Genomic DNA, 72,089 nt, shown 5'->3' with positions numbered 1-72,089 from the left:
GACATGTTTCTACTCTCTGGATTGAAAAAATTGTGGAAAACATAGCTGCTGTTCTTACCATTAAATAAAAGTCTACACTTGGGGTGCAACCTAGTGTATAGAGGAAAAAGTTTCACGTTTCCGTAGAAAATAAACGTAAGATACCGTAGGATATAATTTCTAGTTTTTATTCTCGTTCTAGAATGCAAAATAGGCGGCTATGAATTTTTACGATGCAAACAAGCCAGATGATTATTTCCAAGGGAATTTTCTTGAAAATAGGAATAATACAGATAAAGGGGAAATATTCTGGTGATTGTTGAGTTGTTTCTTAGGATGTAATACCTTGCCAAATTTCATGAGGGAACGCGTAGTAAAGCCCGAGGCACGGAAGTAACGTGCAAGAAACGAAGGTATACACTCAGAGGAGCTGAGAAAATAATAAATTTCCATTTATGGGTGTTAACGCGGCGACGGTGGATGAAGGGCCCACGGGAGGAGTGTCCAGTCACGCTATGGAAATTATGACGTATTACACGATTGCCTTTTCAACGTCGCACGCGGCTTGCCCGTGCCCGTGACTAATAAGCAGATGTAATGCAATTTAACACGCATCGTATTAACGCTTGTTCAAACTTCAACGGTATCTGGAAGCAATTCTAACGACTAATCTGCTCAGTCTTCTGAAAGTTAGGAGGAAACAAATAGCCTTTTGGTGTTATAATATCAATTATTTAATCAAAATTGTAATTAACCCTCCGTAGGGAATGTGGATCGTAGAAGATCCAAACGAATTCCCATTTTTTGGTAAACAAATTTTCCCAAAGATTTACTCATCGAGAATTTACTATACTGGCGATCGGCCATTTTATTTCTCACCAAAGATCCCGAGGATCGTCTTCCTGGAAAGATTTCCCATGCGAGTTCCGATCTCCAGATCGCATTATCGCAATGTATACTAATTACACGACTGCTCGGATTATCTCGATTACTTTAATTAGCCGGCCGTTTTCGAACGGACCCCAACACGAATGCACCCGCGTGGTTCGATAAGTGTTGCGTACGCAAAGCCGACGGGGTTGTCAATTTGCTATTTTAATTTTTATCCAGCTCCATTAGCCGATGACCTCCTTCACGCGACGTGTATCTCACGTGGGTGATACATCGTGGATTAAATAGGATTACAGGGGTGTCGTATTTTCTTCAAACGATCTGATCCACGTATGAATCGTATTGGTGGTGTTCATCTGATAAAATGGCTTCGAGTAACACCTCGAAGCCATTTTATCAGATGAAGTTTTATTAATTTTGAAATGAAATTCACATTTTGGTGAATAATTTGGTCAAATACGAGTGACAGCCTCTCGTAAACAAACTTGTGAGTCACTGTACAAATAGAAAAATTAAATAATCCAAAAGAATTGTTATTAAAAAAAAATTCATTGATATTGACAAATGTGCAGAAATAGTAACACAATTAAATTACAATTTAACTTTTCAAGTAAGAAGTGCAAAGGTAATAATTTCTGATCACCTAATTCATACGTCTGTATCTCACCCTGAGCTATCGAATGTTACGTATAAATTTCACACAGTAATTTTTTGGAAAATAACCTATATTAAAATAAACTTATTACGTGATATCTGTATAGGTACTAAACTGATCGAAAAGTCGGTTCTAATCAGGAACTGGTTCCGTGACGGTAACACGTTGCAGGTTTCATTTGTAACCTTTGGTATCGCGAAAGAGAGAAGGCAGCTTGGCCTCGGATCGGGCGCAGCGTATGTAGGTACTAGCTAGTATGCAGCAACAGAAGTTTACGGTCACCGGAAGTTCATGCTTATTCACTGAGCACCGAAAGGGCGACCGGGTATAATTTACGTATAAATTAAGCGGAATGAATCAACGGCAGACGATTAATCGCAATGGGCCTAGCACCGGCGATAATAACAATGCCCCGGCTTGTTTACGAGCGGTTAACGAATACATTAAAGCTTTTTCATTATTCCGCCACGTGGACGCCGTGTACCGTGCCAGTCAATTCGATCGCGATACCTGGTCACTCCTGGTACAAAACGATCGTCTATCGCTTGTGTCTATTGTCTCTTTATTCGATAAATGCAACTCGAGGCTACAGTAAATTCTCGATGAGTGTTCCAAGGCTCCTCTGCACTAACAACAAGAAGTCCCCTTTTGGATTAGTTTATAAAATATTTAATATCCAGTACCGAGGAGTCTTCGAACACTCCTCGAGAATTTACTGTATACCTACACAAGACCACTTGGAAACGAAACCAGGGAATATGTTACGTTTCTTGGAAGACTATCGAAACGATTATGAGAGACAATTCTGATATCCTCGGTCGAAAAGCGATTCTCACGGGTTCATATTGTGGCGAGTGAGGGTTCGGGGGTAGGAGAAAGTAACGCGGGGGAGGGTCGAAGCTGGGATCGTACACGAAGTAAACAGGCCGTGAAATTACCTTTTAAATATTAGATTATGATTAAATGTGTACCTACCTCGAAGGCACTAAATGTTCAGCGAACGCCCTCCGCGACCCCCCTTGTTCCCCAGCTCATAAAGCCCAACGGACGGGGGTGGGTGGTTGGTTACATGGTGGATGAGACTCGAACCTCCCTTCTCGTTGGCTATATCGCGATATCAATCAGCTCTCGGCATCAGATAAGATTCGCTGCTCAGGATATACCGAGTGCTTTTCAAAACGCGGATGAGCTTCCTTTTTCGTATCCACGCGGGCCATCAACGGACCCCGTGGTGGGATCCTGATGCGCTTTACGAAGAAGCCGGCTGATCATTTTTTCAGCGAAGATCTTTATGGAAGATCCAATGGGAGACTTCGACGAGGAAATTTAACCGGTGCTTTTTTGTAATATCTTTGAAAAAAGTCTGACTCAAAATCTATAAAATGAATCAAGGAAACTTGGAATCTTTATGTATACTGTACCACAGGATGTATTTTTATTGTAACTATCTAGTTAATTTATTTATGTACGATATTAATAGATCCGCGTTAAATTCTTATTAGAAACCTGTTGAGTATCTTTGCTAATTTTTCCCGTAATCAAGGAAATAAATTTCTGTTGGATTCCAGTTTCCTGAAATAAATCTTTCAAGATTGATATTTGCATAAAATTCCGCAGTCTAATTATGACTTATCGTGAAAGAAATATTTATAATCAAAATAAGATCGAGTACAAACGAGCTACAATCTTCTCGATCCCACGTGTAACGATTTTACGATGGTTGAAATGAAGCGCACTGGAGGGCGACAATTCATTATACAATAACCTATTATTCCATAACTCTGCTACAATCTTCTCGATCCCACGTGTAACGATTTTACGATGGTTGAAATGAAGCGCACTGGAGGACGACAATTCATTATACAATAACCTATTATTACATAACTCTCCGCGCAATACTATATACCTCGTGTCCAGTCAGAGACGAGCAAATCTATTATCTGGACAGTCACGAATAACGAATAATATAAAAAAAAAATACTTCGTCATTTTTAATTGGACTTGGACATTCCAGTTTTAACAATAAAACGATACTTCTTCCTGGATGAATATATTAAATTGATACATTAACCGTTTAATCCTAGATTACAAAAGTGTCGTAAAAATGACGATCTCAAAATACAAAATTCTTAAATAGCTACACGTCGTGCACATAATGTTAACGTATATTCTGACAGTAATTAATCTTTCAATTATGTTTTAAACTGTAATTCTTCCAAAGATTTGTACTAAAAAGTCATTAAAAATATTATTTCACCAAATTACACAGGGTATTCCTCGAGCAGTAAATATAACGAAAGTTTCGCAATAACGTAATGAACAATGAAGTATCGTAATCTAGGATTAAAATCAGTACCTTATTAGAAGCTGCTGCATGCTACTCGAATAAAATTCGATATAATGAATCAACGAGTTCGTTCATTCCCGTCTCGTATAATCCCGAAACCTTTAATTCGTGACACGTGTATCCGCGTCCAAAAAAATCATACTCTGCCCATTACGGCGCATTACACCGCAGCATAACTCATCCAGGAGGAATTCAAATGGCCCGAAGCAGGATGCCCAATAAACAACACCGGGCAACGATCATCATCAGGTGCGCGACAATGTCCCGCCGTTGTCCATTGCTAATTGGTATCGTTAATTCACCGGAGGGATCATAAACGCTCCGCGGTAGCACCTTTGGCAATAAATATCCGGACACCCCCGTTAGAATTTTAAAGGGCCCTTCACACACACACGCACACAAATACATGAACAACGACTGCCTGGCCCTTAAACGCTCGAGCGTGATGGGCAGGTGTTTATATCCGGCCGGTGCGTTGGTGCGCGCGCTCACTCGCATACATATGCATATGGGATATTCATAAGAAAAAAAAAAAAAGAAAAAAAAACGAAGGATCTGCCCAGTGGGTAGCTTGCACGCCCACGCTCGTCGCGAAACCTTCAGTCGCCATAAGCATATGCATTGCTCACTTAGCAAGATTGATATAACCCGATATACACACAAGGGGAATACATATACATATACATATCTGCTGGCCTGGTCGACGTGAACAGAAGCGGGAACGACGACGGGTGCTCAGGGCACACCATGTTATAACGTGGATATTACACGCCACGGCCCTCCATGTAATTGCGTGTGGGTGAGATACGCGCGTGTGTTCTCGAGCGTGCGTGTGCATCCGCAATTACGCGCAAGACGGAGTACGAACGAAGGATAATTAATGCAAACGAGGTAGGCAGTAGGGGGAGAGAATTTCGGTTTGGAGAGAGAGAGAAGTTGTCGAGGAAGGTGAGAAGTGGAATGCTTGGAAAAAAATATTTACGGGCCCTGGCACGGGCTCTTATAATGCTCGCGACCCCCCACTCCCTTCACTCTTTAACGAGATAAGGGAATTATTCGCGGACAAGTTGCTACGGACATGTAACCGGACGATATCGATCTTGCTGATCGTAGCGACGGAAAAATATCCTCTGGAAATTGGCTTGCTCGTGATTCTCTGGGAAATTGTACATCTGGTGAACGAGGGACAGTGGGACCATTGTCTTTGGGGTTTTTGGGACCTTAATTTTTGGTAATCTATTGTTTTCAAGGAATGAAGTAGAAATTATATACAAATGCCTTGGAATGTGAGTTAACCCTTCTAATTATTTTCACTCGGGAAGAATTGTCATACTGATAACTAACCCAGTATCACCTCTACAGAAGCTGGTTGAAGAGTGTTTGGTATCTGGGACACTCGAAGTTCTAGATTATAGGTACAATGAAATTAATTGAAAAATTGTGAAAGGTTTAATAAACAATAATGTGATATGAACTGTAAAATATAGTTGCACACTTAAATAGATGCAGGTTAAAGGGTTTTTAGTAGCCGAAACAATTGAAATTGTATAGTACTGATACAATGAAATGAATTAAAAAATATAAAGACATTGTAAAAGAAATAATAAATAATAATATGACATGAGTTGAAAAATATAGACTGTAACTTTGCTTCTGAACTATCCGATATATGTATTCAATACAATTGGTCGTTAACTCACTTTCGACAGCCACTGTACGCTTGGCGACTTCGATATCGCTGTCTACAATTACGAAGTTTCCGTATGATAGAAGGAATATTGTGGTTCGATGAATTTTCTTCGAGATCGCACAACACTCGAGTAACAAAACCGCTGCCACGGATTTGGTCACCGTGCCTCCTTGGCATTGGCCAACAAGTAGCATTCACTCGGAACCCCACGTCACCGTCCCGTTTAACGACGAACGAGAGAACTTGGAAGTCTCCGGGGAGAGTTTGCCGACTAAAACCAACCCCTGCCGACGATTTGAGGGGTTGCGCGGCGCACAATACAAGCAATAACACGTACCGCCCCACCCCTCCTCCTAGCCTTGGCCGCCCCGTTGCACGCACCCTCTCTTACCTTAATCGACGAAGGATGATTTGGTCTTAAATAAACTTCTCTCACCTCCATCGACTACGACCGCATCCCCCCCCACTCCACGGTCTCGACCCTACATAGTCGTTTATCACATAAATTGTCGAGTGGTCACTTTGATTACCGGCTCACCTCCCTTCGTATTTCTTTATTTGCTTCCTACATTCTCGAGGGATGGGGTGGGGGGTGGCACCCCCTTTCATTGCGAATTTTTCAATTGAATTCGATCCCGGAGGAAAGGAACGTCTCCTCGAGGACTTGTCTTATTACCGCCAGCTGACGATCATTACGGTGCTTTCATAATGTTCTCGATTAAAATTATGGTCCAAGCATCACCGAAGCAGATGGTACACTTTATGTCAGAAAAAATCGCCTTTTTTAGTGTCCCTTGAAATGAACCTCGTCGTGATTAAGATTTTAATGGCGCTACTACTTTTATGTTGATTATCAACGGTTTCTTGGTCCAAGTTATTTCTTAACCTTACAACGTTATCAACCGTGAGATTTATTGCAGCGCGAAGTAATTAGATCGAATCATGAATTCTATGCGCTCACTACCCGTGGCCAAGAAAGGCGGACGGGAACAAAGGATCGATCGAAAGGACGAGCGTTGCGGTACGTACGGGGCGAGACGGTATTATTCACCCTGGGGCGAGCGGAAATGCTCGGAAGGTAGACCGACATCCGGCCACGTGTCCGCCGAAAGATGGACCAATAAGATTCGCGGAGAGAACGGAACGGGACCAATACGAAGACTCGATCGAGGCGAAGGTCCAGACGAAGCCGTCGTCGTCGGCACGCGTCCAGGAACGGCGAATTATTCAAATGGAATTCACGAAGGCGAGCCAGCTGCCTCGGGGGGCCTGGATCGAAATTGGGGGAGTGGGTCGTATGAACGACACTTTTTGTATGTCGTACGTCTGTGTGTTCATTTGATTCCCGTCCGTTGCTGCCTCGTTTCTCTATTATCCCCGTCGTGGATTTCTGACCAGACGAGAGTCAAACCTTTTAACCCTTCTCGCGAGATGATTGTTTTACGGTGGAATTTAATAGAGGATGTTGGTTAAATACTCGGATAAAGGACACATTAAATCAATCCACGAGAACTAATGAGTTTAATAATCTTCCCTATTATGTATGTACCGTTTGGAAATTTGTGTGAAGATCATTTCAAAGTACATATGACCTCGATCAATTCATCTCCATATTGGCAACCCTGTTGAATTAAAATTCAACGAGACCGAATCAAAAAAGGATATTTAATCTAGAATAATAATCGATCGAAAGCGCGGTATACGTCTTTGTTTTAACGACCCTTGGATTGCTTTTAAACTCGGCAGTCACGCATGGAAAGCACTTTTCATTCCTTTCCCCCCGATCTTGGGGTTGAAGCGAAGAAAATCCAAGGTTCGTTTCGCGAGTAAATATATAACGGACCCGTTCGATGCTGTGTGTCTTTTCCAATTTTTCTGAGTAAACCGTTTCCCCCTCTTGGACGGGGCTCCTCTTCCTGTGATTTCCTTCTTTCTGTTCGTGTTTGAACGGTTCGAAGGCGAGTGGCTGAGAGAGCACCGGGGCCAGAAAGCGAATTGCGACATTTAATGCGTAATATCCTATATAGGTTGGTTTCTCGAGGGTGGCCAAGAGACGGTTAAAGGCATTGAGCCGTCCAAGCCACTCCCGAGAATTCTGAGCTCTCTGCTTCTGCGTCCGCCACCGCGCTGGTAGGAAACCCTCGGGGGTTGGGGGTGGCAGATGGCAGCCGTCAGACTAGTTCTTTTCCAACACTTTAACCCGTCGGAATCGGTAGACACTTAAACCGTGAAAAGGGGACGCGGACTAGGATCGATGATCGTAACAGACCTTTCGATTACGGTGGATCCTTGCTGTAAGCTCGTGCTCGGGGAACGAGCTTATAGCAAGACACTGGTGACTGCTATCTAGGGTAAATCTGGTGGATGTTTATGGAAATTTACTACTTTTTAAATTTAATGAAAATAGATAAATTTTTAATATTTATTGTTACTGCTCACAAACCTGAACTATTGAACTGTCGACTGAATAAGAAAATAAACACTTTCGGATGAATTTCTTCGAAAAAATTATTGTACAATCGCATTCTACTGCGGATGTTTGTGCATTTATAGAACACCCACGTTCAATAAACGCTATAATCCATCGACAGTAGATTAATCTACGAAATTGATCATTAACACTCTAAGCTTTGTTAGATCCTAAACTTCATCATGGTAAAATTCCCGCAAGGAAACAATTATGCCCAGTACAAAATAATAAATATCTCCTGCATAAAAATTAATTATCAAACCACCGTTTATACCAAAAATATTTTCCACGCATGCGGAATATTCTGTACCACGTGAAGAAATGTTCATCCACTGTTCACGTCGATCCGGTGAGAACAAATAATCCCCAATATCGAGACATTGATGGCAACCGTCCGTCGTATGTACAAGATTGCAGCGAACTCGAGCTCCGAATCGACCCTGGCAGTCGTGTTCATAATTTTCCGATTCGGCAAGAGAATCAAGGGGGATGGGGAAAGACGAATGATTGAGACGTGGCCGTAAGACAGGTTGAATCGAAGCTACTCCCAATCTCGGAAGGTCCCTGGTAATCGATTCGCGTTTCGAGGAAGTGCGGTTGGTTTCCTCGAGGGGGCCGCCGCGAATGCCGTTTCTCGAACCTCGGTCGGCTCTCTCCCGAGCGTGTGTGTTGTTGGCGGATTTGACGTGCTTATCAATGGATCACAAATGTAATAGGCTGCACGCACCCCAAATGGAGCACATAACTGATATCTGATAAGGAACCAATAGCCGTGACGGGATTTGCGTGCGACTATTCATGCCCCTCCACCTTCTTCGCGCCGTTCGTGCTGTTGGAAATCTATTTCGCGATTTCGTGAAACACGGGACGGCGAACTTTCCCTGGTGAAACAATATCCATCCGGGAATGCGAGAAATTTATCCACCGGTGTCGCCGGTTTATTCCTACTCGCGGTCCCTCGGCGAATATTTCCGCGAACTGATGTCAAACGTGAAAAATGTGATTACGAAGGGAACATTGATGAAATGTAAAACATGTCTAATTAAGGACTGATTACATTTAATGGATTTTTTATCCATTTCAATAGGTTCAGTACAGACTTTCCAAATTATTCAGTATAATTCATAACTAAATTTTTTTATGACTACATATGTACGAATATATTATCAAACATTTTTTTTTTACAATTTACAGTATTAATCAACGTTGCCCAAACACACTAGTCAAAATTTGTATTAATTTCCTTGTAATCAATTCCGAAAGAAAATTTACATTTTTACCAAATCTGACTGCCCAGTCTCCCTAAGCTTACTATACAATTTGTGAGAAAACTATTTCATGCTCCGACGAATTCTAATAGTCGATAATGCAAAATATTATATTTCTTTCCACTTCTGAATCCGTTCGAAATGTTTGTAGACTCACTATTTAAAATCTTGCAGCCCAATTCTGAATGCGGTTTAGGCTTTATTCGACACGCGATCAAAAGAGAAGTCGTTCGATCGAAAGGTTTCACGCGATCCCTGTCTCGAGAGAGTGCAGAGTTCCCGTCATCTGTCGAATCTGAACGAAAACACGATACCAGGATCATTTTAAAGGTAGACTATAGGACTCGTCGTCCGGAGGCGGCCGGGCACGCGCCCCGTTCAAGATCCCTCATTCACCGGCCGATGATTCTTGAAGACGTGGATAAGTATGTCGTGCGAGGCAAATGGCACGCAAGACTTCCGGTGCCACCCCTATCCATCTTTGCAGTATCCCCAGGGCCGGTGTCGAGTTTTGGTCCATTATTCCGTCGAGAATCGTGATCGCAGATTGAATAGCGCGGAGCGGAAGCGGCGGAAGGGCGCGCTCGCCAGACGCGCGCCACCGTTTCACGGCGAGCCGTGTACGTCTCACGTGAAACTTCTTTTGTAATGTACATTGTCTGGATCGAGTGGGAGGAGACCGTTGGAAAGAGCAAAGAACTCTTGGATACTTCTAGATTACGATAATCAAGAAATCGAATGATACTTTCTAGATTCTAGTTCATTGAGTATAATAATATCTCACCCTTGATTGATGCTGGAGAAATTTGTAACAGAATGATTAAACAAAAATGAATGTTCCAAATAAATTTTGGAAAGAACCTCGTTATTATTACTGCTTCCGTCAGCCCCCTGGGTCCGTTACATCTAGACCTATTTTCTTTGTATCTTATAGACTTCCAAAAAATCAGTGATACTTCCTAGGGTCTCTACTACATGATCCAATACTTTTTAAAGTCGAATATTAAATAGTTTCTTTAATAATAATCCCGTCGTTTCGGCGATATCTGATCACGAAATTTTCCTCGTGACATGAAAGACCCAGGGGGATTTCGAAGGGTTAACAGCCTCGATGGATGCCGAAGAAATTAATCGTCGAGAGATTAAGGAAAGCCTAAATGTTCCAAATAAATTTTAGATCAGCGGAGCAACGTAGACGTTGTCCAAACAGAAGCCTGAAGTACCAAGGGAGCGCAATAATATTTTCAAGTCACCCCACAAGGGTCGAAGACGTTCGACCCTCGAAAGAATCCTCGAAGATTCGAACGTACGTTCGGGATTCTCGAGGAGCTGGAAAACCCGCTGGACGATTATTACCTCAACCGAGCCGATAATAATTTGATTTCTGGGCATTGTGAGAGTGAACGATTCCCATCGAGTCCGTCGGAGTTTCACGACAAAAACGAGAACCGAACGAAAACAGGCCTGTAGGGTGGCTGAAAGGGCCGGAGTGACAATGGCGGCCGAGGCAATTGTTTTCGTGACTTTTATCCCACTTATTATACCGTGAGACTATTATACGATCGTCGTTGGCGATCTTCATTATGTACGACGAAGGCGATCTCGTGTTACGCGAGGCCATTGTACCAATATAGGGCGGGCGCGGCGGTAACGACGCCGAAAATGCGAAATGAACGCGCACAGACGGCACGGAGCGCGCTGGCTCGAGGCGCCCGCTGTGGCGGTCGTCGACTCACGTAGACCAAGGGGGCCACGTGTGCACTTTTATATTTAATTTGCGGGTCCGTTCGTGCGCCTTTCGTCGGCAAACAGCCAGCCAAAGAACCTTGGAGTCGAACGATTAACAGGGAAGATTAATTTTAACCTCTGTGGATCCGATTTTTCGATAAATCAATTGCTCACTTTAATAATCATGGACGAAAAATTTATTTTCTCATTTCTAGAGGGTGTTTTCGATCTGTGGGAACTCTGAATCGTATACAACTGATTGAGAAATTATTGGGTTACAGTGAAAATATTTTCTAGGATTGCCTTCGTTGTAAACTTCGTCTGATTAATCAAAATATTCACGGTTGTTAATACTGTTAACAACTGTAATTTACATTACTCACATTAATAATAAGTTTCTGATCTCCGAATCAATAAATTTCTCTGTAGAAATTTCCGTTTGTAGTTCGGGTACCCAGGTTATTCGAAACACGTGAAAATAAGTGAAATGCTTTAAAATTGTGGAAGTATCCAAAGAATGGGAATCAGGAAGAAATTTTGCGAAATATTCAAACAATAAGAAATTGTTAAAAGATAACCTGCACAAGGGTTAGAAATCGATCCACAGAAATGATCGTAGGTCGATTATCAAGCAAATACCCGATGGATTTTCGTTAAGGATGTGTGCTCCCAACGAAAGTCACCGGGGATCTGGTCTGAAATTTCGTGGCAGAGACGAAAAAGGACGAATCGGTGATAACGAGGTGTTCCAGCCGGGCTCGAAACGGCACGGGGGTGAGGGGTTGAAACCCCCCTCCCCTGTAGAGTGCACAGCTGTGAACCCCCCGCCAATTCCGCTCGACTACGACGATACGGAGGTCGAGGCCGTACACACTACACCGTGAATTCGAGATCCATCGAGCCCAGCGGGACCCGTTGCCATTTTGGAAAGCCGACGACTGTGTATTCATACGGGCACGCACGTGGGCACCGATTTTTTTTCCTCCCTCGATTCTCTCGCACGCTTGCTCATATGCAGGGCTCGTTGAACTCGCTTCAGTTTTCGCATCGAACAATGAACGACTCTCTGGTCGTCGACTTTGTTTCTATGGACTGAACTTTGTTGTTTACGATCTGTAACACGCGATGGCTTTTTATGTTCGTTACGTATGATATACAAAACGTGAATATGATGCACATGCAACATTATAGCACATATTTTGTATAAATGAGAGATACAGTGGGTAAAAATATATTAGAACTTTTTTAAAATTGGACCAAGCGATGAGTTCTTTTCGTAAAGTTAGAAAGAAAAGTTGGAAAGACATTTTCAAAAATTTTTTGACACGTCATCTAGAAAACTAACTTCAACTTCACAAAAATACTCAAGTCACTTGATCTAATTTAAAAAAAGTTGTTCTGTTTTAAAGGCTCTGCGAATATAGTAAATTCTCGATAAATAGTCGGTAAGATCTCTACGTTAAATGCTTTTGTTTCATACCCACTACTATTATTACTAGAGCAACAAACCCTCGGGCGTAATTTCATTCTCGATTTTCGTCTTACAGTGTACAATCCACCCTGTGAAAGTGTCCCATATTTCTATTAATATAATTTTGAATAATTAGTGTACAAAAATTAAATATTTCACTCCATTATTCAGTCATATAGCTCAGTTTGTGACAATAGCAACGACTGCCTGAAAAAGTTACCGTGTCCGGTCAGTCGATTGCAAAACGAAACCTGGTCAGGTGACACCAGATGATTTAAAGTCCCTCGTTCCAATATCACGAAATCTTCGAACGATTCAATTAATCTCCACGCCGCTAGTGTCAGTGTTTCGAGTCGAACGCGCGCCGTGAGCGTAATTAGCGTAAAGCAATCTGATGGTCGGAACGCACGAAAAGCTGTTTCGCTGCCGCGCTCCGAGACATGTCGTTGAGCATACGGTATAACATTGTTCAGGATGGGACGGGGTGGGGCGATGGAATTAAACTTCGCGCACCGACCGGAAAGTTCCTTAAAATTAAACCATTCCCCGGAACGATTCGAGAGCAGCCGAGGAGCAAAGTAAACGGCGTACAACTGAGCGACTTAATTCAGAATACACCGGGCTTTTCCACCTCCTCCCCACTCACTCTGATTCGTGCGAGGCGACTCGCAATTTATTCCTCCTCATTTCTCCCCTCCCCCTCTGCCACCACCACACTCCAATTAACTTTAGATTACCCTCTCGTCCCGCGAGTCCGCATAACGCGAAACTTCGAAATCATGGTGCGCGTTTAAACCCTTGGAAAAAAAGTACACGCCCAGATGATATCGTTTTCATCCACCCTTATACCTGTCGAATATCAAAATTCCAACGAAAATACCCCCCCCCCCTCCCATTCGTCCCTTATTTTCCCAACGTAATTTGTTCCTCGGTGTCAAATTGACACAGTGGTAAAAAATGAATATAATCAAAAATAAATACTTAAATTAGCAAATTCTCTAAAACACCAGTCACGGAGCCCCAGCTAAATTTACCTACAGAGAACAGAGTAACATAATTTCCTAGGATAAAAATGTGACAAAATAACGCAAGCGACAAATAAGGGTTAAACTATCTCTGGCTGGTATTTTATTTTAACCAACGTACCATTCTGTACGACTGAATCGTTCATCAAACCTGATGGAAAAAGTATCGATACTTCCGACATCGTCTTTCACCCTGGTTTCGGTCTATGGAAGTCGGAGATCCAGAAAATTTCGCTGAAAGAGCGCTGACAGAGCCCCCTTGGGCCGATTAATCCGGCTAATTTCGAATCGGCTTAGAACGAACGCGGTCGCCGTCGGGTGAACGGGACAGGAAGGGCGGGTTTGTGGCCGAGTTATGGGACATAGGATAACCAAGGGGGTGTGCATTGTGCCTCCTGTCATCCTCAGTCGAGCTTTCGTTACCCCAAATGCTAATTATATGTCAACCGTTCACGCGCCGTGTATCACGGAGGGCCGAGTGTCTGGGGGATGGAACAATGAGGGTGGGCTCGGTCTAATGGGCCTCCTCTAACACGGAAAGACGCTGGCCAGACCTTGAGACTTCGTGATAAAAATTCTACAAAATACCCTGGCAACCCTTGCGTCTGGCCTGTAAACCGTGTTTTCTCGCACGAAAAAACGAGCTTTTAATTCTAAGATGGAACTGTTTGAAAAATGTTTTTTTCTCTAGCGTGGAAATTCCTCTTCTATTATGCGAAAAGGGCTGGTGACACATTTCGACGGTATCATAGGACCAGGGGCCAGCGATCGTAATAAAGTTAAGCAATAAGAATTCGTTCGGGCTCAGCTTATTTTCTTATCGCCACTTAACGGGCGAAGAGCGATAGGCGTCTGACCTCATGAGCAGGTATATTCGCAGAAGGAGTTTGTGATTGATGCACATTGTACACGCGAAACCCCTATCCGCCCACTTCTAACCCTCCACTGATCCGGAATGTTCATATTGGGGAGTCACTGATTCGAATCATCGTTGCTTACCGTTTCGGGGTTAACCGTCTTATCTTGATGAGCGTGTCAACCTGTACCTACAGTGTTGCAACGCACACATGCGGCCCAGTCGATCTTACCCACTCGCATGGTTAATCGGCGAAATAATTTTAACCGCGGAACGATACATTTTTCACGGAATATCTACAAGGGTGTTTAAAATCTCGTAGATTAGATAGTGTTCTACAAACCTAGTAAGCTTTCAAATTCGGTTTTTTTCATCACGCTGTACAGTAAATCATCGATGAGCGTTCGAAGGCTCCTCGGCACTGAATATTAAATATTTCATGAACTAATGGCCTTATGCGTGTGAAACAGATATCATTGACTTAAGAATTCCAAGGTACACTGCGCTAAACCTCATTGAAAATTCAACCTAACACCTGAGGACCTTTCTTTGTCAGTGGCGAGGAGCCTTCGAACACTAATCGATCATTTACTGTATAGTAGATTCCACTTATTTGGGGTATTGGTTAATCGATGGCAGCCGTTCATTTGGAACAAAGCTCAAAGAACAAAATCTAATCGAATGAAGGTACTGTATTTACCTATGTGATATTTCGCATAATTCGACCAAAGGGCGCGAGTTTTCGTGTGTCCCAAATAAGCAGAATCCACTGTACTTGTATATATCCACTGTCACGGCTGCTTCTAAAATGCATCAGACTACGGGTTGGTCGAAACAAGTAGAAACAATTAAAAGGCATGGAAATATGATGGTGCTTTCGTGGTGTTCAAGAACAACGAAGAAGCGACTAGTGTAAGAATACCGAAAGGCCGATCGTTCGAGGATAGTCGAAGCGATAATTAATGGGCCGACAACGAGGCGGGTAAATTTGCAAAGCCATTTCAAGTTCCTTCGAGCTCCTTCAACTTTCTTTGGCTTCCGTCCCGCTCATCGCCGTCTAATAGTTTACTGGCGGGTTGATTGGATTCTTCGGACCATTTGTAACCGCATCGGTAAACTTTGTACATTTAACGCCGAGTGCTCACCTGCTCCGATTTGATCGCGATCGGGGGTTGGATGGGTTGTTCATCGAGTGGGTCACGGAACCCGGATTTCATTTCACCCTTTGTATCGATCACACGGACATTCTCCGTTCCAAAAATTCTCTATAGTTAAATTTTTCACGAAACCATCAATCAAGAAACACAAAATCACCCATTAATTCATTTCACCCCCTGTATCGATTTCAAGGATATTCAAAGTTCCCAAAATTCCCCATTATTGACCGATATATTCAATATTTCACAAAACCATCGTTCAAGATATCCAAAATTGCCCCCGAGACAATAGAACCGAAATGATCAATGACAAAAAAAAATTGAGTCCTCTCAATGGAGAATTTTAAAGGGGGGCCAATTTCAGTGGACCCCAAAGAATCGAAATGGTCTCGGAGTACGTGTCGGCCATACTTCAGGCCGAGATTGAAGTAAATTGGCGGAATTGTCGGTCCCCACAAGGAGCAATACTGATTACCTCGGCCGCCCGTTAAGTACTGTAACAATACTGACCCCCACCACGCCGCCACGGACTATCCCCCCTCTCGACGTGACTTTACAGAGGGTGATAGAGCGTACGACCAATCCCGAGCAGTCTCTGCCCACCACCGATCCCTTCCCTCCACGCGGTGCACCTTGCGTCTCCTTCTCTCACGTTCGGTCGCTAGGTCGGCTGCGAAACGAGGGCCGAATGATAACCGAGAAGGAGAGACGAAATGCGCCTACCCTCCCTATGAGGAGGTAGCTACCAAAGAGACGGAGAGAAAGAGGGCAAGCACTGACAAACGAAGAGTGGGACCAGAAGGGAGGAATCGGAAACAGAGAAAGAGACATTTGAATCCGTAAAAAGGGAGCAAAACGCGCCGACAGGGGGTGATGGTTGAAAGTACTCGCGGAGGGCGAGAAGGGGAGTGAAAAAGACAACGAGAGAGAAAGAGGTTCTAAAATAAAGTGCAACCGAGAGACAGGAGAGAGAGCCTGTCCATTAAGACGTGGAAAAAGGGAGAGGCTATGAGAAAGACGTCGAAAAGGGACCGCGAAAGAAAGACACTCGGGGTGGGAATCGAAATGACGGCCGAGGGTGGAGGGGGATGAAGTCGAACTCTCGCGTTTTTCGTCGAACACTCCAAGGCGCATAATCATCGCTTGGTCCTTTGTCGGTTTATATAGATCGTCGACAGTTGCGCTGTTCCATGACGATCCAGGCGGACGTCTACGGGTTTTCTATAGGTCATAGGGGCGTTTCGGGGGTGCGCGAGGAGTTCAACGTTTCCCTACTCGAGTCTCTCTCTCTCGCTTCTCACACCAGGGTTGCTTTTCCCCGCTCCTTGTTCCCCGGGTTATTAGGGCTGCCTTTGGCTGCGGGACAATCGAAAGGCACCGGGTAATGGGCGGGGCTTCAGGACAGGACCACCGCCGTCATAATTCCACCCTTGCGACCGGGGGTCTGGTATTTCCATCGTTTCGGGAACCGTGAATTTTTCATCGCACGTAAATACCGCGTACCCCCGCGAACCAGCGAGGATATTCGAAATTTCTTGTGTACGGGGTGTCCTTTAATCGAATGCTCTTTTTTAGCGACGTCATTTAACCTTATACCAAGTTACACCCCGAATATCTTGTTTAACTTTGTAAACGCAAAAACTATTTTATACGTAATTTGAATAGTATTAAGTAGTCAATATTCTGTAGGCGTTGTTTTTTTCTCGACGTTTTTAAGGTCATCGATGGTTTTTCAAAAAAATATATTCAGATATGACTTTGAAAACTTCGAGAAAAGAACAACATTTGAAGAAAACAATGCCTGCAGGACTTAGTATCAATTAAATTACGAATAAAATACTTTTTGCGTTTTCACAATTGAAAAAGATAGTCGTGGAGTCATACTTAAATAAGACACCCTGTGTATACTCCCGCTCATAATTATTAGAACACGTATCGAATATGCAGTAAATGTCATAGGGCTTTAGGAAATTGTTGAAACCTGAAATAGATCAAGTTTAGGGGATTATGCTACTATGAAGTATCAAAAGTGGCTCAAAATATATCATTTTTACGAAACATCAGATTTTCTTTATACAGATCAAGTGTCCCAATGTTTATGAGAGAGTATTTGGTACGGTCATTGAATATAAACCATTTTTATTTGGAACAAAAGCTTTGCCCTGACCCTGTCTTTGCAGTGGCGTTCAAGGGCCGCCAGACTCTGGCGAACCAGAAACGAGTATCCAACGAGGCTTCACCAGCAATGTCCTATCCAATTCCAACCGTCATTCCAAGTCCAAACATAACCACACCATTTTACGGGGGCAAACATTTCTACTTTTCGACGTGCAAACCTTCTGTGATACCTCGGGGAAGCTTGCTCTTCAACTGTGCTGACCATTTCGCGTCTCATTCAAACCCCCGCCATTCATCCCCCCCTTTTCCATGTTGCACATGCTTAATGGCTACCTGTATATTCATGCCGTTTTGCGCGCGAATCAACATTCAAATTGCGTGCGCATACGTAATCAGATTGAACAGTAGCCTGGGGGCCGGGATCATCCGTTGAAACAATGAGCACTCGGTTAATTTATAATTTCGTATATCGATTACGAGTCCGTGAAACATCGGTTTTCCATCGGAATTTCGGTATCTTCGTGTTTCCTAGAAGAACAGAATTCTGATATATTAGACTCACAAGAGAAGGCACGGAAGTGTCACCCATCAATTTTGATGAAACTTCGTATGTCTGTTAAGCAGTAAAAAATAAGGGATACGTATTTTTTAATATCGGCTGAGACGCGACTTTAAAGGGTGGAACCACTCTTTTTTCTTATAAACAAATTATATTTTGAACAATTTGTTAGCACCATATTATTCTACATAAAAAACAGCAAATCTCGTCCATTAGAAGATTTCATGTATCTCCTCTGGTTTTCGAGATAGTTGTTTCGGGTCGAAACTTCGAGGGGTAGTTTCACCCCTTGAAGTCGCGTCTCAGCCGATAAAAAAAAATACGTATCCCTTATTTTTCACTGCTTAACAGACATACGAAGTTTCATGAAAATCGGAGGGGGCACTTCCGTGCCTTCCCTTGTCAGTCTTTCGGTGTAGCTTCCACCGTCCGACGGTTAAAGAAACGAACATGGACGACGGACGTTTAGCCACGTTTAACTTCGTAGATGAAGTGCGAACCAGAGAGCATTCCCTCGACTATGTTCGACGTTTGTCAGCCCCTATCGGCTCAATGGGGACCGTCCTCCTTTTTTTTTTATGTCAACACGAGGGCCAATTGAGTGGATATAATAGCCGGTACCACATGTTTCTCTCGGATTCGCCGACATGTGGGTTCCATTCGCGTCGTTGTGCACGCGCACTAAAACACTAACGGGGTTCCACGAAGGGAGGGGATCGCGCGGCGCACTAACGACGGGTCCTCGAAGTCATCAAATTGATCGCCATGATTTGGGTACACTCCCTCCACCCATTATTCGACCGCGAAAGACTCGTGCACTCTGCCCACCGTGTTAGACATTACACGGGTCTATCCAATTACCTACGCTTGCAAGGGGTAACTAGAAATTAGAAAAACGTTTCACAGAAGCGTTCTATTCTACCGTAGATTTCTTTTCGAGTTGGTAATCGAGGTAATTCGGTCGATTGATAGTCCTATGCTATTTCTACCTGACGCACAGTGGTCCAGAATCCAATATTTATTTGTCAAATGGTCAGATGCAAATTTCTTTTATCTTCCTAAACAAAACTTACATCAACTTATAATCGTGCAAGATTTGTTCCATCCGTTATTGTTCACCTCGAACGTTTTCGTATTGTCAATCCCAGTCAAAAATAGAAAAAAATTCCCTAAAAAGTTTCGAAATTTTGTATTGTTCGAGCTAAATAATCGTACGAACTGTTAAATTTCGGATTTTCGACCACTGTGCGACGCGATCCAACGTTCCACCCATTAATACAGAGACCACAGAAACCAGTATCGCCACAAATTAGGGCCAGTCCTGTAAAATGGGCGGCGTTGAACATCCAAAGGGAGGGTGGTGTCACGCGGCCATTCCCCTCGCGCACACCCACCGAAACACGTCGTCGTTCGACTGTGAAAACGAACCGAGGATAGTAAAGCTCGCGTTTCCATTCCAGGTCCTACCATGCAACCGTTCTCGACTGGCAGCACAATGACGACCGAGACACCGACGAGCCTTCCGACCGAGAGGGTGTCCTCATCTCCGACCCCGTGCCGGAGCCTGACCTTCTCGATCGAGAAGATAATGGAGCCGGACAAGCGACCGCCGATGATAGTGTCGGCGTTCAAGAAATACGTGCCCACGTATCTGCAGTATTACCCCTTCTTCTACTATCATCCGAACCCGTTGCTGAGAGCACTCCCAGCGCTACCCCCAACGACAACGCCCACGGTACCCCAGAATTCACCGCCGCCAGCCACGATCCAAGAGGCCTTTTCGAAGATCAGCCTGACAGCAGTCTCCCCCGAGTCTCAAAAAGAAAAAAAGAGTCCCGGTCCAAGGAACACGGAGCTAACCAACACTAACAACAAACAAAAAACGTTCACCTGCCCGGTGTGCGGTAAGGTGTTCAACGCCCACTACAACCTGACCAGACACATGCCCGTGCACACAGGTGCCAGACCGTTCGTCTGCAAGATCTGCCAGAAAGGCTTTCGCCAGGCTAGCACTCTATGCAGGCACAAGATCATCCACACCGACGAGAAGCCCCACAAGTGCCCAACCTGCGACAAAGCGTTCAACCGAAGCTCAACCCTGAACACCCACCGTCGCATACACGCAAACTACAAGCCCTACGTCTGCGAAGCCTGCGGTAAAGGTTTCCACCAGAAGGGCAACTTCAAGAATCACATGCTCACGCACAGCGGAGAAAAAGCGTACAAATGCAAGATCTGTAACAAGGCGTTCCATCAGATCTATAACTTGACCTTCCACATGCACACGCACAACGACAAGAAACCATTTTCCTGCAAGATCTGCGGGAAAGGATTCTGCCGGAACTTCGATCTCAAAAAGCACATGCGGAAGCTACACGATATCGGCTCGCCTCTACCAAGCCTAGGCACCTCGGCACCGAGTCAAAATCAACAAAGTGGATACGCGTCCGTTCATCATGGCTCAAGTGGCCACACGTATGTTTCCCCTTTTCTGCTACCACCCCCTGGATCAGCGAACTACGTGATGCAATCGGATGTCGTCACGAGAATAGAGTACACCTTGCCCAAGGATGATCCGGTGCCGTCTTATCCGTGGCCGACGTTGCTGCATCGAGGGCATCGAACGACTGACTCGAACATTGAAGTGGAAAGACGTCAATGAACCACGGGAAATCGAATTTGTTCTGACAGTCACATGGAATTCAGAAGCTGGAATATGCTTCTGGTATGGGGATCGTCGTGTTTTCCGATACGAGCTAAGTGAAGCCTAGAATGTGAGGTTCGTTTGGACACCAAGAAGAAATACCAAAGACGCGACTTGTGAGACCCGAGGAAACGCCCTGCCGCCGCACAGTGGTCCAGAATTTAGCAGCTCATACGCTTGAGCTCAAGAAATGAAAAGTTCTGAAATTTGTATAGTTTATTCAAATAGAAGCAGATACATGAACGATATTTTTATGGATCGTAGAAACCTTCTGCGATGACGTATCATTCACTAACAATTTGTTTCGATACTTTATGAAAATCTGAATTTTTAGGGATTGTTTTTCTATTTTTATCTGACAAGGGAAGGCTCGAAAGTGTCCCCCTCCGATTTTGATGAAACTTTGTATATCTGTTGAGCAGTCAAAAATAAGGGATACGTATTTTTTTTTATCGGTTGAGATGCGACTTTAAGGGGTGAAACCATCCCTCGAAGTCTTGATCCTTTTGGAAGAGATTTTTTTTCGACCATTTGAGCTGTTAAATTTTTATTCTGGACCAATGTGCGCCGCCCTGGTCTCGAGACAACCAACTACCTCATCTACAGCAACCAAATGACGGGGGCGGAGATTATTCTTGTTTTATCGTTAACGTTAGTCTCAGGTTCTGCGGTAATGACGTTCACGACAGACTGTATACTTTGTTTGATTTCGAAAAATTGGTCCGATCAATATTTTCAGAAAAAGCTTTCTCACTGTTGCACAGAGTGTCAGCTGTGTAAGCCCCGTTTCGAATCGATCTGACGGAGATCAGTGAGAATCAGCGCACCTGCATCGGATCGAGTCTCTATTATACTTTAACGGTGGATTTTTCGTTGTTTTAGTTCGCTATGACAGTGCACGCGTATCCAGACTATTGGTTCGTTTTTTATTTTTCGGAAAATAATTTCGATGTTTTATTGTAATTCGTTCAATAGAGATTGAGGCACAGGTAATCGTAACATTCTGTACTCGTTTAGGAAAATACACTGCGTAGTCGAAGCGAAGGATCGTGGCGATAGGTCCGTGAATAAAATCGCGATACAGGTCCGTTCTTAATTTCGGGATCGAACGAATATCCCCCCCGTCAAGGGAACAAAAAAACGTCGGGTAACCAGGGAGAATAATCGAATCACGACGACTAGTCGCGGACAATTCCGCCGTGACAATGATATTTTAACCGAACCGAGCAGTTCCGCAGCTGCAAAACATTGAACCGAGCAATTACGACCGCGCATATCCGAGAAGGCAAATATCCAGGGAGGTGGTAGTATTCGTGGCGAAATAAACCGCGTCGCGGGAGAGTTAAATCAACAGCGGAAAATGCGGGGAAAGGGGGAGGGGGTTGGAACCGTGTGTGTCTTGGTTCGATCGTTATATTGGAAACACCGGTCCCCATGATATCGGTTTAATCGTCGCAATGAAAGCTCAATCGATCGTGTATGCTGCGAGATGATTACTTATTTGTGTAAATATTTGTACCTGGCCACGGAGACGGTTGACGAATAATAGTCGTCGACGAGGAAACGGGGGTAGGGGGATGAAACACGAGGCGTGGACCTCGTCGAGAATTTAAAAAAAATCTCAACCCCCGTGGTCTCGTACACGCAAAAATCTCGAGCGACATGTCGTCGCTCTAATTCTTTATTGTTCTATCTCCACTAGTTTGTAGATTGAGAAAATTTAGTTCAAAGTTTGCGAAGTTTAATATTGTAGTATATGGAAAGTAGTGAAATAATCAAATATATTATTATATCATCTATTGAACAACTATTTATTACAATATTTAACAAAATGGGTGAACTTGCGAAAAGCACTCACACCCTGACTTTAACACCCTCCTAACTAACCTTTAAAAGGTTTAAACAGCCGATGATTGATGATTAAAAAGTTATCAACAATGAAAGATTGAAAAACGTACCAACGAATATTTGTTGTTTTCTAGGTTAAATTTTCTTCATATTAAGGGGAATTCGTATTCTTTGGACCAATAAGATGCACGTAGATTGATTAACTACATTTTTTTTTTTGTAAATGGAGTTAGAACAGTTACGAACTTGGGCGACAACGTGTCGACCGCATATCTATATCTAATAATTTAGGCGAAAAATGTATAAATCGGTGTGATAGTAGCTTTAAGCGACGACGTAGATAGCGAACGAAATGTTGGTCATTATTATTACCATTGTAATTATCCTAGTTGAATACGTGGATCACGCGACCCTCTCCGGAGCTTTTTTGCGATAGAGGACAGTGTTTTATTTACTATTTCCTTCGTTTCGTCGCGTGTGTACGTCCAGTTCTATGCATTTTTCATTTACTGCTCCACGATTTCCAGGACGGGGAACGCGACGAAGATCGTACCAATTGCTGATACGATATGCATATATTGTTTTCCTTCTTCTTCTGATGCATTTGTAATTTGTATACACGTTGTTTTTTACAACCAACGAGGCAAGAGGATCGTCTCGAACTCGGCGACTTAATCGATTCGTATCCCCTCACACGTTTCTACCGTACGAATTTAGGTAAGCAGCAAATAATGACGGTGAATTAATTAAGCATGATTAAACGGCGAAAAAAAAAAATAACGAAAAGTTATTGTATGTAGATAATCGGTAGAGTAGATGAAAATGCATATGTATGTGTCCCCCTGTTGTAAATATGAGTCAAACCAATGCAATAAAATCGTCGATACCAATGATCTTGTTTATTGTTCCGCTCACATTATTTGCGTAACACCCCCACCTTTCACAGAAATCCTATATATCCAATATTTTCAATTGATACACTACAGCTCTTTAATTTGCAGAATTAAAACAGTACAATGCTAAGATACAAACAGCCAAGTCACTATTGATACTCACACACATAGTCGGGATAATTAATTAACTCAACCCCATAAGTGATTAATCCTTTGCACTCCATTATCCCCTCTGAAGGGACAAAATGTATTACAATTAAGAATATTAATTCGTAATTAGGAAATTTCGAGTACAAATGGTTATTGCATATAGAATTTCACCAAATTATTTACCAAAATGCGAACTTTGCTTCAAAATTAAAGAATATCGATCACAAAAGTATGATTAAAATAACGACAAAAAGAACATGTAAATGGAAATTGCATAAAAGTCACGACACCCACTTGTTATTTCAAAAGTATGTGAACAAATATGCAAGTCACTGTAAATTAAGGAATTTTTCATAAGTCCACACAATTTCCTAAAAAAAAAAAAAAAAAAATTATCAACCTCCAGTAGCACTGTTCCAACTCTCATCCTATCGATTACCAATACAAAGAGCGACTTAACCCCGGAGTAATGTACGTAACGATGATAGGAGCGTCCCAATCTTCCCGGTGGATCGCTCGATCCCCAATCTCGTATGCCACCGTACGAGAACGAACCGGCCCCTTAAGCACATCGTCTGTTTCGATCGGGTCCTTCTCCACGCGAGAGAAGCACCGTTATCGGGGCAGGGAAGAGCTTGTGCCAGGGTAAGAGAGACAACGAGAAAACGGGGGCGCATCATCTGCCATTAGACGCGATGCAATCTGTCGCGTTAGCAATGAGGCGACACGGACACCACGGTGCTGCGGAGGTATCGAACGACGGGGCGGGAAGGGCGAAAAGTTAGTCAAAGGTGGAAAAAGGAGACGGATCGATAGCACGGAGGGTGGTCAGAGCATCGAGGGTTGGAGGATACCTATCAGACGGATAGAGGTAGAGAGAGATAGATAGATAGGAGGAGGACGTGATTCTGTGACCGATCTGTAAGAGAGATATCGCGTCGGCCTTCTGATGTATCTGCAGAATCTGTCCTCTATCCATTAAATCGGGACTCATCCCGACCGCCATCGCGTCAGGTCTCCTCGTCCCTTATCAAACGCCGGTCGTTACTGTGCACGTTCCTCCCTATATAGCGACCAGGCTCGACCCGTACGTGTCAACAAGGAATTTCGTGTTTCCGGGTTGACTACTAAAATTGTGACGGTTAATTGGCCACGCGGTGACTTTTGACGTTGGTAGGATGGATATTGAAAGTATAGTTAGATTACTGAGAAATCTCGAAATGTCTTTCATTGCCGAAAAGTGATTCGATAGATAAATACGGTTGATCAGAAAAATATTTGAACACCAGTACAATTTTTAGTTCTGTATTTGTTGAACTGTCAAAGACATAATAAATGTACAGTTCTTAAAATTTTTGACAGCAAATATAAAACCATCCTAAAATTTTTAATTCTTATGTATTGTGGTTAGAATAAAAGCGAACAAAGTATGCCATATCTGAAATCGTGATGAGGAACAATGTTTTTTCCAGAAAAGAATACTTATATTCCTTATATGAAAAGTAGTTCGTCTTTATTTTAATCACAATACATAAGGATTGAGAACTGACGAATTTTCGAATTTACGAAAATTTACTAATATGATGTATTATAGTACTTTTTTTTATTACTTGTTGCATATATGTTCATAAACATAGAGCTGAGAAGTCAAAATTACACTTGTGTCCGAATATTTTTATGACCGACTATACATTGTCGATTGTGGAAATACACGGTCGCTTCAAGAATCGAATAAATTTCTAAAATTCTTCTCAGGAACTTTTAAAATCGGTCTTTCTGAATCTAATGTTTATTATAAGCCCTGCGGAATTCTAATCTGTATAAACTACACCCACACACATCGGTGAACCACGTAACAATAATTTTACAAAACAGTAATCCACACGACCAACAATAATTGAAAATTGAATACAGTAGTGAATAATGTAATATTTAGTGTGTACTCACTGTTATACATTACGATGTTCGTAATGTCACTTCCCTATCCATCAATCAGGTCTACGAATTCACACTCATCACCGACCACGGTACACTGAATATAATGGTCGAGTTGTGCTTCTTAAAAACGGCAGGAAGTCCTTCGTTACTTTTCAAGAAAGGTGTAAAGGAGTCTCGCCGATCAGCGGGGGTTGTATACAAACAAGTATTTAGCGGCGTTTAATGGGAATTATCCGGTCGGGGTAGGGACAATTAGGGGAGGATTATTAACACCTGGAGTCGGCATCACGCTGTTCCTTGAGTCGTTGCCTATCCATCTAGCCTCTCTACGCGTCGGGGAGTTACACGGGAAAAACTTTCTCCTCTCTCTCTCTTCCTCCTTGGCCACAAAGTAACCGCCCTTTTGCGCCCCTTCTCTCACGGCTGATTCGTTCAACCGCGATTCCGGTTTTTCCATTCGTTTCTACGAAGAAAAAAGAAACCGCCGAATCCGTGGAACCGTGAAATCGTTTGGGAATCGGCTAACCTCTGTACCTATGCACTCCACACGCAATATGCTCGACGATACGAAAATGAATCGTTTCTTACAGAAAATACTTGTATCCAGAAATATTAGATGTACGAATTAAATCGTGGCCATATTTTCATAGATTTCTTGTTTATTCGCAAAAAGAACAAAATACTGTCCAGTCTTGGAAATATTTTAGTAAACAATTGTGGGGAGCACGAGTTAATTTTTACACATAATATAACAAGTAAATCGTTAATAAACACTTGTGGTTTCTTTACTGTTCAACTTGTGAAGAAATTATTTACGCCACACTAGATTAAATTCTGTAATCTTTATCCCGATTTTGTTAACTGTATGGAATATTATTTCACCGAAGAAAAATCGAAACAATTCGACGATAAGAGGATCCACCACACTTTTCAGACACGAACGGTGTAAAAAGCCACCCACGGAATTAACGACGCGATGGAATACAAAGTACCAGGGAATTCGATCGTCGACAGGACAAATATTTCCGAGGATGGGGGAGGGAAAATACGGCACACGGCAGGACGCAGAAAATCCCCTTGACGATATCACCCGGTACATAAATGAGAGTCTCATCCCCCGCGTGTCCTCTGTTTTGGGACACACGATCGCGTGCATCCACCCCCCACCTCCCCGCCCCAACAAACACGAACCTACCCCATTAATATCCCCGTAATTGGTTAAAACCCGTAACTGATGAGCGAACTGTAAGTTATTATGCAAAGAGACCCTTGGTTCGCGCGACGATAGGGGTTTATGGGATACGGTTCAACACCTCTTCATTACCCTCCTCATCCCTCGATAGTCGATTCGTCTCTCTTTCTTGTATCGGGTGCGAGCGCAGAATGGCAGGATCGCGCACCGTGGCAGAGGCATTGTCATTGTATCGCGGAATCGCCCTCTGCACGCCTGGCTCGTTACAGGATTCATGAAAGAATTCAGTCGAGTGAATTTACACGCCACGGAATACACCGCCGCCGTCGGCCGACGGGATTTTCCGTTCGACGTGCGAGAACCGGGCGTTTCGAACGCGAAATATCGTCGAATTTAAACAACGTTGCGGTACAATTATGAATGGACGTTGCAATGTGTTCTAAACATTGTTTATAGTTGGGCGATGTCTCGCAAAAATTAAGGAAAATTCACACTTTTGTGGAGTTGTTTATAGAAACGGAAATTATGTAGAAACTTGTTATATGGGTGAATGAGTTTATTGAGCAAGGAAGGAAATGAGAGCTGTATCGACACATTGATCGACGTGCGTTTTAACACCCCTTTTTTTTGTGCTGACGATTTCAGAATGGATTCAACAAACATGAATATTATTTCGTTTTGTTTGAGCGAAATACCGCTTTACTGGTGTTCATATTTTACTTTTAGAGAATTCCTTTCGTTTCTGGAACACTATCTATAATAAAGTATAATTCTAGAGATTGCAGGCATAAAAAGATCGTAAGGCAAAGGGTTCAGTTTCTCATCATGGTTCAATAAAATATTTCTAAATAAATTATTCCTAAATTTAACGATGAAAAATTTCAACCTAATGAAGACAAATTAATATTTTTCCCGAACAATCTAATGAAGACCAATTACCATTTTTCCTAAGCAATCTATACGACCGAGAAAAAAATACATATTATAAATGCTAGTGCCAAAAATGGTAAATATGTACCTGGTACGTTTCAGTGTGTGAATACATAAATAATTTACATCGTGCCACACTTTCCTCAGCAACCAAGAAAACCATTCATTTCATTCGCGAACAAAGCTGTAACTTTCACAGGGAGTATCCGTAAAAGGAGAAGAATCGACGGAGAAATAACGTTAGAATCGTTGTTTCCGATTCTAGAGTTACAATTTCAAACCGTCGAACTTACAACCCCCCACGAGTCCCGCAACGCCCCATCTAATTACGTGGTATCAGGTGTCACCGTCGGAAGAATCGAGCCTTTTTCCCTTCCCGTCTCTCTCTCGATCATTGTGCCATGGTCGATCGTTATGCACGGTTCGACGCCTACGTAAAACGCGAAGGGGGACGCGGCTAGTCGCCCGGATTCATCCCGAATGGTTCGTGTGACAGTCGAGTCAGTCGACTAAACGAAATACTTAGCGATCCTCGGACGGCACGAATGGGGTGGGGGAACGAAGAAACGGGGTGCAAAAGAGAACGGCGAACGGTTCAACGCGTACCTATCCGCGAAACGTCGCCGGTTTTCCTATTGTTATCACGCGACGCGCACCCTCGATCCCCCTTTCACCCGATAACAAAGCGATCCCGGGGTCGCGTGTCCATTTTCACCGATACGACGATAGCTGAAGCATTACCGGTGAATCAGTCTTAATTAAATAATCCCACACGAGGCATTCGAATAATTGTCTCGATAATATGAAATAAACACTGTCGCTGACAAGGGAAATTGTGAAAATTTGTGGTTCTTAAAACAAATATACGTATTTTAAATGAAATATCAATTTCAATTGAATTGACAGGCCGGACACTAAGGGGGTTGATTAATCTCTTACATTCCCTCCGCCTAGTAATCCGAATTAAAAGAGCCCCTACAAAAATGCACCGTGGATAGAAAAGTGATCGTTTCTCTTTTCTCATCTCCAGCAAGCCGAACGGGGGAAAAATTCGTTTCAATCTCTCGACTCTGTTTCCGCCTCTGACCTCTGGCATCGCGAACTCAACCACCATCATCATCATCATCTCCCCGTTTGATATTCGAGCTAATGGAAAAATTCCGTCGGTAGTAATCGCGGGTAGATCGTGGAGTAAAAGGCTCGTCTGTCGAGCTAACGAGGAACCGAGCAGATTATAATGACGTGCTCCTGTTTGCACCGTACGCCAGAAACGAGCTCGATATCATCATCATAATCAAAGTTTATTGTGTCATAACGGAATGTGGGGGTAAGAAGGAGGCGAATAGCAAATTGGATTGCAAACTGCACACACACATAGGGGACACGGGGTAGGAGAAGTGTCGCCGATCGTTGGTGGAAGACCTCGAAGATTGATAGAGGAAATAGCGAAGAAAGTGGTCGAGTGAGAATTCCTGCGTGCGAACCGACTAACGAGCGGAGAACCCGGCTGACTGGAGAGGAACGCGACATTCGGTATTATAATGACGGCCCTCTTCGAGCTACGGCAGCGAACGTGAAGGGCTCCATTTCTCACCCCCCTACCCCCACCCCTCGACGACACCTACCCCCGTTCTCGATTCTTGCTCACAGAGTGCCATCGATTCGTTCAACCCGCCTTCTACTTCGGCCGCCGTTCTCTTTCTATCTCCTCCATCTTGTCAGCTCGGCGCGTACTCCTCGAGCAGCTAGCTTCCTCATTATACACGTCTACCTTCTGCTCCTCTCTCGTTACAGAATCAAAGGGAAACGATGATCGATGGATAGGCGGAGAATCATGTCAACGTGGCGAATAACTGACTATGTGATGAATCTTCTATAGGGTCGGTACAGGTGGGTTTGCTACAATGATTTTTCACTTCTGAGCTATCCAAGAATGCTACAGAAGGGTATGCTATAACGAACGAGGATTCCACTGTATATAGTAAATCTTCGACAAGTAGATGTCTCCAGGTGTAACGCTGATTTTTTAATGAGATTTAGCGTAGTGAAAAAGCTTGGAATTCTCTAGCCCATGATATTTGTTTCAGCCACATACGGCCATTAGTTTATGAAATATTTTTTATGTTCAGTGCCGAGGAGCCTTCGAACACTTATCGAGGATTTACTGTATACTGTTTGCTTTCTTTCATTCTTAAGATTGTACTCCAGGTCACCAAGTTTTGGTCAGTGAAGCTCTGCACTGGAGGAATCTCCTTCACTCGTCTTTTAGCCACCCCCGGAAGAGTTTGTTTCCCACCCAGCAGCTTAATCTCCCAGCATCAAGCCACGAGTCAAATTACCAGCGCGAGGATATAGGTCAAGTTAGACTAACACGGGAGAGAAACGTGTAACCGCGGACACGACGACGACACACGCACCGTAGTCACGCAAAGCTGAAAGGGTTGCGGCGGTCGCGTTGGGAAGAGGGTTAGGGTCGACTGGAGGTCGCCGAGGGTGCCGGAGACATTTTCGAATCTGTTTAATCTTGGTCCGCGGTGCGTAAGTGAAAGCTATCTCCGTGAATGTAAAATCAAACAAAGCGACAAACAATCCGGCCTTCTTTGTGGCCCTCGTCTCTCTATCCTCGTCATCCCCCTGGCCCAGCCATCGAGAGCAACCAAAGTCGCTACGAGCTGGCGTGGAGATTGCCACCCCCCACCCTGCAACCATGGAGCTTTGATGTGTGCACTCGACACCATCGTGTCACACTCCAAGTGTTTATGAGGCGAATCTTTCTCCTCTTTCACCCCTCCAACCCCCCGAGCAACCCCCTTTTTCCTCGCCATTTTCCCCGGTGTCTCGCTTCCGCTGCGCTCTTCTGATCGTTGGTTGAATGTACCAGCCGTCGTGTCGTCCCTTTTCGTCCACTTTCGTTGGATAATTAACCAGCTACCCCTTTTGCGAGCCGTGCCGCGGCGGACCGACCGACGACGAACACGGGGTAAGGTCATCGAACCGGAAATAGCCGGGCGCACCCGACATCAGTGGTGGAGATGAGGACGACGTCAAGGCGAGAGGATCAAGTGCCCGAGCCTGTAATTAATCGGAGCCCGTGTTCGTTCCACGAACAATGAGACCTGTGTATACATCACGTTTCCGCATATGTTTCATTGGCTGTTGCATTTTTACTCGACGCTCGGAGTAATCGAATTTAAATGTCCGATTGTTTGGAGGGTGACGCTGTCGCCATAGCGACGAGTCGAGGTGTAGAGATTGTTTTAAAATATTATGTTAATCGAATTATTTTTTCATTGAATTGTAATGAAAAGAAAAATAAATACCTATACAGTATATTATTATATTTATCTCTGTTTATTCGAACACGTTTTCCAATGATATAACTATCATTTGGAAGGAAAACTCAGTGGGATATCTCATCAAATACATTATACCCCTTTTCACCCCTCTAGGGGTTGAATTTCGAAAAATCCTTTCTTAGTGGATACATACGACTTAAGGGGAAGAGCTTGGCGTTGATGATTCCATCAATCAATCAGGACTTCCTCTTTCATACATATATATACACATATATATATAAATGTATATACATTTCAGTCGAGAAGATATCAATTTTTCGGCGAATTGGAATGACACTAAAATCATCCAAAGAGAATTGTTTCACGGTCGTGAAGTTAGAAGAGTCTATCAGAGGATCGTACCGAACACAGGTTCTTCTCGTGCCTGAAAAATTGGCACCGCCAGAAGCCTGCCCATTATCGTGTTATTTCACTTTTGTCTCATTCTTTATTTTTCTCTCTGGTGCACGTCCGGCCGCCCCTGGTGCACGATTCAATTATTGCGCCGACATGGAAATTACGTATTTACGAGCCACACGGTCGTTTCATCCTTTCATCGTTCTTCTCGTCCTTTTTATCTTTTTTTTTTTCGTTGCGCCGACGAAGGCGCGCGTTCGAGCCGGCGAATGAATGACGAACGAATGTGTTTCTGAAACTTGTTTCGACAGTGGCGATAATAAGGGCCCCTATTGAGATGTTACGGGCAACAGTCGCCATTGTGTTACGGCGCAGGCTTCGTACCTGCCCCACGGACCGAGCGAACATCCTGAAAATCTTCAATGGACCGGACAGCCGACGCGATTCAACGGGAAGCGGAACCGTCCAATGAATATGTTCTGTTTGACTCCCTTATATTTCGTTCTTTTTTTTTCTCTTCTTAAATCCGAACATCGGTAATGATTGTCTCTATGGGGGATTTTTCAGCCCCATTTATCTTCTCGCAACATTATTACGTGATGATCGTCGATACCTGCTTGGATCACGATCCATTTGCGTAACCTTTGAAGTATCTTCAAGCCATATAATTTTCCTGAATCTTGTAGAAAGTGCTTGCATTCACACGTAACGTGATTTATTTTAATTACGTTTTTTTCATTGCGTTGAACTAACTTTTTCGAATATTTTAGGATATTGTACTGCGTTCGAGTGATTTCTTGTGGCTGTATAAAGTTGTAATGTTTAGTAACATAAATATATTTTAGTTTATATTTCACTTCGTATCCCTTAATTACCAAAGCCTACTTCAAATCTCAGAGTAATTTTGAGCTACTGGCTTTGAATCTATCAATTTTCTAAATGTATTATATTCTAATTATATAATTTCATTAAAATAAAGATGTAGTCGAATTATCCTTTTTTTTTAATTCTAACCCACAACACCCTCCCCATTGTGTAAACAAAACTTCGGGGAGGATGACCGATCACCGATATGTTTCCCGGTATGAATGACGTCGTTCCACCCTACGTGGGGGTGGAAAGACGTCTCGCGTGTGTCCCTTTTAGTCGCCTCTTACGACAAGCAGGGAATACTGTTGGTGTATTCTAATCCCGACCAACAGGGATTAGTCGAATTCTCCTGGTAGTATTTGTGTAAAAATTATAATTCGAGAGGTACAACGAGATTCTTCTTCAGACGTTCGCCAGAAGATCGTTATGCAAAATTGCAATAATATGGAACATACCAGGTCCGTGGTATTCCATCAAAGGAGCCCGGAATGCAACTCGAAACCCTTTGAAAATCGGGGACGAGAGGTTTAGAGGCACGGAAAGGAGTAAATCTTGGTATTGTCGACTGGAAATCCTCCAGGGTTTCAGCGTCAATTAAAGCAAGCAGGTATTCTCGATGGTTGGTATCAATGGCGAGATCTTGTGTCCGTGTATATTGAAACGTTGAGGAACCGTCGTGGACCCGAGAAACGATCGCCACGCCGACGGGGACTTGACGGTAAAGGGAACCGACATTCTACGACGCAGACGTCGGCCTCGGCCATGGATTTAAAGGACCCCCGACTGACGACGGCAATCGTAACAACAAGCGGCGTCGACGACAATGGGAGGCGTAGCCGAGATTATGACCAATAAATTGGTCCACGGTTCATTTCACTAATTCCCATAATAATCTAATAGATTAACGATTATCTGTTTAGTGCGGCTCGTTTACGTTCCACCTACCTTCCCGACGTGGTACCCGGGTTCATTGAAAATTCTGAATGAACCGCCCGGTTGGCCGTACGTTCGGCACCGGATTACAGTGAAAAGACGAGAAACTTCTCGTGTGAACACAATTTTCTTTTCTCTTCCTACCTCCCTCCTCTTTTTTCAGCTTGATGTTCGTCGAGACGAGTACTCGAGAACACCTCGTTTTAGGTCCTACGAAGTACACTATTTAGATATTACTCTCGTATGATTACTTAATATTCAGAAATTCATGATTTCTAGTATTAATATTAAGTTGCTTACCCTCAAAATTCTTTACAGAACGATCAACCAATTTTTCGAAAAAAAAACAATGGCTATTATTCGTCGAAATTAATTATTGAATAAAATTTTATACCTTCTGAATCGAGAGAATTGACAGAGGGCTCGCGTTTCCAGAGTTTAGCCGAGGTATGTTATTTTTTTTCTCCCATCCGAAGGGTTTAAAAATCCGACGGACAACACCCGTGACAGGACTGTTTGCGATTAAACGAACGGGAGGACAGCGGTAAAGAGGAAAGTGGTGATACACGCTGTTCGATGGCCGTTGTCCAATCAAAATAACAGGTGCTTATTTGCGGGGTGGATAAATCAATGATACGAAAAATGGTGAAGAGAGCGCCGGTCTCTTTGACACGGTGGGGGAAAGAGCCGGCAATTTTAGGGTCCAATTTAATTTAATAACTGGATGGGGGTGAGAATCGAACGGAGAGAGAGAGAGAGAGGGGGGATGAAGTTACAGCACCAACCTCGATGGATCGAGAGGGGGTTGAAACGAGCAAAGACCGTCGATCGGTATTTAATGCTTCCTGCGATTGACACGTAAAGCCAGGTCCAGACATGTGCAACAGCGAGCAGGAACACGCGGCCAAAATCCCGTCCATACTTGAGCAAAACGCAACAGAAAAGTAGGCTTGTAATCTTTAAAAATTAATTTTTTATACGCCCGGCAGAAATATAAAATTTTTCTTTTTTTTAACACTGTAATTAATGTTCGAATAGGCATGATAATAAATAGACATTCCCTCTGATATTTTCTACGATACGAGTCAGAATGCTCGTGTTCGGCTTGACCTTGCACGAAGTCGTCAGCTGCGCATCGACCCATTAAAATCAACCCTTCGAAGAGTGTTCTGCAATGCGCATTACACGTGTTTGGACCTGGCTTAAGAGTTAACCGCTCCCAATCGTATTTTTGATAATCCAATGGAGAGACCACGATTCGTCCCACAACACCACAAACCGCCCCCAATTGAGACGAACACTTAAAGAAATTGCGTTTCCATTCGGAATTTTCTGCGTGATCTACGCCCCCGTACCCTCTCCCAGTATGCGTCACCTGTTTCACAGTATACAAAAAAAAAAAAAATCGCGGCGTTTTAAAAGAACCCGTCGGTTTCAGGGAAACAGAGAAGGAACAAAAACAGCAGAGAAGACGAACAAAACATTGTGGTGGAGCGAGAGGGTGGGGGGATGGAGCATCAACCGTCGACGATCAGGGATGAAGGAGAGAGAGTAAAACAAAAAGAACGAAACCGACGTCGCGGTGCCGATTACGGGGCGCACGGGGCAAAAGAACAAAAAAAGTGCTTTCCGCGGGGAAGGGTGGACCATATTCTTGAAATCAAGCAGTCGCCCCCGTATTTCGCGGTGTGCACCACCCACTCCCATCCCTCTCTCTGTTTTTCCCTCTGGATGTGCGTGACGTGGGTGGACAGGTTAACGCGCGCGAGGGATTTTCTGTGTCCCTGTGAAACGCTTAGCGAGATTGCACCCGACAATACAACAATACAACGTGCATGACACGCCCGACGGGGATTTCGTGGGCTGAAGAGGAGAGCTGAGAGGAGGAAGAGACCAGGAGGTGGTGCACGACGAGGAGGGGTGGGAGAAGGGGTGGATTTCGAGCAGACACTGAAATCTCGCCAATTCCAGAGGGATGGTTCGCCACACCCCAGTTTTACTACCGTGCACGCGTGTAAGCGAGGGGGCCCAGCGATTTCATCCCCCGTTGAAACACCCGTCTTTCGTCCGTGGATCACGACTTTCCACCCCCGTCTGGTTTCCTTCCTTGGTCACGATCAATCCGTCTTCTTTTCGAGCGATGAGCCGTCGGCTAATCTGCGAAATAAAAGGGGGACAGGGGAAAAGAGAAGTTTATGACGAAAATATTTCTGTTTGAGGACAATTGGTCAGTGTTCCCAATCTGAAGGGTTGACAGAATACTGTACAATCGAGGTTTGCGTCGAGGCTATATATCAGCGATTTTCAACTGGTGTGCCGTGAAAATTTTGAAGGGTCATTATTTAAATTATTTTCGAACGATAAGTTTACATATGAAAATTGAAACCTCTTTAAATTGACTATACGAATATATTATTGGTGGATGTTGAACTATAGGTTTGAATGTGTCGTGAGATAAAAAAGGTTGAAAAACTCGTCTACAGACGCTAAGGATTGCCCAGGACCCTGTCGATGTTCTTAACACCGAGAGTCGATTTCGGACAATGTGGATGAAAGTTTCATGTAATTTATATTATAGTTGTATATTGTATTCTTCCCTTTGCATGTTACGATGTAGACCTATGAAGTCTCGTGATTGGGGATGCACCAACTGGACGAATGAATTTAGCCCCGATCCTCGAAGCAAAGTGGCAAGCTGCCCGGCAACAAAAAAGTGGTCCCACCGTGGACCAAATGGTATTCTAGGCCATCCTCACCCTTCGGCCGGGATGCGTGTTTGAATATGTTTCCCCGTGTACCCATCCATATGTATCTAGCCCATAAAGTAGCACACAATGCTTGGGCATTATAATGCTCGGAAACTGCGCAAGTGCACGGCCTCTTGAGCTTCCACTAAAGATTTTGTATCTCTATGTGTGTCTTTGTGCCGTCGCGGAGGCTCAAATGGGCAATCCGACGTGGACCATAAAAAGATCCTCGTCTATTGTTGCTACCGTATAGGACTACTGTGCGACAATCTTTTTGTTTGTCGCTCGAATTCGTAAAATATCTGAAAAAGATACCAGAACCATTTTCAACGATAACCACTCTAAACTATTAATTTTAAATAATCTTTTACACATTCACTGGGAATTTGATTTATTTGCAATATAATTTTTACTTCCCTCCATTCGAAAAGTGATCCTGACGTTTTGCTCAGTTTTTAGGGTTGTTTTAAAAATTCATGTTGTTTCTTCTTTTGTAAATTCGAAGGGGGAAGTTTCTTGATTGTAAAAGACATGACCCACTTCGATGCCATTAAAAATCAATATCACGTCGCTCGAAGATCGTGCCCCGTTGCACACGTCAAAGCGAGATCAAACTTTTTCAATCTCGATTAATTCCGCGGCGATGGTGTTGCCGTGACAGGTACGATTGTCCGCTGCTAAAGAGTGCGGAAAACTGCGGTTGAGTGACACGAGCTCTTGAAAATTAAAAAAAAAAAAAGCACAGAACCACCCCTATGAAAATAAAATAGAACGCGATCTCTCTCCGTGGCGTGACAGGTACCTACACCACCATCGTTTTATACCGACCGACGTCACGGCAATTGGTCTTTGTCACAGACTCCTCTAACAACAAGAGGAACATTTGGAAAATTTCTGAAAAAATCTGGCGATTATATTCCCCCCGAATCTGAAAGCCAATATATTCCTTATCGATAAATTTCCTGATCTGCACAGGGTGTTCGTCCCATGTACAGTAAATAATCGATTATTGTTCAAAATCTCTTTGGCACCAACAAGAAAAGGACCCTAACTGTACCATTTCGATTTTAGCGATCTTTTATAGGATGATAGATTACATGTTTCTAATGATATGTGTGAAATATCAGTCAGAGTTACTTGATAGTTTTGAAGGTATAATTAAAGTTATATACCTGGTTATACATGTACTCTGAATATATGTAGGTGTCTGTTTATGAATTCTTGTAAATCTGGAAGCCATAAGAAGACATTCTTTTAATTTTTTAATTCACATTTTCATCATCCCACAAAAGATCGACAAAATCGAAGTGGTACAGTTGGGGTCCTCTTCTTGTGCCTTCGAACACTCATCGATGATTTACTGTAGATTAAGTTATTAATTTCATACAATTCAAGTATCACGAAGCACAAACGTAACGTTCACGTGAATGCACAGCACAGAGGTGGAGGATATTATTTTATTTGAGAGCGTTCCGCGGAACGGTAGCGTCCCCGTTCCGTTTGGAAAAGTCCGCGGCGGCACGCCAATGGCCCGTAAGAACGGTCTATAAATGGTTAAGCCGGGCTTAGTAAGTATCCGCCAGCGGGGGATAAAGGTTATAGGCCAATGATTCGGTGCGGTTCCTGGATACGTGTAACACGCATACACACGTGATACACGTGTATCCGGCTGGAAATCTCCGTGCAAGAGAGGCAGAGATTGCGCGCCCCCGTGATGCTCGAAGGGAGAGAATCCCTAGGACGGATCCTGGTTGACGATGACAAGGGCCGACAGGCTTTCCAAACAGACGGTTGTAAACGTCTGTTCGCGTTTCATCGGTCCTCGGAGAGGTGACGATTCGAATTCGTGCACACTCGTCGCGAATATCACCGTAATTAATCGGATAAGATAATGGTAATCTCGCCAGGTGAGCATTCCCAGACGTTGATGCTAACACATCGATACTCTGTGACATTTCTGCATTAATTAATTTGGGCGATAGGATCGTATTGTGTCTATGTTAATTTGTTTATTGATACAGGAAATCATCGATGATTGCTCGATGGCTTCTGGGTACTGAACGTTAAATATTTCAGAAACTAATCACTAGACTGCGGATTTTTATGCAAAATAAAAGTTTCTATAGTAATTTATAAAGACAGGTGTAATCGTCGAAATTTATTTTTCCTTTTAAGTATCTTATTGGGTTCAGAATAAAATAGAAAACTTTTTGATTCGATGAAAGTTTTGTTTTTTATTGTATTTCACAGAGCTCTATAGGCTAGAAATGCATAAAATCCGCAATCTAATCACCGTATACGGCTGAAACAAATATTATTGGATTTTTCAATAAGGTTTAGCACAAGTGATAGAGCTTGGAATGCTGAAGCCAATGATGGCCATTAGTTTATGAAATATTTAATGTCCAATGCCGAGGACCCTTCAGACATTCATCGATAATTTACTGTATCTTGTAATTATGTGTGCAGAAATTTAAAAAATGCAGTATTTCCGTCCATTTGCCTGGGTTCCTTAGCGTACGTAAATGAATTCTGTCGGGGGAGATAAACTCGTTCAGAGGGGGATCAGGGCTGCGAGTGTTATTACTGGCTGGTTATGGCACCACTCGAGAGAGTCTATATGAAAAGTATTCGCGAATTAAAATGTCTTCAGCGATTACAATTTTTTCCCGATCAATTAATAAAGGATTATAGTTGAAGAGCTCCGTCGAGAATTTTTCAGAGTATAAGCCTTTTTGCGTGTAATTTAGAAGGTTTTTTTACAGGAGTTCGACAAAGACACTCTTTTTCGAATTCTCGAAAGGGTGTATACTGATCTCGGACTACACGCTTCATCGATCTCACTGGTGTGTCCACCCCCCGTCACCGTTTCCCTGGTTTTGGCCTTGCCAACCCTTTACAGGCTCCATTTCCGAGAGCACCACGGCACTAAAGCGACTACGACGACGACGACGATGACAACAACAACAAGCAGATTTCGGCCAGGCTGCGTTGACGGTGCTTAAAGGACACGCGGCTTATCTCCCTAATACTGCTAATACTTTGGCTTTGGCTCGGGGTATTAAAAGGGAAATACACTTACGTCGAACGACCCCATTTCCATGACGGTCCGCGGCAACAGAAGCATTGTGGCATTAGAGCATAAAGGCGATCCTCCTGACCCCGTTTACGTTTTTCGGTACACTTTTGTGCGTCTACGACACAAATACCGTTCCGTTTGAACTGGACTGCGTGCACAGTTTCCGTGGACATACAGGGGGTTTGCGATAATTTTTACCATCGTTTTTTTCGTAAACGGTAAATATTCGAAAAAAACCGAAGAGGAGGCAGTTGTAGTATATTTTACTAATAATATAATAGCGTATCTAAAGTTTTTGTATTTTTAATATTTTTCTAGAAACAAAGGTGACCTTAATTTTTTTAAGAGCAGCAATAATTGCACCTTTGTTTCTATGGTACAAATTATCGCGAACACTCTGTACATCTATTGTAGGCAGACGAGAATTCGATGAATCTGTTTGTAAATTATTTAAATTCGCGTACATAAGATTTTCAAGGCCAAATCGAATGTAAGTATATAAAAATCAGAGTATCAGTTAAAAGATAAGATCAAGAAGGTCATTGATTACATGGTTATATAATTATTCGATCAAAAATAGATACGGCTGGTGAACCCTTATGTACAATTTGACAGTTATCGTTTCAGATTACAAAATTTATCTTCAGCAGAGATTCCGTCGATAGATTTTATCTCAAGTTCATTTTTTCGTGTGACACTTATAGACCGAGATTTCCAAAATATTCCACATCGATTTCGAGATGGGGTGGCGTCGTGTGTGGAAGGGCCACGATTCGAAAAGCTCGCGGTTAGGTTTAACGCGGACATATGTCAATGTTTGCCCTCCGGCACACACGTTTCACGCTCATCTGGTTACTTCGGACCCTCTTTTTTCGTTCAGACGACCGCGGATCGACGTCCCTTTCTAATTTCGCTGTTGACAAGGCGCGAGAGAAACAGGCTAGAGGGATTAACGATTTACATACCACTTGAAATTCAATTGGAATTTAGACGATATCGTGGTTAGACGACACGGTGAGCGATAAAACGGTGAAAGATCGAGCTCGTGGCGGTGTAATCTTCGACTTGACACCGAACATAACGAACTTTCACGACAGAAATTACTCTCGCACGCTTCGAAGTATATTTGCACTTGACATTCGTCCTGTCTAAAGTTTCGACTTTCTCGAGGCGAGGCTGGAATGCTGGGCTGTCTTAGAGGGGTGGTTGGATGAAGTGCGTGGCGTGAACACGGTTCTGTTTCGTCAGTTCGTCAGACAGACGAGAGTGGCATTGTGTGAAATGGTACGTTCAGTGCTGTTACTGCGGAGAACGGAACTTTCCCGGCAGCAATGGCTGCGATTCTGTCGCGAAAATCAAACTATACGAAAGCATTTCGACAATCGGAATATTAACACTATAACTACCAACGATAAATGCATATCTTTTTCGATCGATCGATAAATATGGCAAACTTTTGAAAACTTACTAATTTCTTTAATGTCAATTTTAAGAATCAGAATATTTATTGAGAATCTCTTTTTATTTCGAACTTATTGGATCTATCACGAGTGAGTCACGACACATGTTCTCACAGAGGAAAAATAAGCGAACAAGAGCGAAAGTGAACTGGGACCAGAATATCAAGCGTTGTTCGTAGACATCCGTAGACCTCGAGAGGAGGTGTGAATAGAGCGTTCTCGGTAATGAGGAACCTACTGGCTAAGCAGCCAACCATCCAGCAGCCCATCTATCCAGCCAACCCCGTGTTTCATCCCCCCATATCCATTCTCCATTCCGTTCCTATCCCTTGGCGTTCCTTCTTCACACCCAACCCCTGAAACCAGCCTCTGGTCTGTGTTGCCTCTGCTGCTGCGGAGACCCTCTTCCACGCCTCGGGTTTGTTCGCATCGCAGCCTCCATTTTAACCTCTGTTGGCTGGAACGATGGTCTTCGTTCGTGGTGGATAACGGATGAATCGTAAACGGTCAAAGAAATTCCGGTTATCAAAGTGAACAATTGTGTTTCCTCGATTGAAACAAGGACCAAAAGAATGGATCAGTTTTAGGGATAGGCTCCAGGTAAACTAGGAATCAACGAAGATAGATGTCGCGATAATTTGGTATTTGTTTTTTTATGGATGCATTGTGGATCTAAACTGTACGGCTATAGGGAGGTGAATGAGAATAATTATACAGGGTGGTAGGAAAAAGGGTTCATAACTTCTAAGGTAGATAGTACTCGCCAAATGATGAAAAAATTGATAAACAATTCTTTATTTCGGCGAAAGTGAATGACTTTCCTGTTTTGGAAGATATCGTACCGTATGGAAACAATGAACAAAATTGTAAAAAAGAAAAACTGATAAAATTGTCGAAACCTTCTGTCAACAGAAAAAGAAGAAACGATTAGATAACTAATTGTTTCCATACGATACGATAGCTCCCGAAGCGAGAAAGTCAGTCACTTTTACCCAAAGAAAAAATAGTTCATAACTTTGAAGATATAAATTTTTGAATCAATGTTTATCAGGATTTTTTTTTCATCATTAGGCGAGTACTATCTACGCTACAAGTTATGAACCCTTTTTTCCGTATCACCCTGCATATGTGTAATGCGTTTAAAAGGTTGGATGCTAGGACAGAGACATTAAATGGTAATGTGATGTTAGATCTATCCATACTTGGTTAAACGAAAAGATAACAGGTGAGACGAAACCTTTTCGCCCCCAATATTCCGATCACAAAGCGTTCGTTCCCGCGAGTCCACGTTTACCATTCGCCAGCAATTTCCATGACACTCGTTAATGCATCCCTGTTCCACGGAATAAATCGCGACGGTGGTGAGATAAAGAAGAGAAAGTCGAAGTGGATGGGGGATAGGAGAACAAGGAACGGAGACGCGAAACGGATCCTCCCTGGGGGATGTGGGTGAAGGATGAGGCGACGGCGGCGGAAGCAGAGGAATCCTTTAGTTAGGTTGGAAACGCGTAGACACGGCTGAAAGTTGAAAGGATTCCCTGGATTAAGACGCGATAACGAGCTTCCCTCGCTCTCGAAAAGCCGCCCTTGAGAGGATCACGAACGACGCCGATTCCGTGATTGGCTGATTATCCGGCAGAAAGTAATACCAGGACGGTTTATTGTTTTCCCGATCTGACACTTCAACCCCACGGATAAGAGGTATTCTCCACTCGGCGACACCCCTCGCGAATATAAGAGAGATGAAAGATGCAACACAAAAGTCACCGACAGAGGCGCTGTGCATAGAAAACGATAGCAATTAGATAAATTCACGAGCAACAGAGACAATCGAATCCTTTTGAAGAGCGGCTTTGCTGTTAACTCGACGACGACGAGGTATCCCCGTTTCATCCCGTCACGCGGAAAGAAATTGTTCAATTGGTTACGAACCAAAACACACTTGACGAAATGTGCTCGATATTTCTCTGTTTCGCCGTGGAAAAGCATTTCGAGCGCGTGGTAGCCGGAATAGGCGTCTCCGATGTGTGAATCGGTTGGCGAGACCGATCCCGTTGGAAAAGGACACCCAAAGACAATGGACTTCAACCCCTCTACACCTCGATTGCGAGACCTTCCATACACACGTCACGTCGCCTATTATTTCGATAACAGCTAATCATCCCTCGAACCCGCCTGTTATGACATCGAACGAATAGAAAGTCGAGTTATGGAAGAATGACTCTCCTATATACTCAGATTCCCTGAATAAACTGGAATTCCTCGATTTCGTTTTCTCACAAGGGAAGGCACGAAAATGTCCCCCTCCAATTTTTATGAAACTTCGTATGTCTGTTAAGCAGTCAAAAATAAGAGATACGTATTTTTTTTTATCGGCTGAGATGCGAATTTAAGGAGTGAAACCACCCCTCGAAGTTTCGACCACTTATCAGCAGTATATTGACCAGAACGGTAATAATTTTGAACATCCGCGGTACGAGGAAAAGTTATACATTTTATGTAGATTCTTTTGTAATTTAAATATTAATTATACGTGAATAAAAACTGAAGTTATAATCATTCAAATTGTGTATACATTTTTTTGGGACACCCTGTATATTCAAACTGCCCCTCGGTGGGTCGTACGCCACTGAAACACTGCTTTAGACAAAAAGCTGACGAATTTTTTGTTTTTCTTTAAGCAACAGATCGACCGGAACTGTGCCTCGAATAAAAGCTCGCGTTCAGTTTCCGTGTGGCACCTCCCTCCAGTACAAAAACGATACAGGCTCCCCTTACAGGGGAGGGAGGGGGTGGGTCTCTGAAACATTAAAGAAGGAAGCGCGCGCGGTTGTTAATGCAAAAATGCAAAGGTATACAATATGACGGGGTCATTATTTGAAAAGTACAGTTGAGCTTCGGGTGCCCGGGAGTTGTTTGAGTAATAAAGAGAGCGAAATGTTCGCAGGGGCTGTGAGGGCCTCCGACATCCAAGTCGAGCCTTTGATCAACTTACCGGCGTTTCTCCCCGACTAAACGCGCGCTGATCTCCCATGAATATGGAGAATCCGTCGGACGGGGTTACACCGACTACGGAACCACGTCATCTAATTGTCGTCTTTTAAGCCGGGGTTTTAGGCGCGACGACGCTTGGCGTCGCTCGAGCTTTCTCCGGAGGAACGCGCGCACAAAGGGACTCTATTTCAATTAAAAAAGTGATTTTCCTTCGTTTGCAAATTCAAACGAGGCTCCTCCATCACGTATAAAACTTTTTCACCGAGACTCTATCGCACAAAACATTATTTTTTTATTCAACAATTCAAAAGGTAAAACAGTACGTGTGTTCACGTACACGTGACAGGGGTGGTTTCTAGTTTTATATTTTCTTCGTTACCCAATGTGACAAAGCTCTGAGGCCACGGAAAATCACGATTTAGGTCCAGTGACTCGGATACAGGCGCATTCCCTAACGAGACAATGAGGTTCGTTTGATAAACAGGAACCGAAAAAAAGAACGGGACGATCCGTAAGCAGTGACACGACGAGTTTCGAGAGTCGCCCCATCCTCTGCTCGGGCTACCGAATACGAAAAAACAATTGCACAGGCGTCATTCCTTTACCAACTACTGGCTACGAGAGGACGGGGAGCATGCACGGTTAAGAGTGCCTACGAATCTCTGAAGCATCCTCCAAGTGGATAAAATAACAGTGGGGCGTGTGCACCCAGTATATCGGGGTAGTTCTGGAGGCAGGCCGGCATAGATCAAAGCTAACCTGCGGGGGTGACCGACGACCTACCGAGAATACCGACTCCGCGACTCCCTTTCTTTTCTGTCTTTCTCTCTTTCTCTGTATCCTTTCTTTCTCCACTTTTTATTCCTAGGCGTCTCGCTCCCTCAGCCGGCATTCGTCTGCTATCCAGGCCTCGTTCAAGTGGCATCGGCTCTCGAGAATCGAGAAAGGAATAAAGAACGGTCTCGCAGCCTCATGCGTAAAACGATGCCACTGCAAACAATCCCCCTCCGATTTGTTTAGATATAACAATCTGTCTCACCCCATCGGGGAGATCCTCGTCCTCGTCGTCCTCTTGCAGGAACTTGGCTCCATGTCAATTTACATGCGGACCCCGGCGAACCTTGTCGACCGACTGACCAGACTTTGGGCTTCTTCTTTTGAATGAAGAACCGCCTTGACGGTGGAATTGACGGTGGAGATTGAGGATCCTTGGAATACAGTAAGATTGGGTCTGGATATCTCTCATCTATTGCTCATGGAAGGAATATGAAGTGGTAGTAGAGTTGACAGAGAGCTAATGTACTCGCATTTCAGGCTTTGGAACAGAAAAATTGACAATAATATGAAGTGAAGGTTCTAGGGCCTTAATTAGGTTTCAGTTCAATGCACATTTAATATTAATACAATACAGATAACTAATGGAGGACAAAAGAAAACTCAAACATTGAAAATTGCAATTTTTTTCCTGAGAAAAGAGATACCAAGATCATTCTTAACTTCATCTCTAGTGTCCTATCTTGTTTTTTTGACATGTTAAAAGATATCGTTGCGTCTAGTCCAATGTCTTATACCAATAGTTGCATGAAAATTTGAACATCAGAAATAAATAGTGGCGAACGATTCCTATCAGAATACCAACGGAACCACAGAGGATCCACTGGGCGAACAGGCGCGAGAATCGTCAGTTTAATCATCCAGCGAAGCTCGTTTGAACCGCGGCCGACACGTCGTTCCCAGTGTTCCACTGAAGAAAGGAGAAATGGTCTTACATGTCCGTCGATTCTCCAGTGAACACGGAACCACACGGCTGACACTCCGGGTACGGATTTCAAATGGAATTAAACGCACTTTTCCCAGCCGGTGTGGCTCGTTTCCTCTGCAGGTTTACACGCAGACAGAGGCGAGCACACTCGCGAAAAGGTCGCGCAGCGGCACGCCGCCATTTAATTACGCCTTGAAAAGGTTGGTAGGCAGCTAGAAAGAGACAGAAAGAAAAAAAAAAAGAAAGAGAGGTCGGGAGGTCTGTAGGTTGATACAGCGGTAAAGGCCGAATGTATACTTACTTCCGTCCTTGCGGACTCCGGGCACCGGTACCTCCTTGCTGCTGGTTCGCCCAGTGCAAACATGGATATGAAAGGTTAAGCTTTCGCGTCCCCCCTCCTGGCAAAAGCCTTCCAGGACTTCCACGTCCCCAGGTTGTCTTTCCGTCTGACTGCGAATATCCCGGAATGGCTGCGATAAAATTTGCTCTTCTCTCTGGGTGAACCTCGACAGAGAAAGAGGAGAGATTACAGGGATCCAGCGAAGCAACCCACACCCCCACCGTCATCATGCAAATTGAAACCGTCCTCTCTTCTTCCTTCCTACTTTTTAACTTGACTCTCCCAGTAAATATGTAAATATCTTCGTCCCTCTCACCAGTGAGCTCCTCCTGAACGGTCTCTCTGTCCCTCTGTGTTTATTGTGACGCGGCAAAAGTTGCAATTAATTTGGGGCCTCGAGTGTCACCTGCCTCCCTTTTGTGGTCGTTTGATGAATTACCCGGCTTCCTTTGCCTCTGTATATTGCCTCGTGGATCGAATACAAGATGTCGACAGAGAAGATTTAGAGGAATTAATCGAAAGTCTTTGGATCGTTCTGTAGGATAGACAGTCGAGAAATTGCACCCTTTGTGGGAACAATGCGAGATTCTTCCTGTCGCTTCACTGGATCTGGATATGGAATTATGTCGATTCACATTCAACTCATGCTGTAGGATTTCGAGGACACGTTAGGTATAGGAATTTTTACCTATATTATAGATTATGATGGCGTACCTTGCGTCATGGATGTGTTCCTGGGCGAGGTAGACGACGTATTCAATGGAGAATATGATTTTGATGCACGTCGAGCGGAAGATATTCGACATTTGTTGGACCTGGCCCACTTCGGTTAGGATTCTTGCATTATGGGATTATCATTACGTGTGCCAAATACCTATTATGGGGCGTAGACGTTTCTGGTGTGGCATTCAAGAATATTCGGGTAAGGCGATTACATTCGGGGGCTACCTGTCTTCCATGCTTCCTTTTGTCGTGCGTTCACGATGGAATCACGGTGTCGTTATTAGCCCCGTTAGGGACATTTAAGCATCGATTCCTGAAGAAATCGTTTTTTAAAATATGTTCCATTGTATCTAACTGCGAAAATTTATGCATTAAAAACACATAATAATATTTTCACCTGTAAATGATTTTACCCTATTGCGATCAGAGCGTATAAATTTAATTCGAACACACTTTCTATAAGAAGATACTGTATGATTTCGATTACTATTTACCCCCAGTTTTTACCGAGAAGATGCTGACATCTAGGGGATGGAATTGCTCGTACCATCAGCCGAAAAGGGGGTTGAAATTCTGTCGGTAATGTAGCGAACGTACCCTCGTCGATGGAATGCATCCCTACCTTAGTACCAAACGGTGAATCTATTTTCAAACTGTATTACCAACATAGGGTTCAATAAAAATTAACCACCAGTAGATAAAATAAATAATTTTTCTGAAAGAAAATTATCCCATCTAGATAAAAAGGAAATTTTTCCACGATCCACGAGGACGTAGAATCCGCCCTTATCGAACCTCGATCTAGGGGTTGAAACTGATTCATATCTCCTGATAACCTTCGCAATACTGCTGTGCAGATGGTAAAGAGCCTTAAGAGAAAGTATTTTATAGCTCTATGAAAGTTTCGAGCTTAAATCCATTCCGTTATTCAATCCGGAAACTATTTCGAGAATTCGCGTGGTCACGGTGGAAATTGCTCGTATATTCGTCCCGAAACTGTTACGAACGACTCAACACCTGAACGAGTATCTTCCGTTCCGGAACAAGAATGGATGTCATAAACGTAAAGCGGAAAGCCCTGATTGGCATAACTGTCTCGGTGGATTTAATAGAAAGCTAAAATTGAATTTATGTCAATCAGCCACTCAAGATATTAATACAAGTGTGAAATAATCAAGAAGTCTCGGGGATATGTCGCCATCAAGTGTTTTCTTCTGTGGTATTTTTGATGCATGTATCTTGCATATTAACGTTCGTCCCCGTTCTGACCCGCGGATAAAAATAAATCACGTAGCGTGGATGTTAATTATGAGCCACTACTTCCAATTAAGGGTTCATTAAGGCGGTAGTAATTAAAATTGATAAACCTCTATCGCGACGACTCTGCTAATTAATTTTATTTCAAATCCTCTTTATATCCTTCCCACTTGTCCCCCAACCGCTGTTTTACCTCGCGGAAGAGAACATGTCAGATTCCGAGAAATCTCGGCGCAAGGAAGAGGCAATCAGTGCTCGAAAAGGGAAAGACTGATAACGGGCTTTATCGATCTCGATTCCACGCACGTTTACGATAAAGCACCGAGTTAATTCGGATCGAATCGAACGCGCTTATCTCTACGTGTACCGATACACGTATTGATCTACGGTGTTGTTGATAAACACTGGCGAACAAATTACTTGGGTAAACGTCAGAATTTCGTTATACCGTAAACAAGATACACTCAGAAACATATTCTGTTATTGTTAATAAAAAAATCCTTCTTGGGTATCGATTGAAATATCAAGAATATGCAGACAACAAATTAAAATTAATTGCACGATAAATGTACCGGTGATTACAATAATAACCTAAGTCGATTAAATATTCTGGAAAAATGCTTTCATATAACGTAATCAATGTACCATCAAATACGTTCAATCTTTTTAGACTTTTCACCACTTTCATAATCACCAGCACAAATGTCCAAGAATTAGTTATTTCCTATTTTATGTTTAATTGTTTGTTGTCACGGGAGAACAGCAAATAATTGCAATGTAATCACGTTCAACCACATGTGATCTTGTGTTGTCCCAGTAGAAGAGGGAATGTTCTCTCTGTCTGCGTCGAGTAAAGCTGACCGTTTTGTTTCCGATGCTGATTCCAATCGGTCCGGTTGATCACAATGGACTGCAACTGTGATCGTTCGAGTTCAGTTCTGCTCGGCTCAAAGTGTGCAAGCCCTTTCGTATTCTATAAAACATGGGAAGAGGGACAACTGTGAGGACAAACTCGCTTCTGTGCTTGGGATACAGCCACTGTCTACCGCCATTAACGTTACGTATAGTTGCAGCTTCCTGATCCGGAAATGGCTCTGCTGTATCTTCAGGGTTTACTCACCGATCCATGCTTATTGTACTGACTGAGTCTTTGAAACAGCTTCTTCAATGTAACACGAAAATTCCTAAACACTTGTGAACTTCTTTTAAGCGACACTCAATAACTAGATATCAATTCTTTTTCTTTATACTTCCATTGGCAATATTAGACATTTTTCTAAAATAACTGATGAGTTATTGAATCATTCTGACGAGATTTAGAGGGATGGAATTTAACCCTTTGACTATGGATAACACGTGAGGTTGATATTATAGGAAAAAACAGGCTATCGAAAATAATTATATCGAAACGCTTTCACGAAACGGCAACGAGTATTCGGTAAATTGATGGTTGTGCATTCACCGGTAACGGACAGATGCATCGCCAGGCGGCAGAGGTACGGCGAAACGGTGAAATAACGTCGACCCGTTGTGTCTGGGACAAATTAATTTATTCGTCAGCTGGATTTTCGTAGGTTCGCTGTTTTTATTTCCGTACCAGGTTCGCCTGTACAGTAATCTTGTTCCACCATTAGCACAATTATTACTAAATAAATTATACGCGTTCAGCAAGCTGAAACCGGTCTATCTATAGAGAACATTGAATACAACGTGGGAGGGGGCGGCTGATTAAATCGAAATAAATTGCTCGCTAAATACAATGATGGCTTCATTCCCGATTTTCGAGAGTTTTCCCGGCGAAAAAAGGCGCGCGGATTAATCTCAATTAGAGGGCCTCCCCTGAACTTTTCATATAACTTCATTCCCGCCCCCTCAACCCCCCTCAATCGAATCTAAATTCAATAATCTGATTTCACGAAGTTGCATCCAATTTGCATGCGAAATATCGCCGATCTGACGTGAGACGTGCACGCACCTGACGCGATGGCAAACTTTTCCCTGTGACTATAGTATTTATTGCTGTAGTAATCGCTTTCTATAAGTGAATTTTCCGGGTCCAGCTTGTCAATGGCACGATTCTGTCGATCATCAATTTTGTTTGGTGTTTGTATATACATACGAGTCGAGTGTGCGGTAAATATTACAAGACATTATGAAATTGTTAAAAATTGGAAATAAATATTCTTCACGGGATATTAAAGCTTAATGCTACCACGAGTTTTACCTCACATTTTCTTCATACAGACCAGATGTCCCAATACTTATCAGTGGTAGTGTACATTCCATTACTGGTACGAATTTAATTATCTATAAACATTGTCAATACACTGGATTTTATGCATTTATCGTAAATACGAATATACAGTAAAAACCTTCGAAAAAGGAAGGTATACATTTTCTCTTTACTGTGGATCTAACGATATTTTTAATGAAGGAAAAATATCTCTGGCACAATTTCCATTCAGTAAATTGATCCAGAAAAATCTGAATATGTATAAAAATCTGCAGTTTTATAATGAGAAGTAAAATATTTTTACGAAGAAGAATGTTTATCTTATTCAGGACCTATCGTAAGTTTTTACATAGTAATGTAAATTTTTAAATTTCGAAATTTTCAAAAGTTTACCACGTTTATCCAGCGATCGAAGCAAATACGCGTTTATCGTCGGTAGTTCTAGAGTTAATACGGATATATTCCTGGAGCGATCGTCGAGGCCACCGATTGGCAGCACTATCGCGATCGGCTGTTCCGTTACGCGCGATCAACCGCGTAAAAATGACATCTAATTATCGGTGTCACGTACCGTGTTCTTTCTGTCTTTTAATTAATGAACGTCCGCGTCGTTGGTCACGTGAGCACCGTCAACCGCGTTCCAATTATCTGGTTCGGCACTCGCCCCGCGAGAGAAGGAAAAAAAAAACAGAATTCTTCAATATTGCGGCACAAGCGTGTTTCCAGTCGATTGAGATTTCCTCAATTAGTATGACAGTAATCGCGCTTGGATCGGCGTCGACGATTCGCACGGCGGTCGCGACGAAACAGTGGCTTCCCGCGCGATTTAATAAACGTCCACCGTAATTTCTGTCGAACGAGAGACACCAGTGGATTCCAGGTGAGTTAACGGACCGTTTAAAATTCGACGAAATTTTCACGAACATTATATCACTTTCTTCGTTCTTTTTATCCTTTTATTCGCGTTGTTTTCGACGTCAAAAAATTCACCACATGTAAAATGTTTCATTATCGTGCACTAGTAAACGTTAGTTAAACAATTTGTACGATCACCGTAACAGTCTTCGGACTCGGATTTTTCACGGAACGAAAAAGTCAGGACCGAAGGAAGTGCGCTAACGAACTCTATTGTGGATGAAATAGATCGAAATATACGTAACACAGATGCCCACCCGTTGGCCTAGCCTCGTCTTTCGGCCGGAAGGAAACTTGTTTATTTCTATTTAACTGGCTTCAATTCGCTCGAACAGGTTATGGTTGACCGAAAAGGAAAATATTCCTGTTCAGCGGAACGGACCTGGTTTTTCGAATGGATTTAGAGAATCTAGCATGTGAGGCTAATTATGAACCTCCTTCATTAATTCCAAAAGTTTCGCTTCAAATGTGAGTTCACTCGTATTTCTATGGATTCACTTTTCAAGTAAATATTGCCTGAAATTGAATACAGCAATTTTTTCAGGAAAAATGCGCAAAATTTCTATGCGGTATATTTAAAAAAAAATTCTTATATGTATATATGTACAATGTGGCTAGAACTAACCAGAGTTTCAATATTACGACATTTGTTACGTATGTTATCGATGAATAAACATCAAAAATCCGCTATTGACAGTTGGTTGCGTGCGTTCATCAGATCAATTTTCGACGGGCGATTTTCTCGAAAACAATGCCTCGAATAAAACCACCATTGTCCATTGTGCCCATATCGGGGTTATGCTCTGGATTTTCCCCCAAAGTTCCCAACTTTTATTGCGATTCGATATAATCAAACGTTGCACAAACTAAATTGCTTTGCGAAGCTACAAGGTGATTATAACGTGGATGCAGTTGTTGCGAAACCTGTAATAATTTCAATTAAAATTCTCGTTGTCTCGATCGCATCGGTGAATCAATTGCACGATCTTTATGTCCTCAAGGTTTTCGTTTCCTTTGGACCGCGGGGGATCAGCGAACCCGTTTCCTCGTTTCTTTCGATCAGTGGCCCGATTTTAAAAAGGGGTCAGCACCACTGCGCTTCCCAGACGTAATCACTCGGCTACACGCAGCCAGCAACCCATAACGCTTCGTAATTCACCTTATTCTGGCTAGTAATTCCTATAAAGACTGTCGTTTGACTATTAGCAAACATTCTTTGTGCGGTCACGTCGAGAGTTTCGCGGCTGATACCGAGTTCCTTTCGGTTTTCGTGGCACACGCACGAAATGTAGAAAACGTGTAATATTCGATCGATACGATATCAATTCGGGTGACAAGGCAACGATATGCGCGAAAGATTAAGGATTCTTGTTTCTATTACGCTTTGACAGAGAGCAGTTCGAACGATACAGTGGGTAATTAATAGGCAAACTACTCAATATACCAGGTGTGTAACTGGTGATTACAACTGGATAGGAAGTGACACTACGTGAAAAAGTAAGTCAAAATTGTTTCATTCGAGACTTCGTTCTCGAGAAAATTGAATTTGAAAATCTGCTGGATACACCTGCAATATTGTATAGTACAGTAAATTTTCGACGAGTGTTCGATAGCTCCTCGGCACTGAGAAGAAGGCTCCAGGTGTAACGCTGACTTTTTAATGAGGATTTGCACAGTGATAGATAGACTGCGGATTTCATGCATTTATTGCCAATAGGGCTTTGTGTAATACAATAGAGAAAAAACTTTCGTTAGGTGCAATGTGTTTTCTGCTTTATTCTGAACACAATAAAATATTTCAGAGAAGAAAAAAATTCCTATCTTTGCTGTTGACTTCAAACATTTTTAAAATATCATTTTGCATAAAAATCCGCATTTTAGTGATAGAGCTTAGAATTCTAAAGTCAGTGATTTTTGTTTCAGCTGCATATATTGTTCATGAAATATTTAATGTTCAGTCCTGCGGAGTATACTTTGCTAGTCTGTTCGTTGCATTCCGTTTCTACTTACTACGAGTCAAAGTCGATTTTCTTGGAAACAAAATCTCAAAAGATAAAATGTTATTGTATATTTACGACTTACTTTTTCACGTACAATCACCCCTCTAGATTGTACAACCAGTTACATGACACTCTGTATAGCATGTCGCATAACATTCTAAACAATGTTGTAATTTTTGCAAACTTCCAGATAACCCGGAACAATGGAGAGAGGCTCGCACATTGCATTGGCGGACGTGAAACTCGATATCGCGGGTTCGAGTTCCGGGAACATCTCCACGGATAAGCAGAGTCCGAGCAAAACACTGAGCACGTACAGTGCATGCGTAACTGGGATCGATCTAGTGAACCATGTGCTCATTATATTTATGACGGGGTTGACCCTCTGGTATGCATTCCAGTCATCGCGGGTGATGGAACTCCATGTGAGCCTTTGTACTGTCGGGGTACGTGTATCAACTGTAACTTTTTTATACAATGCCCTGGCGAAAGTTTCGACCAAAAAGGGAACAAAGACTTTTTAATTTAAAAGTAAGGACATTGTTCAGAACGTCTAAGACCAGAGGTGACGTTCTTCTTTTTCTTTCTGTAACAATTAGGTGCTTCATTGCGCGTTGTACATTGTCCTGTAACAATTCCCCCTTCGAGTAGAACTATAAATCTCTTTCGTTCTTCCTTCAAATTCTGGGTCCGAGTCTAGTAATGCTACAATTATGATTAACCTTGCTGTTCTTTCCACTTATTCTTCACGTTCCTATCCGTTTGAGTGAAGTTATTTCAAACTTCAAAATGATTTGTCCTTCAGAAATGGGAAATACACAAAAGGTCGTTGGATACTAAAAACAAGTATTTAAAAACAAAATACCCATTGAAATACAGGGTGTCCCACCTTCAATATCTCACTTATTTTTTGAAGATACAAAAAAAGTCTGTATAAAAAGCAAATAAGCAAAACTTTTTCTCAAGGTCATATTACGCGTGGCGTAACAATTGAGATGAAGACCAATCCAATAAACTATAATAAGGGGACCTTCATTTCACTTTGAGTATACAAAATCCACAAATGCATGAGAGTAGATATAAATAATGAAATAACTACGATAGAGGGATTAGTGCAAAAATGTATCGAAATTGATGGACATCACTTTGAGCATTTACTAAAATAAATTTCCTGCAAATCGAAAGCAAGTTGAGATACTGAAGGTGTTCACGTTACGTGGGACACCTTGTATAATTTTCATTTCGGGTAACATAGAACAGTAGGGTTAACCTATCATTAAAAAACCAAAGTGCAAAAAAACACGATGAAGCATTACGTTGTTAAACTCCATTATCAATTCCATTTAGCAGGACAACAAAAGAAGATCCTATTAAATCACGAAAGAGTATTTATCTTGATTTACTTTTCACTGCAACATCCGCGGCGGTCCAGTTATTACCGAGCAATCGTTAAACACTTCCCAGGAAATAATCGACCGCCGCCGTGTACAGAAAGAATAATGTTCCGCCCACTTTTCACCGGAAGTACACTCGCTTCTCCTCACGGTGAGAAGGCTAAATCACTGGACACGCTTTAACAGCCACGCGAAACTTTCAACCCCCCAGACAAACGGAAAAATTCTCGCGGTTTAATCGTTCAAAAACCGCGAGAACTTCTTTGGCCGGGCTCGCGATAAGGGAAAGAAAAAAGTGGAAGGGGGATGTGCAGGAAGGGGTACGGTCGAAGTTACCCGTAACCTTGCCCAGGATACTCCTCCGCAGAGGTCTCTGTGTGGGGACGATTGCGCGGGATTCAAATTGCTCCATTTATTTTCCTCTTACACACCCGTGGTAGAAGGGGCTGAACGCGAAATCGAAATTCAAGAATGACCCGGGGCTCTCGCGCTCGGTTTCATCCCCCTTCCCTTGGGAAAGAGAGAAAGAATGATAGAGGGCTTGGGAGGGTAACCGAGAGGTGGCCAAAGAAGTTCTAACGACTTCGCGAAACGGCCTGTAACTTCTATCGTTCCTGACGACTCGATCTTTTCAAACCCGTTTTCAGTACATCCTACTGATGTCAGAGGCCATTGTCGTGCTGGCGGGTGAAAGCGTACTGACGAACTTTCTTTCCCGTCGTGCCAAGGACCACGTCCACTGGATCCTTCAGGTTCTTGGTGTGATCTGCAACATAGCTGGCGTCTACTTTATGTACGAGGTGAAGAAGGTCCATTTCCGGTCGATACACGCGATCCTTGGTCTTGCGTCCCTGATACTGATGATCCCGTTGACGGTGCTCGGTTATCCGGTGCTTGTCGCGGTCAAACTACGAAAACTGATCCGACCAGTGATCGTCAAGTTCGGCCACAACTTGGTGGGCACGCTGTGCTTCGTGCTGGGAATGGCCTCGCAATGCTACGGCTACAAAATGCGCTGGATCGCGAACGCGTCGGACATACCGAACGTACAACTGCTCACGATAATCGCGACCGCGTTGATCACTGTGCTGTCGGTCAGGGGCTCTCTGCCGACACTCTGTGTACAATTGAGGGCGATATTCAGGTAGACGTTAACCCAGTTGCATCATTTGAAAAAATGAAAAATGGGCTCTGAACCCCTTACTTTACAACGTGATAACGATTTCAAACTGAATTTTGTGAACAAGTATATTATTCGTTTTCTTTGAGTCGATGTGAAATATGCAACAGTATACGTATATACGAGGACTGTTTGATAAGGCAGTGATTTTTTTTTTATAATAGATGAGGCGCAAGTCGCGAGAGTAATTTTGCATTTTATTAGAATTTATTTCACAGCAAATGCATTTGCCCCACTTTTGTCGAGTATACTCGTCATAGGTTAAAAATAATTACGCGCACAAGTGCACGTTTTCAAAATGAAATAAAGCATTTGAAGGATTATATCGTTATTTCAAAATTATGAGACTGATATACATATATGTTGTATCTTGTAATTTGAAGTCAAAAATATCGATATTAAATTGACCTCTTTTTTAATTACTTTTCAACCCTTTAACCCCCAAAAGTTAAGCCCAGAGGGTTAATGAAGAATAATCGTAACATCGTTCATAACGGGCGTGCTGCTTCCGAGTGGTTTGTAGCCTAAGAGTTAATTGTACAGTAAGCGACTGGTTGTAATAAACTGGTAGTGTAATTTTTAATTCACAACACCTTCTCATATTTTTCTTGTTCGAGAATGTCGATGGTTGCTCGAAGTGAATGTTACGAAAGCAGTAATAGCTTCTGATTAAAAAAAAAATAAATATTAGATTAGACTTGCTATGGTAGATAACTATAAACGAACCTCAGTGTTACTTATTGTTAATCATATAGTTTAGTCTAGATATACATTATATTTTGTTTTCTAGTTTATGTATACCAGTATTTCTAGGAACCTGATATTGTCATAAGTTATTTTATAATCTACCTGCGATGTCCACGTTTATTCTAATTATTCGGTAAGAAAATTCTTCGAATATGCGTTAAAATGGTAAAAAACTCGTTCTGGAGGCAAATATTGTTTAGACAAATTATTGACTTCAACTTCTATTGCGGAAACACGAGGGAATCCCGTAATCGGCAGCTGGAAAATACGTATTGCGTTAACGATTGACGCAGACGGAGAACACGTAATCAAAGTTCAATTATATAATGTCATTACGGGTCGATATGTCCGGGAATATCTGCGCGCTGTTTAATTGGGAATTTACACAGCGATCCAAAAGAGACGTTCTCCCTCTCCTCTCGTGCCGGAACAAAGGCGGACCTCGACAATTGTAATTCTTCTGGTGTGCAACGTCGCGTATTCGATACTTAATTAACTGAGACAATCGCTCGAGTAACGATGAAAAGACCTTGGTCCCCGTAAAGACTTTCCTCCAGACAATACGTATCGAGTAGGCTAATTCGAGAACTTAATGTTCGTTACGTATACAGGGTGTAATGGAAGAAATTTGTCTCGAAGAATTGTTCGAAAAATATTAAAAAATGTGTAAAATGATGAAAATTATGTATTATTCTGGTCCAATTGTTCACTGATAATTTAAAGTATCTTTTTTACTAACCTGAAGAATGATAATCGTATTGATATATCTCACGATAATAACGATATCTATAAATCTGCAATACGATAGTTATTTTGAACTCCGTTTGTGGATCAACATGTATAATAACTAGTTAATAAAAATATGTAGGAATGTTTGAAAATAAATGAATTGCAGAATTGTTGAGACGGGTTTTTCCCCGAATGGATGAATGCGAAGGCTTAATCTAAAATCCGATATAGGCTAAACCACGAATGGCCTCCCGATAGTAAGATTGTTTTCGATACTGTTATCAGCAGTAAATTCATTGGTGATCGACTAATTATTTCCTGTTATATACCCTGTACGTTAAATTAGTAACACCTCTATCAGCGATTCAGCGGAACGCAATCGTCGACAAAGCGGATTCAATTAACGCGACATGTTTAATGTTAATCTTTTCGCGGTTGCAATCTCCTTTCACGGATGATTAATACGTTCGTTGACACTCGATAAACTGTACGTGACTGATAGAAAGGTAACGTTCGTTCCGGGCTGACATTTATTTCCCTGACTTTGATCCTCAAGAAACGTGGCATCGTTTCAGACTCGGACGTTATTCATACGCTTGCGATACCGATTCCCACATCGACAGACGTAGAAGATACACACGTACACGTTCGAGCAAAACTAAATACATTTACTTGAATCGAATCCCACCATTTCAATCATGAAAGTTTGCAAACGGTTGACACGTTTCCTTTTCAGAAGTTTAAATAATCCAACGGTGATACAAATATTTCCTTTCGAATGCCCAGAAGTCTCGGGTTCGTAACAGCAATCGGATTTGGAATTTCTGCCCTACGATTTTAAATTTTAAACATTGTTATATGTCGGAAAGCTTTCAGGGAAACGCGATCGCGCGTGATATGTATGTCGGCGAGAAAAATATTTTATCGACGCTGTGAACCATTTGGCTATTTTATGCGCTAGTAGCTTCCGGCGCTCTCTAAAAATATTCCCTTTTTTCCCCATTCAAACGGATCTCGTGTTACTGTGGTTTTAATTGTTCACGGGCCACGATTTAAATCCTATTACAGATTATCGCGTTTCCAGCTTCGCCGAAGTAATTTTCACAGGTTTTCCAGCGTGAAAAAAAATACCGTACGGGAGATAGATTATTTTTTCATGAATGGAGAGGGAGGTGGATGGGGGTGGTTTCGCGAGTGAATGAATATTTCATTGTCACTGGTTAAAATCGATGATAGATTCTGCATATGTAAACGCTTCCCCGACGATAATCTGAAACATATGAAAATTTAATGAGAGTTACACGATTATGTTACGGAGGAGCCTGGTGAAAGCAGCTAAAAATGAATGAATTTTTGGGAATTTATTGTATACTTTATTGCACAATTAAACTGAATGGAAAAATGTTTATGAAACAAGGTTTCAAGAAAAACGTGAAATTTATTCTTCTATGGGTACGACACAATTTCACGAATTTCGCCATAATACATTAGGAACACATTTTCAAATTCCCAAACTATAAGAAATATTACAAGAAAAAAATCGAAATGCACTAGAATACGCCCTCAAGCAACAAAATTGAAATAAATCCGTTTCCGTGATTACGAATAAATGTGCAGAAAGCACTGGTTGCTCCCACTTTCCAACGACAGCCAGGTTATTATAAATATTAATGTAATTCAAGCAACCGGAAGGTATGCACATACTCGTGTAGTTTAAACTCCGTTAACGGGGTAGTTCACGTATCGTATGAATAATTCACTGGCTTACCGCAAAAAACTTGTAATGCATTACACATTCACGGGGCATCCCTTAACTTCCGGCGAGCGTTTGAATTTTTAGTGATACACACCCGTTTCCAGCTAATCTATTGTTCCGAAGACATCATCACCCACACACGTTGGAAGAACTTTTTCGTCACGTTCGTTCGACATTCGAGAGTCGTAAAATAAAGGTGTGGTAATGTGAACTTACATGTCGAAAAGACGAGCTGTGACCTCTGGCTGGTACTTAAAGTATCGTCAAACCTACGAATTTCGTTTGTTCAGTCAAGAACGTGAGTTGGATGATCCTCGAAGCACCACAAGACACTTTGGATAGTCGACTGGGTGAAAAACAATTAAGGCCCTTGGAAGATCTCTGGGGGATCGACCGTTACTCATTGATCCTTTAAAGGCCACTGAAAGGATCAAACAGACCCTTCCAATGGTACTCGAAGGATATGGAGGTCGAATGGGTCAAAGATGATCGAAGATGGTCGAGGGTGTTGGAAAAGTCGGACGCGACCGGGGAAGGTAGCCGAGGATGACCAATGGCGGTGAAGATGGCCGAGGAGGCGAGGTGAGCTCCTTCCAGTCCGGAAGCCCTAGAGTGACTGATGACTTTTGGTTTCGAGTTTCTATTTGTAACGGTTCGAAATACTTCTTCCCCTAACGGTTTCCCGATGACCCCGTCCTCGCTTTATCCATCCCCATCTAATAACCATTAATGAATTGAAATTCTGTCAAGTAATCAACGTTATTGAACACTGTATAAAGATAATAATTAAAACGTTGTTATTAATTAATACAAACGAATATCGACGTACACAGTAATTTGTTACCGAGAACTTTCTCGTCGATACTTATCCAAGTTTAATCAATTTCTCGTTGGCAAATAGTTATCAATGTAATACAGGGAATTACATGTACCAATTACTTAACATCCTAGTGGTAACGGAACGATGGAATTTAATCCGTGTAGCAGCCTCCATTAGATTTCGGAATTTCTACGATAAAATGAAATAAAAAATAAAGGGAATCCCGGCTCAGGATGGCCGATATATACACGCAGGGTATAAAAAGTTCCACGGAATCCCATCCCCTCCCCAAGTGAAACCACTGCAACGTTCCCAGCGAATTAATTACAAATTAACGAAGACAAAAGGTACCTCTACTGTTATGGCCTCCAGTGTGTCCCATGCGAGGATAATTCTGCCGCTTGAAAATCGAGTAAAAACCAAAATGGCCGGGCAGATAAACGCGGGGGCAATCCGACACGCTTTTACGCGCGAATTCCGAATGGTCACTGTTAACCCCACGACCGGCCATTATTACCCGCGCACGCAACCCCTAATCCGTCGGTTACCACCGAAAAATAGTCCCCCACACCCAATTTTGTTCACGTCCGTTCCTTTTTCAACGACTCGATGGCTCCATCGAAACGGACGATTTATGCTGATGCATTTACAGGCGGTCCCGCCACCGAGCCATTGTTTAACGGTGTATGCACAGTACATCACCGACCATAGACGGTCCACGGAACCGTGCATTGTGCCCAAAATTGTAACATAGCCGGCGATCGAATTTTAAAGAACAATACTGATCCCCCCACCCCTATATAGAACATACACACACCTCGAACGATCGTTCACTCTCTGCGTGTCGACGCTTCGAAACTCGCGATTGATCTTCTGGGAACTTGTACAATCGCTCACGGTACGGAATCGACAGGCCGCAAGAATGTGGGAAAAATTTATTCTACGGGCAGGTGTCCTGGTGTTAAACGATACATGCAGTAATACAGGGTGGAACACGAAACGTGATCAGCTTTGGTAATAATACGATTAAAGGTAAGCTTTAAAATGATTGTATCAAAGTTTTTGTCAATCTTTTTTTTCCAGAGTTTTTAAGGTCACCTTCAGTTGTTTGATAGGTAAATTTGTAATTTTAGTCCAAATACGTGCCTCTCTGACTGTATCCTTTTGCAAGCCACAACGTCTGATAAAATAAAATCGCTGGATCTGTCCTAACAATTATCCATCATCATTTTTCAGTTTGGCTAAGCATTCATGACTTACCATCATGACAGATAATATATTCTAATAACACTCCAAGATAGTACTCTATCGTTCCACATCCGTAGCATTGCCATTAGTCTCTAGTAACACGTATTACCATCAAATGTACGAAAGCCACATCCATTTATTCTTTCACCCTGAAAAATTCAACCCCATAGCCCGTTCGAACCCCAACATCCAACTTTTTAAACACCATAATAAAAAAACAAACGACAAGGATATATTACCAGGAAGAAAAAATTTCCCCCAAAGAATGTGCCCGGACAGAGAGAAAAATCTAACGCAATATCGGATCTACGTAACTTTGTCAAGCGTTCTCGCGTAACTCCCCCGGAAAGAAGCATTTACATCCGGGGCGAAGAAATCAGAAATAATTTCATTCCTTTCCAAGGGAAGTGCCACGATCCCCTTCGAGGTTGACCCATTTCGTAGCGAGAGAGCGCCTCCACCAGTGCGACGTCGTTCGTGGTAACTTTTATAATCAGTAACCGTGGGGAGGCACAAAACTGCGAGTGATGTATGACTCGTAACGTAGTCCAGGTTCGTACAGGTGGGAGGCTACACAGGTAGATCGCCAGACGTGGTTGGTTCGGCAGGATCGAACGAAAAACTAAACTCTCTGTCTCCCCACGGGCGTGTAATAACGATTTCGAAGCTTCTCGTCGCGCAGCACAGCTACGGAATGTACACTGTTAATCCAAGGACGGAGGACAAAATGGGAATTAACGAGAGGGAATTTCTCATCGGTTTTGGCCAGACGTACCTACCCTCTAATAAGTGCGGTTTCCGGGGTGTAGATAGCGGACGGGGCCACTGTATTTTAGGATATTCGTTTTACCCTGGGAAGGATCCTCTGTGTAATCCACGATGAAATATTTAAATTCCTCCCATCAGTTAAGGTCGATTTATATTATTCACACAGACACGGACGCGTGTACGATCAGACAAATATTCTTCGATGCATTTGAACAGAGGAGAATTGAAGTACAGTGATTCTTCAAGTGAAACAATCAAAACATTTGCTGATATTAATATTTATCTTTTAGAGTAAACGTACAATTGCGATAAGTACACAAATTCCTTTTGTGTCTAGGGAATTATTGATGACCAAGTAATTCTGGAAATTGCAGACATCAAGGAAATCATAAGGGGTTAATTCCCACGGAAAATAACGGAAAGAGACGATTTAAAAAAAAAAAAAGAGAATTCCCGTGTTAACATTCTACGCGGTATTGGTAATTAAACGAATGGGAACGATAGAGCCCAGGGGGTAATATCGAATCCAGTGGTCTTTCAAGTTTCACGCTCGACAATCAACCGAGGCGATCCGTTTCGTTGTCCTCCCCCTTAATTAACATACGTCATGGGCCGTAATAAACGCGCGCTTTGTTCCTACGGCCGACCACCACCCGATCGCAATATTCCCCCGTCACAGCACGGATTCATTTTTTCCTCGTAAATCGTCTCGCCGGGTATCAGAGCCCGCGCCACCCCCTCCCTTCGGGATACATATGCATGGAGATCGAATCTCGTCATAGTTATCGTTCGTCCGGCCGCGGCTATCGGGCCCGGAATCAATTAATGTAAATCAAAAGCCGCGAACGAAAGCGCATCGTTGTGGCTCGAGAAGGGGAAGGGGATTGCCTGTATAGGGGTTGCGAAGGGATTCGAGGTGGGATCAAAGAGACGGTGATCTGTATTACAAAAGCAATATGGAAAGTGCGGAATAACATATTGAGGCTTTTTTTTTTATAGGGGATTGAGTATTACGTTCTGTGAAATAAAAAGGATTGAAATGTCCTAATTCATATGACATTGCAATAGAAATATTATTTCGCCGGCCTTCCTATCTAGGAATGGGAGATGATTACAGGATGTAACAAAAATGTTGGAGGACCCAGAAATGGGAGACAGGTTGGTCAGGGTTTTTCGTAAATATCTCGTTAACATATCCTTGGATAACATTTTTCCTAAGGAAAAACTTGATTCAAATCACTTCACGAGTCTCCCATTTCCGGATCCTCTAACATTTTTGTTACACCCTCTGTATAATAAGATTAAAGGATCGTGTGAATATGTGCGTGGAACGAGGCACAAATTAGTACTTTCATTAGACCCAACCTCCCCTGGTTTTCGAGGGAACAACGAAATTACAAGCCACCCCGTATAGGCCGACGAAGTTTCGGTGGGGTTGGCGATATCGCGCGGCACGTAACGCAAGATTACACGCCCGGTTGCCTGGGCTCGATTGTGTGTGTGCGGGGTGGTTGAATTATGTTTGCCAGGCCGCAAGTTGCCGGACGTTGGGACGATATCGGGCCGCCTGAAATGAATCGGTTATGTTTCATTTCGGTCTGGCGGCCAGTAGCCCGATGCTAATGGAGTAATGTCAATCGAAGGCAACGCCAGAGGGTGGAGGTTAAAGAATTGACCGAAAGGGCGTGGAAAAGGGGAGGGGGAGTTGGTATTCGCGAAACTGTCGCTGTGCAAACACGCGAAATCGGTCTCTGGTACCATTTTCATCGGCCGATAGCGTTGCGGTTTGAGAACTAATGCGAATTCGATGAAGACATACTGAGCAGAGTGAGTGCACGAGAGAATCCAACTGGTAACGATTGAAGAACTGTCCGAGAAACTCTATTCAAATCGTTCCACCATCTATCGATACAGGAAAAAAGCTCGATATTCCGAATAAAGAGGAAATTGATTCCGGAAGAAAAGGTTGAAAAAATTCACGGAGAAGAGCTCTCTATTCAGAAATGATTAATAATCTTCTGACATAATATCGGACGTCTATTGAAATCTAAACAACCTGGTGTCTGTGAATTTAAATCCTTAACTTTCATATGCTTCGATGAACAATTTTTAATGATAAATTATATAAAAAAAGAATTCGCACATCCAAGGAACATCGAGTCTAACTGCTATATTTGATGAGTATCGTTCGATAATTGTGAGATTGCCAGCAGCCAATCCTGGAATGCAATTAAAGGCTTTATTGTTAATATTGAACGCGTTAAACGTAATTTCATTATAATTACAAGCGTTGAAATGTATACGAAAATTTGTGTTTACTTCTGAGCCGATTGACATCCCAAATGTGCGTACAATTAATATGGTGGAACGCGGCCACCCCCGAAAGGAGGAGGTGGATGATTTTGGGTCAACGCCAGATTTTGAACTCATTAAGCACGCGCTGTTCCGACAGACTTGAAACGCATTTATCTGGTTGTGCCGCGTTGTTCTCGTATCGAGCGTTTTCCTGGGAAAATTCGAACACAACGGTGCGACACTGACAATTTTCATTTGGGGCTGCTTTCTCTGTGTGGGTGACGGGCATATTTACACCCTTCCAGATTTTCCCTTTTCTGTTGCAAAGGTACTCGGAGAAATGGAGTTAACTGTAGGAGACGTGACGTGTAAATCATTTATACGAATATAATTCCTTTGCGAAATGAAAATCACCACAGACTGGTCTATGTACATTTCAGAATAAAAACTTTACACTTTTGAAACACTTTTTTACGCATTTCGTCTTTTAATACTTCGGTGGTTGTGTTTGCAAATATACAACTTCAGGATTTCTAGGAACATTTATGTACTACTACTAAAATTTTTTCTTCAGACTTTACATATAGAAAAAACGATTTTTTCCTATTTTTTTTTTACTATTCTAGTTCTTATTTAAGAAAGACGTACTACATTATACTCTACAAAATATAGCTGCTGCACATAATATTATGGATCAAATTTTGAAATATTGTTCTCATATTTCACTTTAAACAAAACAATCAACAACGAAAGAAATTCAATCAAAGTTCGACCCGTCAGGTAGCTGCCAGCATCATACTACTGGCGCAAGTAGAAAGAACCAGCAATGGTCAGACGTTGCAATAAAGTCGAACAGAATCACGGCGTGTATTTAATCATCCTTTAAATTGGACGTTTCTGCAAAGAATGGTTCGTCGGAAAAAAATTTTCATTATACATTTTCGACCTGGCTTCGCGTGATAAATTATATTTCTTTCGATGTGCCTCGGCACAAAGCGGTAGTGCATGTAATTTCATTCGAATAATAGAGAAAGAATGTGTAGAGCAAACTGCGCAAGGGGGATTCATATTTCCATTTATTTACTCACTCAAAACTGAAATGTTATTCCATTTTGCAATTAAAATTCTCGTGTTTCGTCGAGGAACAATAGACCGCCACGCTTTTTATTCCACGTGAAACAAAAATTTAGGATATCGTTTTAGACACTTTTTATCGAAACGAGTATCAAACTTCGCGGAACTCGACTTTCCAGTTATTTTCCAACAGATATTAGATCCGAACCGGGTACAAAGTATGTAGAACGTACTGTATATTAAACGACGCACAGATTTCCTCCCGTACAATCGTTATATCCGCAGTATCAACAAGTAATATCTCGAGGAACAAGTTGGAATTCTCGGAGCGCGGCACAGGGGTTTGCTTCTTCGATAACGACAGCAACGAAACAGAACAGATAGGGGAGGAAAAACTCTGGCTGCATTGGAACTACAGCAGAGAAGCGTATTTTTGCAAATAGTCAAGGTTTCTCTCGGCACTTTCCTGGATCGGAGGAACGTCGAATCGACGGGTGGTTCGGCTCAGAGAAACTCACGTTTCGACGAAACTTTCCGCGGCAGCGATGTTCATTTACGTAAGAGGAGGAGAGGGAAAGAACTTTGGGCTCGTCCGAGTGTACCGTTTAAAATCAGACGCACACGATCGAGTTCGATCTGGAAACTTTAACTGCTAACCGTCTAAAGTTCACACGTATTCTTAAAAAAAAAAAAAAAAAGAAACAACACACAGACAGAAAATTCCAGGCCGCAGTGTTAAAGCGTCTCTCTCTATCACCAGTGCCTCTACTTGAAAGTTCGTTTCGCCCTTAGACCTCCCCCGACAGCTTTATGTAATCAAGCAGGAATCGGGAACTTAGGGAAGGACGGATGAAAGCGGTACAAATCTCGGATCTTTAAGTAAGTTACCTTTCACAGTGGCTTTCGCGTACAGTCGCCAGGTAGTTCGCGAGATATCTTACCCCCAGCGATCCAACTTATCCTATTTCTCCGCGGGAGAAGAGAGGTGACTCGAAGTTCGAAAGCTTTTGCGCGCCTGTCGAATGACTCGTCTCCCTCGTCGTGGCTCTGGGATTTCGACGAAGGACTTGTGGATGATCAGAAGGGCTTGAAGTGTATTCACGCTCGATCGGGGATTCGTATATACTAGAGCTATTACGAATGTTCGAATAGCAATAGGATTCGAAATTAATATTTAAGATATTCTAAATATTCGGGTTATTCGGAGTATTTGAATATTCGAAGTGATCGAATTTGTGTGTGTACTGAATGGGAATCTCACTGGTCTTTAGAATTATTTGTTTTTCAGATTCCTATTCGCTACAATCCCAAATTCGATCACTCCTCTTATTCAAATATTCAAATAATCCGAATACTTTATACTATTCGAATATTCAAATACTCCGTACTATTGGAATAAATTTTTGGTATTCGAAATTATAAGAATTATTCATGTAGTTCGAATATCCGAATACTTACAGTTCTAGTATATACCGATTATTTGTTCGGAATATCGTTCGAGAGACGCGTTTCCCTGTCGCTGAAATTTCCTGGAGGGTTTGGACACCCCGTGGTTAAGTCCTTATTAAAAGGCTTCGATCCTGTGGAGTACACTGCGAAGCGAATATCGCGATAGCATCAAGCCAGGCTGCGTATAATTTCCCGGATACATTTACGGGAAGACGTTTATTTAAGTGTATCTCCTCCGAGCGAGATTAGTTCGTACTCTGCGTGTATCCGTGGCCTCGAAAAGAGTAGAAATACAGTCGATGGTCGCGATAAAGTCGATGAAAGTAAAGTTTTCTCTTAAATTGCTGTGGCAGTGTTATCATACGGCGTAAAGTGTTGATAATGATTGTCGATACCACGCAGTACTCGCGAGCGCAGAATCGAATTTTCCTCTCTGGGTACCACCAACCCCCATTTTTTTTTAGTGCTTCCTTTTTTTGTTTTGCAAAGGCTGGAAATCCAATTTATCCTCGTTCTATGCCCCCCTCCTCCTGCCCCTCTGGCGGATAGAAATTATTTTTGTATAAGGTCAGATATGAGCATTAACAGGCTCAATATTGATCTCCCCATCCCAGTTTGCTTCCATTTTTGCACCAACAACGCCACCGTGCCAGGCCGTTCTATAAAAGAATGCACGCTTCGCGGGCTGGGCGAATACCACTGTCTTTTCCGTCCGCGAGCACGTAAAACCGGCGGAACGCATTCATGGAAGGGTATTTAATTAAAAGATGGCGCCTCCAGAGTGTCATCCTGTATGTGCATTCGTGTTTTTCTTTTAGAAAACTCCGTGTTTGATTTCTCCCGTCGACACGATAGTCGTATAGGTATTACGAATAAATAATAAGCACTTTAGTTGCGCTCTACTTAACCTTCCTGGACTCGCGAGATTTTTCGTGATTTTGCGTCGGTCTCTCACATCGATTTTTAAATGATCGAAATATAGTATTCTGTATATACTATCTGTTCAGAATTAATATCGAATGAAAAAATTCACTAATTTATTTCTCTAACAGTTTATAGAGACAATCTTTAATAATTTGAATATCTTGAACTACATAAAGCAGATAAACTTAAAAAAATCAAAATAATTTGCAAAAGTGTGAGAACTAAAAAACAAAAAACAAATTCCGATTTCGTTGGTCTGTGGGACCGAAACAAGAGTCCAGAAAGGTTTAACGAATTTAGACTCTTTAACGCTGCCAGTATCTATTTTTCGAAATTCTAAGTTGTTGAAAAAAAAATCGTATGGTTTAACGTGGAGAATCTTTAGTGGTATCCGAACTCGTTAAACGCATCCCGAATAAATGGAACTTGAGAGCCAGCACTTAAATACAGATCCTCGCCATCAAACGGAATTAATTTACGGGCAGTCTGAATTAACTATAAAACGTGCTGGGGGTTTAAGTGCCAGGCCGTGGAGTGCATGAAATGTTTACTTTTACAGGAATGTTCTTTGAGATAGCCTTGAATTCCGTGGAAAAGGGATCGCAAATGGGAAGCGAGAAATAGATCCAAACTTTCGATCCACAGTGTACCTAATCGTACGTGCGCGCACGTAGCTCCGGTCGCCATGAATATTTTTCTGAAAATGCATTTTGCGTTCCCGGGAACATCCCGTATGCATACGTATGTATGTATTTCTCGGCGGATCATCCGACTGTTTCGTCAAAGTCGTTACAACGGGGCCGCCGGGCGTAGGTTATAATCCACCGGCAGCGAGCGGAGAAGTTCGTGTTGTATGCATAACAGCGTGAACTTGTCAGGGTAGACGCGTCAAAACCATTTTGTCCTACCCCCATGCCTCTGGTCGACGACGAAATCTAATCAGACCGGAATGAATTTCCGCCGCGTGTAAAGATATTCCTTCACGCGTAGGCCGGGGTCGACACGCGTGCTGGAATTACTCTTAACCCCTTGCCTTATAACATCGAGTCAGACACGTGACGATTTCAAAGTGGATTTAATAAACATGTATACTATTCATTTTCCTTGAGTCGAAGTGAAATTCTGTTTCATTGGTATTAATATTTAAGATTTAGAGTAAATGTTACACTTGCTCTAAAGATAATATTCCTTTTGTATCTGGGAAATTATTAACGATAAAGTAATGGTTGAAAGTACGGTCGTCAAGAAAATTGTAAGGCAAGGGGTTAACCCTTTGACTGTCACATCATCGAGATATGAGTGGTATTATATATATTTGATATTTTTTAGTTTTGTATTTTTTCACTCCTTACAACCTGAAATGTCTGTCAAGCGATTTTTTCGAAATTGTTCGCAGAATAGATGAAACAAAGATGTAATAAACATTGTCACGAGACTCGTGCTTCAGATTATAATTTATGCTGGTAAATGAACAGAATATCGTTGGTTTTATAAAAAATAAAATCCTGTTTCATTTCTTCCGTTCCTTCATTCCAAATATTTTCCACCAATTAACGCGTACAAATTTGACCGTAACGTTCGGTTGGCGCAAAAGGCTTGTCCGTGTTTGCAAAAGCACACCGTCCACCAATACGAAACCGCGGATTAATCAGGGACCCGTTCATTAATTTCTGCACAAACGCACAAAAAAAAAAAACAAAAAGAAGCCACGAATTGAATGAACCGTGTGCACCATATATTACTATACACACTTTGGTTCGTTTCAACCATAAACACAGAGCCAGCAGGTACACCAATATGTACAGGGTGTTTCAAAACAGGTTAGATACTGCTGTTTTTCACTGTGTATTATTCGAATCAAATTCTGCCCAACACTGCTTGTAACCAAAGACTGGTGTGTTTGTAATTCGGAAACAAGGTCATATCGAGTACATGTTTATATGAACTTTTTTCCTTATTTTAACGTATTGAATCCATACTTGAAGTTATGCCCACATGTTTTGAAACACCCTGTACATATGGAAGTTACAGAGATTGCGGAAACATTCGATCACAGCCGGTCTCGGTCCGTCATTCATCTCGTCGTTTTAATCATGGTCGTCAGAAATTGGGCCAGTTCAACGTCGAGCACATCCACTGGACTTTGCCCACGTGTGTGTCCAGTGATCCTGGATACGGAGGGACGCGTTTCCTCCGGAATTTCCGCAAGAAATTCGCGTTCGTAATGCGACCGCTAAGCCCCCCCGTGGCCAGCAGCTCGAGGGGTAATTCTACGTTGGTCGTACCTGGAGCAAATGACTCCGGCCTCTGGCTCGATGACCTTTATCGACCGGTGGCAACGGGGATTGACCCACGCCTCGTCAGCCTTTTGGTGACGAACCGTGATAAGCCCTGATTGTTATACACGGAGCCACCGAGAGAGATAGAGAGTGGCTGCTGGTAGCCATCACCGCGAGCTGGCAGAACAAATTCGGTTTTGGATGTTCCTTGGGCCGCGTGATCCACTTAAAGCACGGCCGAGCATCGATCGCTGGGTTTCGCAAAAATTTGTTTGCGGCCCTGTTCCAGCAGGTTAAAGAGGAGGAGATGGCGGAGGAGCCCACCGAGCCGTGAGAGACATGCAAATCGTTCTCGCCGTCTCGAACGTACGGATCCCTCGGAGCCTTGTATTTTAAAAATCAGAAAAAGTGGAACGTGGAGAAAGGGGACGCATAATCGGAAAATTCTATCCTGACGAATAAAGTTCTGCGGCGTGTGTGTGTGTGTGTGTAGGATGAAAAATGTAAATTTTGTTCCACGGGGAGGAGAGCGATGTCGATTCACGGGGACACGAAAGGGAGGATTTTCGTGCAAACGTATCTAATTGCATGAGGGCAGGACGCGATAAAATATGCATTTAAACGCTCGGAAATATTGAACCAGGGGAGGGGGTGTTTCCGGGTCACCGACGTGAAAGCGAAAAATTAAATTTTATTCGAGTCTTTTTTTCTTCCCGGAAGCATTGAAATGTTTTATGTATAAAGCGTATTATTTTGTAAACGCTCCCGGGACGATTGATGGAATTAAAATTCAGAACGATGGGGGTAGCTCTCTGTGGCATGTACGCGTGTATAGAAACTGCGCGCAGTGTAAAGAGGGAGAGCTTCCTATTTCGAATCGAGAAATAGGAATCGAGTTTTACTTTTTCCCTACGGTCGGTCCAGTTGCAATACCAGAACTGAATGCTGTTAATTGGGAAACGATACACATGTAACATCGAAGTGGTTAGCAATCGAACCACAGGCTCCCAATATAAGCATCCCATTACTGCTTAGTTCGCAATATTACGGTCATTTATTAATATGTACCACTCGATTCAAGCATTGTTCTCGGGTAGCTTTCATGTTATGAAAGTAGCTTGGCCAAGTGCAATTTTACTAAAATACAAACGACTGGTCAGTATATTGGTATCGTGATATTGTCATAAATTGATAGGAATGGAAGTTTGAATAATGAATTGGGTAGATCGATGATATAAATTGCAGAAATGGTGAAATATTTACAGCGTAATGGGGAAGCTAACGAATTGGATATGACCAGTATTTACTAGAAATTCCTATTGTACGTATTATTTACTATTTCACATATATTTAAATACACGTGTGTTAACGTATCTTCATTTTCACACGTATTAAGTTTTAGGATATAGTTACTAATTTTCGAAAAGAAAATATGTTTATACAAAATAGATACAAAAATAAATTTCAAAATTAAATATCTGAGAATTGCAGAACTCGCGAAGAAACATTTAAACGTATCAGAAAAATCAGTTGCCTCCGAAAGATGCTACTCAACTAGTAGGAATATAGTTACCTAAAGAAGAATTCGACTGTTTCCAGAAAATGTAAGTATACCAGTTCTTGTTCCAGTGTGTTTTTACACACGTTCAGAACCATGATCTCTACTATTTACACTTACAGCAAAGTAACTAAATTAAATAGATTAAATTCACGTACCTTGGAGAAGAATACAATCAGCAGCACATAACGCATAATTTAAATCGACGCCAGTACAACCATATCACACCGGATAAGCGTTGTTCTCGATTTCCTAATACTGTCACCTACTTTTACTACAGAACTAACTTTACTATAGTTGTACCATACCATACCAAAAGTTATTATCTAACTCAGTTAACGTTATGTCCTACTCTTCGGACAAAAATCACTGTCGGACGCTGTCCAGATTCGACACGGATTCGCAATCACCCGCTGTTTCGATCGCAGGCGCGATCCATTCACCTCTCTGTGTCTACGAACGAAGGAAGATGCGGATCGAGTATACATATACAAGGAGTCCCAAAAAAACTTCGACTCTCGGAAATGAGGGGTTACTAGAATGATTTGAATAAACTGTTTCCTTAGCAAAAATGTTATCCGAGGCTTTGTTAACGAGATACTAACGAAAAACCCCGACTAATCAAGAAGCTCGGTCGGCTGACTCGTACTCTGATTGGTCGGGGTTTTTCGTGAATATCTCTTTAATAAAACCTCGGATAACATTTTTGCTAAGGAAAAAGTTGTTTCAAATCGTCCCAAGAACCTCCCATTTCCGGGAGTCGAAACTATTTTGCGACACCCTGTATTTAGAAACGGGGATAAATGGACGGCGAAATTAATGACGATCACCAAGCGTGGATAAAGTTCGAATAGCCTTCACCAGAATCGTCCGCCTAAGTGCATTAAAACTTCAGGCAGTTACCAACTGCAGGATTACCACGGAATGTCTCCTACACTGTCTGGGTTTTGATGTCGCTCGCGGTGTTCTAAATTCGGTAGATTTATTTCCCTGA

The 72,089-nt window shown here is 42.5% G+C and overlaps 2 protein-coding genes across 2 annotated transcripts; both read left to right on the top strand.

The window, feature by feature from the left end:
* Positions 1-19,682: 19,682 nt before the first annotated feature.
* Positions 19,683-20,876, top strand: LOC107188503 (fez family zinc finger protein 2-like). The gene has a single exon (XM_015576804.1). It carries the CDS (start codon positions 19,683-19,685, stop codon positions 20,874-20,876), a length of 1,194 nt encoding a protein of 397 aa, XP_015432290.1.
* Positions 20,877-53,077: 32,201 nt separating this feature from the next.
* Positions 53,078-55,416, top strand: LOC107188502. Its single transcript, XM_015576803.1, has 2 exons — positions 53,078-53,320; positions 54,916-55,416. The coding sequence occupies exons 1-2, from the start codon at positions 53,078-53,080 to the stop codon at positions 55,414-55,416; spliced, it is 744 nt and encodes a 247-aa protein (XP_015432289.1).
* Positions 55,417-72,089: the final 16,673 nt, after the last annotated feature.

Source organism: Dufourea novaeangliae, unplaced genomic scaffold (assembly GCF_001272555.1).
Source record: "Dufourea novaeangliae isolate 0120121106 unplaced genomic scaffold, ASM127255v1 scaffold133, whole genome shotgun sequence".
In the NCBI taxonomy this organism is placed as follows: Eukaryota; Metazoa; Arthropoda; class Insecta; order Hymenoptera; family Halictidae; genus Dufourea; species Dufourea novaeangliae.
The sequence above is the reverse complement of the archived record's forward strand: the minus strand, read 5'-3'. Positions and strand labels throughout refer to the sequence as shown.

What these genes read in the sequence shown, in the direction of transcription:
- LOC107188502 (XM_015576803.1), top strand. Translation starts at nt 53,078, where the DNA reads ATGGAGAGAGGCTCGCACATTGCATTGGCGGACGTGAAACTCGATATC. An exon ending in TGAGCCTTTGTACTGTCGGG is followed by an intron (nt 53,321 to 54,915) that starts GTACGTGTATCA and finishes ACCCGTTTTCAG; the next exon opens with TACATCCTACTGATGTCAGA.
- LOC107188503 (XM_015576804.1), top strand. Translation starts at nt 19,683, where the DNA reads ATGCAACCGTTCTCGACTGGCAGCACAATGACGACCGAGACACCGACG.